The sequence below is a fragment of the Cucumis melo genome, chromosome 2 (assembly GCF_025177605.1).
Source record: "Cucumis melo cultivar AY chromosome 2, USDA_Cmelo_AY_1.0, whole genome shotgun sequence".
Lineage (NCBI taxonomy): Eukaryota > Viridiplantae > Streptophyta > Magnoliopsida > Cucurbitales > Cucurbitaceae > Cucumis > Cucumis melo.
In genome coordinates, this window is record NC_066858.1 from 21,999,570 (window position 1) to 22,071,658 (window position 72,089).

The 72,089-nt window shown below is 32.6% G+C and overlaps 5 protein-coding genes across 9 annotated transcripts in view; 3 read left to right on the forward strand and 2 right to left on the reverse strand.

Moving 5' to 3' along the window:
• The first annotated feature begins 16,365 nt into the window (after positions 1–16,365).
• LOC103494266 (uncharacterized) lies at positions 16,366–18,839 on the forward strand. The gene has a single exon (XM_051080958.1). The coding sequence runs from the start codon at positions 16,694–16,696 to the stop codon at positions 18,629–18,631; it is 1,938 nt and encodes a 645-aa protein (XP_050936915.1). The 5' UTR covers positions 16,366–16,693; the 3' UTR covers positions 18,632–18,839.
• A 3,000-nt stretch (positions 18,840–21,839) lies between these two features.
• On the reverse strand, positions 21,840–23,122 carry LOC103494265 (uncharacterized). The gene has a single exon (XM_008455384.3). The coding sequence runs from the start codon at positions 23,031–23,033 to the stop codon at positions 22,233–22,235; it is 801 nt and encodes a 266-aa protein (XP_008453606.1). The 5' UTR covers positions 23,034–23,122; the 3' UTR covers positions 21,840–22,232.
• An 8,103-nt stretch (positions 23,123–31,225) lies between these two features.
• Positions 31,226–35,543, forward strand: LOC103494264 ((DL)-glycerol-3-phosphatase 2). The gene is made up of 6 exons (XM_008455383.3): positions 31,226–31,482; positions 31,798–32,022; positions 33,389–33,449; positions 33,597–33,744; positions 33,874–33,953; positions 35,060–35,543. Exons 1-6 carry the CDS (start codon positions 31,272–31,274, stop codon positions 35,190–35,192), a joined length of 858 nt encoding a protein of 285 aa, XP_008453605.2. The 5' UTR covers positions 31,226–31,271; the 3' UTR covers positions 35,193–35,543.
• A 1,687-nt stretch (positions 35,544–37,230) lies between these two features.
• On the reverse strand, positions 37,231–42,515 carry LOC103494263 (NADPH--cytochrome P450 reductase 2). Its single transcript, XM_008455382.3, has 18 exons — positions 41,919–42,515; positions 41,747–41,806; positions 41,552–41,628; positions 41,377–41,434; positions 41,215–41,298; positions 41,059–41,095; positions 40,838–40,907; positions 40,560–40,754; positions 40,346–40,438; positions 40,024–40,249; positions 39,845–39,928; positions 39,600–39,751; positions 38,996–39,092; positions 38,404–38,553; positions 38,237–38,314; positions 38,010–38,132; positions 37,805–37,918; positions 37,231–37,692 (listed from the first exon to the last, which is right to left on the reverse strand). The coding sequence occupies exons 1-18, from the start codon at positions 42,264–42,266 to the stop codon at positions 37,612–37,614; spliced, it is 2,127 nt and encodes a 708-aa protein (XP_008453604.1). The 5' UTR covers positions 42,267–42,515; the 3' UTR covers positions 37,231–37,611.
• Positions 42,516–69,001: 26,486 nt separating this feature from the next.
• The window catches only part of LOC103494262 (replication protein A 32 kDa subunit B-like), a 3,705-nt gene continuing 617 nt past the window's right edge, over positions 69,002–72,089 (forward strand). For 2 of the 5 annotated variants that reach the window (XM_051080959.1, XM_051080960.1), the window contains exons 1-8: positions 69,010–69,274; positions 69,593–69,703; positions 69,774–69,871; positions 69,997–70,038; positions 70,792–70,869; positions 71,070–71,229; positions 71,339–71,431; positions 71,505–71,584. In XM_051080959.1, the coding sequence (XP_050936916.1) occupies positions 69,173–69,274; positions 69,593–69,703; positions 69,774–69,871; positions 69,997–70,038; positions 70,792–70,869; positions 71,070–71,229; positions 71,339–71,431; positions 71,505–71,584 (764 nt within the window). In that variant the 5' untranslated portion in view covers positions 69,010–69,172. Of the gene's footprint in view, positions 69,275–69,592; positions 69,704–69,773; positions 69,872–69,996; positions 70,039–70,791; positions 70,870–71,069; positions 71,230–71,338; positions 71,432–71,504; positions 71,585–72,089 lie in introns of all 5 variants that reach the window. The other 3 variants (XM_051080961.1, XM_017045872.2, XM_008455381.3) reach the window with 3 other exon arrangements.

Below are 72,089 nucleotides of genomic sequence, written 5' to 3' on the forward strand. Positions count from 1 at the left end.
GGGCTCTATTTTTTTCTGCATATCTGATGATGAAGCTGAATCCCTAGGGTCTTTCAGTTGCATAAGGGCTCAGTTGCTGCTAGATCAAATCAATAGTCCATCGTGAACTAGGCTCAAAGAATTTAAGTAAAGCACTAGGTTACGAACTTGAAGCATGTTTTGTCATTTCACGCCTTTGGCTTCAATTTCACCTTTTAAGGAGGGATCAAGTGTATTCTAGATTGGATTGATGAGACCTTTTGAAGTAGGTCAATCTATACCAATAGAATGATAAGCATCTAGTGGTGTTCGTTAGAAGGTGTGAGACAGGACGCACGCGAGAACTCTGTTAGAGAAGAGTGGTCTTTGTCTGATCTTCGTTTGTTAAGAAAATGCAAACTGATCCTTTTCATCAACACTTGGTGCTCAGAGAATGAGCATCTTTCTTCTGTCTTACTTCCAGCAAGGAGAAAATAATAAGAATGCCTTGGCTCGAGTGAGTTTAAGAACAAGAGGAAGACAGTCTTTTTACCTAATTACAAGGACTAAACTCCTTTTTATGTCAAAAACCACTAATTTGACATTCATTCTTTCATCTGCCCTAGGCCCATGACCATGAAAAGAGGGATTTGACCTAGCTGGATATTAATGTTTTTCATAGTCTATCTAAATCCTAAAAACCAGATCCTAATCTTTGTAATAGTCTTTGAAACATTAAAACCTCTCTGTTAGAACAAAAGAGGTCCCCCATTCGGAGGACTCTGATATTCCACTTATTTTTCAGAGTCCATCTAAATCCTAAGAAGGTGTTAATGATTATCACAGTCTTTTCAAAACATTAGTATCTCTGATATTCCACTTATTTTGACATAGTCTTTAGTAATGTTTTACATAGCCTTTGAAAATCCTAAAAAGGTGTAAATGATTGTCAGAGTCTTTTCAAAACATTAGACTCATTCCTTTTACTAGGTTGCTTAAAGATCTCTTATTAGTAAGAGTCTTGTAAATCATCAAAATGTCTTTATTGGAGTTTTTGTCATCATAAAGACCTTTTGACTCATTTTAGTAGGTTTCCATATTCGCTCCTCCTTTTCATGCCGGAGCAAAATAGACTAAAGTAGCTTTTAGAAGGGTAGGGTAGGCCTTTTCTTTCATCTGGACTCGAAATCTCCTTTCTTTCATAACATCACCCTTTGAAAGTACTTTTCTTCATGCAATTAGCAATCTTTGATCTAATAAGTATTAGAGTCATTTGGGAGAGATAGTTGCCTTCCTGGGAAAGGGAATTCGACCCGTAGTAGCTGAGTTGTCGGTAGTGTAAGGAAAACCCACTTTTTCTGGACTCTGAAAATAGAAAGAAATTCTATATCAAAGAATGAAGACAAAATCAATATCATGTACAGGAAAGCCCTCGTGTGTATGCCCTATTCCCTCATTGTACCTGGTCCAAAACCTCTGGGCAAAGAATGGCAAAACGCAACTTAGCAAATCCTCTCTTCCTCTTGAGCTCTTGCCTAAAGTCAGGTCTTGTTCTTCAATGGGGTACTACATCTTTCTTTTTGTGTGTCGAAACTGCTGAAGCAGGCTACCTTGCCCCAACTTTCTTCTCTTACTTAGAGTACTTCTGACTGAATGTCATACTTAGAGTCACTCGTCGTAATTTTTGTTCGGGTATTAAATGCCTTTGAATGAAGAATGAAGCCTTGGGCCTTCCACATCAGAAATGAGAGAAATGGACTGAGGATTCCTTTTCAGCTACAACTTCAAAAGCAAGATCAACTTCCAAAACAGACCTCTTCGCGGCTTCCCTTGATACAACAGCGGCCTTATCCCCTTTCCAGTTTGAATGTGGGGTATAAAGAATGAAAAGAAGAAACCATTCCATTATAACACAAGAGATCATGTGAATCTACTTCAGATTTCATGATCTTTTTCATTCTTTAATGAAAGAGAGAATTCAAACAACGGCTTCAATGGGGACTGACTCTGATTCTTCAACGGATGAAAGAGGAGGAACTCCACCAAAAATATCCCTCCAAAGTGGAAAAAATGCGAGACTAGCCGGCCTTTTCTACTTCATGAGATCTTGCCCACTTTGTGGGCCTTATCAGCTTTCTAATATAGTGGATAGGATATGGTGTTATCAAGAATAGGGAATAAATAGTAATGTCCACAAACTTGGAATCGGACTACTGAACTTCCACAACAAGGATGAATTCTTTTGGGACGGATTCCCTAGGAGAGCTTCTAACCAATTCCTAACCTAACCTAATTAAGGAAAGAATGGCCTAGAATCAAGCACTTCTTCATGAAATACCTCAACAAATAAGCTAACGATCGTGTCTACTATCCCAAGTAGCGGTAAATCAGTCGACCCAGTAGTCAATGACCTAGTCTTCCTCCTCCGAAAGGAAATAAGGAATCAAAGTCTCTACTCGATAAAGCTTAATACCTAAGTCAGCATCCTGAGTCGACTCGTGAGAGTTAAACCTAGCCTTTCTCCTATTGGTATTCTCTTGTCTAGCCTACGAACTAAAAGAGTTCATTCCCTTTCTTCTTCAACTTCTTCTTCTAGAGAGCTAACGAACCCTTAAAAAGGAGATTCATTCTCCTTAGATCGTCTAGCTTATTACCCAAGGCCCGGATCTGACTCTTTAAGAGTTTTGTGGCCGAGATGAATCATCCTCTTTGTTGTCAAACTACTTGTTTTCATACTTCTTCCTACTCAAGTGAGAGTTCCGGTTTCAGTCTCTGACAAAAGAATGAAATAACCTACCTCCTCACTCAATCTTCTAAGTTCTAGCGCTAGTTTACACCTCGTCAACTCCACAGCTTCAACTAGGTAAAGCAAAGCTTTTGTATATTAGTCTCATATTCTTTGAGTTCCATTCTGAGTTGCACTCCTTCAAATTGAAAGGACAAGCACCCCACAAATTCTTTACCCCTCGCCTTTCAGTCGAGCTTCTTTGCACCCTATTGTTTTGAGTCGAGTTATTTCATTAATGCACTCCTTTACAATCGCTTCACCTCTCTCCTCTCCCCTTCTTAGTTGAGCTTCTTTAAAGTGCCCTATGAGATTCGAGTTATTTCATAACCTCCAGATATAAAGGTTAGGACTCTAAAAGCGAAGGACTCATTTTCTCTTCTTAGATAAATGCGCTTCTCAAATTCTTTGATCCTTACGGAGCCTTGTTCGTCGATCAATCGCTTCGCTATCGGTTACTTTCTTTTTCTTTGAACCTCTCAACAAATAATGAAAAATATAGGGTCAGTCCTAGTATATAGGCCAAACTTCAAAAAGGGACGAAGTCAAGACGAGGCGCTTACTTTTCTCAAGTATGAATTCATATTGAATAAATACACGATCAAAGTAGAAGAAGAGATACGATCTTCGCTGGAACGGGTAGGTAGAGTTTTTTTCTTTCCCCTACACCTTCGGAAACCTAGACTCTCTAACCCTAGGCTTTCTTATGGCCCTAGAGAGACTGATTTTGATCGATCAGTATGGTATAAACTATCCCAAGCCTACTTCTCACTGAAACTGCCCTTCCTTCGTCTGGGATGGATGGATATGACTCTTCAGCCCCTACTAAATGAGTTCACGCAGACTCTGATGAACTCTGAATTGGATCCCTATTATTAGGAAAGCTTCTTGCCAAAAGAGTTCAGGAAAGAAATCCACTACGAGGGCCCAACAGTGGAATTTCCATTATTATCTACTTTTTCGCTTCACTTAATATATATTATTAGATTATCAAGAGATAATGAAAGAGAGAATGTGAGAAGGTTCCTAGGTACCCCACTCAATTCGGACGAGCCTCAACTCCTACGAAGCCTTAAACTCCTTATGACGATTGATCTTACGGGCAATAAAAGGATGAAGAGAAAAAAGCAAGCCTCTCGGGTCATAACCTGAAAATGAATAAGGAATGAAATGCCCTACCCATTTCACCTCTCTATTCCATTGAATTCTTATGGGACTAGTTTATGGAAGGGATCGAAGAATGAATGTCTCAAGCAAGAAAAGTTGAGAATTCATCAAAAAAAAAAAAAGCAAGAGAAGACAAGTCTCCGTAGCCACTTTCATCCGGCTATATTCCCACGGGGCAGTCGAAGAATTCCACTAAAAAGTAATCCTTTGGTCTCTTCCTTTACCTTTGATTCCTTGGACTAATTTGAGATTTCTCTAATCTTATATTCGAATTTTATTGATCTTCGATTCAAGCCTATCATGCCCGGTCCCACTCATATTCAGTCGTTTCACTTCGTCAATATTCTTTGAACCTTCGGTTCCACATAGAAAGGACCTCTTTACTCCACTGCCATAAGAAAGGGTTTTCTCCTTCCTTTCTTTTTAATAATTCCTTTTCAATAAATAAAAAAGAGCTAGGCTTCATAAGGAGTTGACCACTACAGTGAGAATCAAATAAAGAACGACTTCAGAAAGAGAAAGACCAAGAACTCAGATAGCTATAGCCCTTTCCACGGATGCCCCCTATATGAACCTCTCTCCTGGGTCATGTCTAACTCCTCTAACCCATAAATATTGATCCTCACATCCTCTCCTTCGTAAACTCACTAACTCACTCTCTCCAATTCTTTCAACCTCTCCTTCTCTTTCTTCTAGACAATTTTGTGCACAAGAAGACCTCTTTTCTAACTGGCACCTATAGGGAAGAGTTACGTAAAGAGCCAAAATTTGACATCTTTGCCCAGGGTGAATAGATAATGAATAAGGCTTTGGCCTCTACGGTGGAAGTTTTGTGGTCATCTCTCTTCTGACAAGCTTCTTCTATCCTTGTCTTTAGTGGAATCACGGAACAGTCTTTGTCCTGGATCCAGAATGAAGAGAAAGAAGCAAGCCTCTAGTCATAGCCTTATCATTCATAAGTAAACAAGATCTGAGATGAAAGAATGAAATACCTTCCCCTACAGAGTGAGAGCTCTCATCACGAAATACCTTTGATGTCAAAGTAGGGGAACTAGCTTATCCACCTCTAAGAGATAATGAACTAATGGGAGCATTATCTTAGTTTTAATCCAACTCTTGATAGTGGCTTCCTAAGCAGATAATGTTGCCACCTCGTGGATAGGTTCTTCTGGAATCAGAGTTTAGATATTCTACCTTCCCCTTACTGTGATTGCTTGAGCTGTCTTTGACCTCTACCGACTAAAGAAGAGACAGATATTCTGGTGTAGAAGCTTGTCTTAGTACATAGGTGTACTCAAGAACATTGATCAGTCACTTCTCAAAATTCTTTGTCAACTCTTTACGTAGCCTCTCTTCTTCTTCTCAATATTCTTAGATTGCGCTCGTATTTTTGTTTGTTCTCAAATTCCTAGGCAATTATAAGGGGTCCAGATGCGTAGAAGGAGTCTGAAATTCATATTCACCTATCTGGAGGTTATGAAATAACTCGACTCCAAACAATAAGAATCAAAGAATTATCTCATAATTTGAAAGTGAATTCCTTATTCTGCCAATGTCAAGGAGTGCAAGTTGAGCTACTAAATAAGGAGTTGAGAGGAGTTAAGAAGGAGGTTGAATTGCTCTCTCCTTTCTGATGATATGAACAAGATATAATCAGATAAGAAAGCTAATCCTCTCTTCTTTTCTTTCTGCCCCTTTCTCGCTTTGTACCTTTTCTTTTTTATCTCTTTATTGAATAACCTTTTCAGTCTCGTTGCTTTACTCTTGTCCTTTCTAATGGGAACTCTCATTCATGATTCATGCATGATGGATCTAGCTAAGACGTCATCTTATAGGCATCTCTCACTCATTCGGATTGAGATTTATCCAAGTCTAAGGTAAGGGCTACCAATCCCTCCCTATATCACTCTTTGAAGAGTGGGAGAGTAGTGGCAAGAAAGTGAATTGCACTGAGATCTATCCTTTGCTTTAGTCATTCCTGAACCCCAACTATTCTCTTTTATATTGAGTGTATTAGTCATAACCTCTCCCTCTTGCTTCCCTAACGAGGAGGATTTCATAGTGAGTTTCTTGTTCTTAAGCGAATGCAGTTAAAGCGAGGAACCGATTGAAAGCATTCCCTTCAGTTGAATGAGCTATTTAGGTCTTAATCCTAGGCTTCCTTCTTCTAATTCTATTCTAGTGGCAATCCCATCTAGTTGGTGCATTAAGCCCATGGTAGCAGCTAGTTTTTCCTGTCTAATAGGAGGAGGGCTATATATATCCATTTCCCTTCTCATTCGATTCCATACCGAATTCACTATCCTTCTTCATCATGCCCTTTCTGATCCTAGGACTCCTCATAAGACAAAGCAGCAAAGCTAAGAAAGAAGAAGCCCTCTGCGCGTTTCCGGAATGAACTCCACCCCTCGTTAAGGGCCTATCATAATCAAGCAGGAAAGAAAAGAAGGCAACTAGGATCAAGAGCTCGGCTTCGTAGACAAGACGACTCGCACAGTGCTTACGAATGAAAAAGTCTTACCAATTAGGTAGGGATACCACTACGTGGGCCACTGGAGGGCCATAGACATAGTTTTTTACTTTCTCACTAACCTTGGCATTCCCCTTTCTTGTTCTGTTATTGACATATTTTGCTATGTTGGACCATGGACTCTTACTTGGCCTAATTAGGTTCTTTAAGAAATCACCCACTTATTCATTATTCAACCTTCTTAGATCTTCGAGAATGGCATCTAAATTCATCATTTAGTGGAGGTGCTTTTTTTCGTCGAAACCCTACAATAAGGTAGCCAAAGTCCTTCCCACATTCCATAAAGCCAAAGGGAAGATACTGTTTTTTCAAAACTCTCGCTCTTCTATTTTTGCCTTAAGATAAGGAACAGCGTAGTGGATAGAAGTGTGGTCCTCGATAATTCTTAGCCTTGGGATTTGGTCTTGATGCTGGATATCATATCATCGATCGTCTTATTTTCTTATTTGAGTTGCCAGATCCTCTAGTTGTGGGGAGAGGAATTCAAAGAAGACTCTCTGACCTTTCATTTTTCCATCCCTTTCTTTAGTCTGAGAGTAAAGCTAAACAAGATTACTCAGCTTGCACTTGAGCTTGAAGCCTTTTTTCATCCGAAACTAGCATGAAAAAATCCCCAACGCTAGAAAAAAGCCAGAGACCTTCCATGGTACAAGGGAATTAATTCCCAATCAATGGAAGAGCATGCGCCCAGAGAAGATAAAGGCTTAAGTTAAGTAAAGAAGGTTGGCTTGGAAGTTTCTCAGTTAAAGAAAGGATGCCCCAAGCCTTTCAGAAAGGGACCTTGGTCCCTTGTCTTATAGTTACATGGTATGGCTAAGGTTCTTTAGAGGATAGATAAGCTTTCCTAGGCGGGAGCACCCAAGCTTTATGAATAGCTCTGAATCTTGGTCACAAAAGGAGTGAGTGCGAGCCCCCATGGTTCTTAGTCTAGAGCACGATCACGCCAAGAAGAAGATAACGTCGATTGATTCACTTGTCTGATTCAGTATGTAGGCTAGGCACAGAGAAAGTGTTCCGGCTTGAGTCAAGAGAGGCTCACCCTTCTATGTACATCCATAACTTCTCAGCTCTTTCATTGCAACTCACCACCCAAGAACGGCCACCCTCCCTAGGTGTCAGATAATAGGGCTTGATTAATGGATCAGAGTTCTTTTAATAAAAAGCCCTCGTCGATGGAGAAATTATATAGATCTGAAACCCCAATCGCGTAGTAGGGTCAAAACCGTCTGAAGGCGCTAAGCGTTTACATAAAGAAAAGAAAATTAGCTCAGGTTAATATGGATATAAACAAGTCCAGAGGACGTCCAAAGGACTAAATAGTCTGAAAACTCCTTTCAACTCCTCGCCTTTCAGTCGAGCCTCAGTCCTCTTCAATCTACCATCTTCAGGAGCCTCTCCTTGTAAAGAAATCCCTTGATTTCACCCAAGCCCAAGCCAAGTCGAGCCTACCTCCTTGACCGAAAGGGATCTCTATCCACTTAGTTTGTACGCGCACGTCTGAGTTCGAGATGATAGAAGACTATAGTATTCTATTTTCACTAATAAGTTCTCAATAACCAATTTACTTAATAGAATATAATTTTAAACTACAAACTACGAGTTTTAGGACATAAATTTCAACATCACAACGTTCTAAACCCAACTCACGTACCACTTTCATAGGTGAACAACTGAACCCTTGGGACCTTCTTCAACCCCAGGATGTGATAAGTCGACATCGAGGTACCAAATGACTCCATCAATAAGAGCTCTTGAGAGTCATCAACCTGTTATCCCCAACGTACCTTTGATCCGTTGAGCGAGAGCCCTTTCACACGGAACTCCCGGATCACTATGATCGACTTTCGTCTCTAGTTAACCAATTGGTCTCACAGTCAGGCAGGTTTATACCATTACGCTCACGAGCAAAATCTGAGCTCGAGCTTACCTTCGCACACCTCCATTACTCTTTAGGAGGCATCCTCCTCAAATAAACTACCCACCTTGTAATGTCCCACCCCCCTGAAAACTCGATATGGTGGTTAGGCATTCTTAGATGAAAGAGTGGTCTTTCAGGATTGGTCGTTGTGTGTCACCACCTCCCACCTATCCTACACATTCGATCAAGGTTATCACTATGAAGCTATAGTGAAGGTGCACGGGGTCTTACCGTCTAGTCGTTGGTACTCTGCATCTTCAACGAAGAATTCAATTTTGTTGGGTTCATATCGGAGACAGTGGGGCAGTCGTGACACCATTCGTGTAAGTCGCTACTTATGCAAGGCTCTATCTTTGACTTAGTGGATCAAAGAGGTCCTTCGGACTTCTCCAATTCCACTAAAAGGCTAGTCACCTAGACCTTTCAATTAAACCAGTGACGACTAGCTTAATTAGTCCTCTCCTTTCAGTCGAGTCCTTTACCATACGTCAGACTTGTTCATTCCACTAAGATTTACAGATGACTCAAACTTCACCCTATAGTTTATTTTTCTTCATGTTCCTGGTTTATTTCCTACTAAAAAGAAGTTCATATGAAGAAATCAAAAGGTCCAGATTCTTTTTTCACAAATTCTTTGCTCAAAAGAAGGTGTGAAGCGAAGCGACTATGAAGGAGCCCTTAGATTAATCAAATCCCTTTCAATAAAGAAAGAGAAAATAAAATAGTAACCAAGGCATCCTTATCTTGACAGGTTCGAAGTGGAATATTCATATCTCCTTATAAATGAGACTCCTACGAAGCCTTCGCTAGAAGCAAAGAATTTGTGAAAAACCACTAACCCATCCTCCAGACCATCTAGACCCTTTATATTTCAAGGATAAGTTTTCTTTCTAAACCTACTAACAAAAAAAAAGCAAGCTTCTCTCAAATGCTTTAAGCCCCCACTCCGCGGTTTTCCACTTTCACTTTCTTTTCTTACACCCCTTCTTCCTATGGTCGAGCTACTTCCGTCCCTCCTTCAGAGTAGTCTAAAAACTACTCTGTGGGGTGGCTCTTTCTCGCTTCCTTTCATTCACTTTCCAGGAGCCGCACAGAACATAGCTGGAAGTCAAAGGGCCCATACTACCTACCTAACCCCTCGCTCCGAGGGACCTTAGATCAAAAAGCGCCTTTTTAATAACCTCATTCATCCAAAAGAGAACGGACCTATGTATTTGCATGACTCCTACACATTTAACTCTATCTACACTCGTAGCCAATCCCCTATCGATCCTACCACCACGCCACAAAACGGAGCTCGTGTGGAACCTTTTCTTTCTGGCGTAACTACGGTGAAAGGTAAGAAAATATGGCGGTCGAGTAATAGAAGAGTCGGAGGTACGATAAACTTGGCCAAAATATAGGCCCCGCGCAATCCTTCTTCTTTAGTAAAGTTAACCTCTTTTTTGCTAGTGTTGACGTAGTGCGCACATAGATAAGGAAAGCCAAATCTCAGTGGGCGATCGGTGCCTTTCTTTAATGGCCTCAATTCTTATTTTTCAGTCGTGGGAAAGCTCGATCGGGAAGAGGGGAAAGGCTTGGGCCTACCTATCCTAATAGGACCTCATAAAAGAAGGGGAGCTGTTGAGAGGTTCCATATTGCCGAGCCGAAGGGTAGCACTTCTCTACGTGATCATAGTATCTCACCTTCTCTCGTCCCTGCAGCATTTCATAGTATATATGCACTATTTCTGATTCACTAATAAGGAAGATATAGTTGGGGTGGGGGTGACGAATGTGATACGTCAAGTATGACCCGGAGAGATACATGCTAATTATGGGTAGAAAGCAGGAACCATTATGTAAAGAATTGCAGGGGTTTACAGATCTCTTATACTACCATCGATCAACAGAGCGAAACAACCAGAAAAATCAATGTCGTTAAAAATTCGTATGATAGGTGTAACTATCTTATACTGTTTAAGGGGTAATCGACGTACTCGTATGTGGGGGGAATCTTTAGCTCTATTGAACATACAGGAAATTAGAGGTAGCATTCTATCGATGTTAAGTCATGGACTGGTTTCTTCAACCCTTTTTCTATGTGTTGGTGTTCTATATGACCGACATCGGACTCTACTTGTTAGATATTACGGAGGTTCAATGAGCACCATGCCAAATCTCTCTACCATTTCCTTTGCTTTCACTTTGGTCAATATGAGTTTACCTGGTACTAACAACTTTATCGAGGAATTTTCCATCTCAGTAGGAGCTTTCCAAAGAAATAGCTCAGTAGCCACATTAGTTGTGCTTGGGATGATTTTAGGTGTGACATATTCCCTTTGGCTATATAATCGTGTGGTTTTTGGAAATTGCAAACCTGATTTCCTTCATAAATTCTCCGATCCAAATGGCAAAGAAGTTTCCATATTTATTCCTTTTCTTATTAGAGGGGCGACCATCCGTTGAACTACCATGAAAAAAGAGGTAAACCAATGTGATCATGGCATTGTAGGTATCTGTAATGGGACAGATGTGACTTCCTTCGGTTGGTTTGAGTGGCATAGCCCGTTGTGAAAGTCCCCCTTAACCATTTCTTTGGTCTTTAGGGAGCCAAAGCTTAACTTTACTAAGAAAAAAGGCTGGTGTAGGAGCCTTTAAATAGTAGGAAACTTTAGGAAGGAGCAATGTAATTAAGTAAGATCTGAAAGAAAGAGGAAGCCCACTGTGGGAAGCAAAGGAACTCAACTTCATTCTATCAGTTGAGATCATCAGCTTTTCTTATTTCTTTCTTGGAAAAAATCACTCTTTGTCTTTCTTTCATTCTCTATATCAGTTAGGAAATAGTAGGCTCGACTTAGAGGATCAGAAGGAAAGAAAGGACGAGGGGTAATGATGCATGGCTATCTCCAAGGGACAGTTGAAGAAGTGACTCATGAATGTTGTCAGGTTGGATAAGCCAATAACTCTCAAGCCTTCGGTCTCTTTTTTGAGCAAGAATCACAGCCTTACCGCTACGTGGGCTTCACCATGATACGAACTCTAAGTTCTGATGGTAGAGCACAAGGGATTCCTCATAAATCTAATGATAGGAATGGAAACTAAAAGCACGACCGGGGTCCAAGATAATCAATAATCAATAAGAGTCAGGTAAGCACGAGACTTTTTGGTAGTAGCGGTGAACCAGATGGTCGCAGTGATAGAAACTGGGACAGATGACTCTTAGGATCTCTCTAATTCTAGCAAAAGCTTAAATTCTTTGACCCTTCTAATGTAATTCAAATGGGGGCGGACCTGACCACTTTCGTCCCTCTCTTTATTTAGTAGGTCAACTTGCACTCCTTTTAAGTCGCTTCGCCCCTCTCCTCTCCTTCTTAGTCGAGTTGTTTTGCACCCTATCGTTTTGAGTCAAGTTATTTCATTAATGCACTCCTTCATAGTTGTTTTGCTTCGTGCCTTACTTTGCCTGTGGTTGCGAGCTAGAGCTACCATAGCTTATAGCTAGAGCCATAGGGGGGCCCAGCAGAGAGAACAGTCAGGATAAGGAGCACGAAGCCCACCAAACAGGTGGCAGAAGCAGCAAGCAAGTGCTTGGTAGGCCAAGAGCCTAGTGAACCGAGCAGGACACTCGATGAAAGAGGGCACACTGAGCAAGTATGAGAAATTGGCCCGACCCCACGAAGCTTTATGAAAAGCAAGGACCTATGCAAGTCAGGGCTCGTCCCTGATCAATGTTGGATCAAACTAGGGTCGTAGCACTGACCTCTTTATTTATTGATTCAATACAATTAAGGGAAAAGATCGTAGAGTTCCCTACCGCTCCATAGGATTTCTACTCAACAAACATTCTTTCTTAAATTATTTGAGCCTTTTAAGAATAAGGACTTTCGCTTTCATTCAACTCCTACTCTGCCTCTCTTCTCCTCTCCTTCTTAGTCGAGCTGCTTCGCACCGCTCTGTGGGCGTTTTGAGTCAAGGTATTAATCTAAGGGCTCCTTCTAAGAATAATGGATAAGGATTTCACTTTCATTGTATTCTTATCATTTGGAGTCAAGTTATTTCTAATTTGAAGGGCTCCTTTCCAGAATAAGGGATAAGGACTTTGCTTTTAACTTCTAACGGAGCCTTATCATTTTGAGTCGAGTTATTTCAAAAAAGAAAAGGCTCCTTCTAATTGGATAAGGAAGGAATTCGCTTTCAAATTCTTTGAACCTCTCTTTTCATTTGTTGTCGAGTTATTTCTAAAAATAAAGGGCTCCTTCACAGTCGTTTCGCTTTGAACCTTCGTCCTATTAATGGAATTCTTTCATTGCACTCTTTCAAGCCTCTTCATAGGGATAAGTCTTTATTTTTATTGAGGGCTTTGAACCTCTATTCAACTGAACTCCTCGCAACCCTTGTTCATGTTGGACTTTGTGTCCTAAAACTCGTATTTTGTTATTTGATTCAATAAAATTTATTATTGAATGCTATAATCTTAAAACCAATAAATTAAGATCCCGAGGCTATTTTACTGAGTTTGTCAAATACACTTGAACTTTATGTAGAGACATAAACATGGATTAAGTTCAAGTTAATAACTCAAATAGTCTATAGTGTATGAATAAGGTTGGGCGCCTTATTCTAGAAAAACACTGTGGATGCAGCCCGCTCCGTAGTTAGTACAAACGATGTAATCCTGAATCGTTCATGTAGAGACATGGGAGTGAGGGCATCCTATCTAAATGGTTTGCATAAGACTGAATCACGAAATGTCACTTTTTGTTATAACACCGTAAACTATAAACTAACTATTTCGATTATGATGACCTAGGTAACTTGATCTTAATCCTGAGCTAATTATGAACTTATGTTCATTCGGTAGTATCCTTAAATCTGCACAGGTGAGGCAGCTCATCATTGCTGGCCCAATAAGCCTCCCATTTCAGGGATAAGACTAAGTGAATAACTAGGGACATAGGGTGCAAGACGGAATTCACTTCTACCCATTTCTGGGATAGTAGATAGGTTGTTCCCTTAAGGACTGAATCCAAGTCTTGAACTAAAGGCCCCACCTTCTCATTGGCCCGAGAAGGATTCAGGTTTATAGGTTGGACCTTAAACCAATTATTCAATAGTGGATCAGTGGGTCTTAAGGAGCAAGATGTAATCTCGAGGGTAAAACGGTATTTTGACCCAGCCAAGATTACGAACAACCTGTGAAGGATCAACTTACTCATCATGGTTATATCAGGTGGACAGAAATATATCTATAGTGAGGGGAGTGCAACTAAGATTCTTTAGTGGAATGACTCTTTAGTTAACAAATGTTGATTAAGCTTGGTCTAAGTCTAAAAGAGTTTAGCCAATTAATCTCGAATCATTGGAGCCCATGATCTATAGGTCCATTAGGTTCCCCTACTATCTCATATGGATTCAACTAAGAACAAGTATGTTGAAGTAATTCGAATTGTTCAAACTAAAAAAAGAGAGACAAACCGACAAATATATAAGATATAAGTCGGTAAAAATAAACTTTAAGCTTTGTGTTTAAATATGATTTAAATAAATATGAACATAGATTCATATTTAAAAGCTTGGAAAGTTTTGAAACGGTCAAAGTTGTAAAAATCAATATGTTGACTTTTAACTTTGAACTTTAATCGGATTTATATTCAAATATGATTTGAATTTTAGAAAAAATGAATGTGGATTCATACACGGGAGGTTAGAATTAGTCAAGACGGGTAAAATAGCAAAAAGTCAAAAAGTTAACTTTTGACTAAGAAAAGTCAAAGTTTGACTTTGACTTAATTGGTCAAATGACCAAATTGTCCCTTTGACTAATTACTTAATTAATTAAAAGTTAATGGACAATGTGGCAGCCTATTGTGAAATTAAAAGCCACTAATTCCATTAAGAGTTAATGGATTAATTAGGTGTTGAGATTATATGAAATAATTTGCATGCAATTTGCATGTAAATTTCATATATAAACTTCTCATTACAGAATGAGAAAAGATGATGTTTTTGTTGAAAAAGTCACCTAAACGATACACCTTCTTCCTTTCTCGCTAAGTTTTACTTCACAAAACCGAATTCCACAACTCCGTTCTTGGTCCTGAGATTAGTAGGTCAACTTAGTAGTTGTCCTCGCTCGTGATTTTCAGGCAAGAAGAAGCTTTGGATCGAAGAAGAAGTTCAGAGCTATAAAAGGTAAGTTCATCGTTTACCTTTTATGCTCTTCGTTTAGGTCCATCGCATAGCACATGCATGTCAACTTCTAAATCGTTTAGATGCATATAGAGTAAAGTATGATCCTTTCATTCTGCTGCAGCATGTCTCTTGATGTTTTTTCCATCAGTTCATATATTCAGATTTATATGGATTTCTTAAATAGGGGTATGTCTGAAGGACTCAGAAATCTATATTCAAATGAATTACCATATTAGTGAAATTCACTTCGTTGCACTCCTTAACAGTGGCAGAATAAAGAATTCGCTTTCAAATTCTTCTCAAATTCTTTGATCCTTTATGTTTTGAGTCAAGTTATTTCATTAGTGCACTCCTTCATAGAATAAGGGATAAGGACTTCGCTTTCAACTCCTAACGGAGCCTTTTATTTTGAGTCGAGTTATTTCATAATGCACTCCTTCATAGAATAAGGGATAAGGACTTCGCTTTTAACTCTTAACGAAGCCTTTGATTTTGAGTCGAGTTATTTCATAATACACTCCTTCAGAGTCGTTTCGCTTCGTGCCTCTGGACCAATCGTTTCTCAATCTTTGTTAATTAATTCAGCTTGAATCTTAGGCTCCTTTCAGTCAAGCCTCCTCTGCTTTTTTAGCCTTTAGAGTCTCTCATTGAGAACCTTTGTTTTCTTTGAGCCTCCGCGCGCTCTTCATTTTTTAGCGTCTTTCTCGTGGCGGAAAAAGAACAAGAGGAGTTATCGATAGTCGGACTGATTTATTCCATATACTTTGAGTAGGCTTTTTCTTCTTTCTGGTTGGTACTTATAGAAGGCGAGCTTTATTTAAGAGAGAATGGGGAGTGAATCTCACCCGTTTTCATTCTTGCTTCAGTTCAGGCTCCTCTCTCTCTTATTCGTAGTTAGCAAGGAGGAAGGAGTCTAAATCAATGGACATTAATTCATCGGAAAATCTCTTCCTAGCCATTAAGGATTGCAATAATATTAATATGTCAAAATGAGTTTTATTTAGGGGAAATAGCTACAAATATAGCAATTAGATTTGAAATATTTGCATAGCAATATTTTATAAGAATTGAAAATATAGCAAAATATGTTAGTCTATCAATGATATAGTCTATCATTGATAGACCATGTTGAAAATATTGGTCTATCACTAATAGACTGCATAAATGGCACGAGTAACAACTCTAAAGAAGAGAACATAACACAATCACTTTGATAACTCAGTTCGGTGCAATTGCACTTACATCTAAGGGGTCTTGAACCTAATTGAAGAGATCATATATTGAAATTCAAAATGGTTAATAAGTACAAAGTTTTTATTAGAATTAATATCCTCAAGCTATTAAACAAACTTATACTGCACAATCCAGATTTACCAAGGAATCTCCCTCTGAATTGATTGATTCTTGAATCAATCTTGTATTACATTTCACAGGCTCTCCTTGAGTGTGACACTTGTGAATTTACTTTGCTTGCTAGGCTCTTCCTAACACTGGTGATCTCCTCACTCTTGCACACTATTCAATCAATGACCTAGTGTGCAACTTTGTACGCAACACATAGTATAGAACAACCCTTCTGATGTACCAACTTTTTTTAAAAAAAAATAAAATCTTTCAACCAGATCAAATCTTAAATAAATTAAGAATAAAAACCAACCAACTAGAATTAATATTAAGAGAATAAAAATAAATGACGAGTTGTTCATCGATAGAAGTGTATCACCAAAAGTCAAAGGTTGGATGATCTTTAGCGATTTAACGTTAAACGAATGTATTAGTTCAAAATTTGAATGTGGATTATATGTAGGGCAGCTCAAAAGAAGCAAAAGAAGCAGACTTTATGGGCTATGTTGGTACGACCTCCTCAGCCCAAACCATTCTTATTCATTTCCAACTCGCTCCCAACTCTGAGTTTCCATTTCCGAGTCCTCACTGACCGATCTCGCCATCAACTGCGATCTTCCTTCTTCTGCCGGAGACATCAAAGATTCAACAACCTTGAAGAAGCCGCAATTGAAGATCATCCTTATCCAAGTATGTCCCCTAATTCATTTCTCTTTCAAGTTCAACTTCAAAACCCTAGAATCACAGAATTTCAATCCCCATTGAATTGAAAAAGCTTTGGATCAATCACAATCAGATCTGAATCTACCATTTCGCCATGTCCTGTTTAGCCCTTGCCCTGCAGCCTGCTAATGGATCTGATATCCTCCTTCAAACTCGTGAATGGTTCCCTCCTCCAAGAGCGTTAGTTGCCCTAACCTCCTTCCGCCAGACACGTTTGGCCTTCGCTGCCACCAAGCATCAGAGCCACCACGCATCCACCGTCCTTGGTGATGATTCTTCTCTCGCCGACTCTATTGCCTCTCTTGGTGATGATCCTTTGGCTGCCTCTAATGGTCAGGTTATTGTCGGTGCGGAAAGCCGTTACCGAGTTGTATATCGCCTTGTCAATGGCATCTATGTTCTTGGGATTACCACTGCTGATCAAGATAATTCTGTTAATGTCTTTGAATGTATCCATATTGTAAACCAAGCCGTTAGCGTCGTTGTTACGGCCTGTCGTGGTGTTGATGTCACTCCCGAGAAGCTTAGCCGGAAATACGCTGAGATTTATATGGCGTTGGATATTGTTCTTAGGGGTGTCAGCAATATTCGGCTTGCGGCAATGCTTGCTTCGATGCACGGGGATGGTCTTGCGAAAATGGTTCATTCGGCTCTTGATACGGAGAACAAGATTCGTGGGGCTGATAATTGGAATGCTATGGAGGTTCACTCGATTGAACATCAAGCCAATGTGGAGGCATTTTCGAGTGCACGATTTGAGTTACCCGCGGAGACTCTTGAAGCTGGGGATGAAATCGCAGCAACTCTTGCTCCTGTTACTCAGAGTGTGAATGAGCAACAGGATCAGCAGCAGCAGAAGGCTGAGGAGCCCGCTGTTGAACAGGATCCATTTGCGGCTAGTGACATGATTAACAAGCCTGAAGAGCTGGTGGGCGGGTTCAAGAAGACCAAGGATCCTTCTGCTACGGATTTGACTATGGTGTTGGCGGGTCTTGAGGTCCCAACATTGCCACCTGCAGAAGCCACCCAATCAACACATATTGGCGTCGAGGGATTCGAAGGAAACTATGGTGGTATAGAATTCAGTACTGATCAAGCTACAATGGAAGAAACGTTTGAGGGCTTCAGCGATGCTTGGGGTGGAGGATTAGATCCATCTGAGTTCGTGGGTCCTGAGAAGGTTAAAAAAACAGAAGGCCTCGGTGGCTTGGAACTCTTGCAGACCGGACCTGATGGAACGAAAGTAGCTGTTGCTGATGCTACTGGTAAAGGAACGCCACTTGAAAATTTGGTGACTAAGACTGAAATGAAGGGTCCCGAAATGTATATCATAGAACAAATTAGTGCAGAGTTCAGAGAATCACTGTTGGCAAGAGTAGGAATGATGGGAGTCGTATATTTGAAAACTTTGCCACCCAAAACTTCGGATGATAAAGAAACAGAGTTTTCATTTCGTGTTGAGGATACTGCTTCAGTTAAGAGATTTGTTGTGCAGGGTTCTCGTGTTAGCAGTCTTGGAAATGGAATGTTTCACGTGCGTACAGCACCTTCAAATGAACCCATACCAATTATTAAGTATAGTTTGCTACCTAGATTAACCCCATTGCCTTTGAGAGTTCGTCTCATACAGCGCCATAGGGGGACTTTACTCTCTGTGATGATTCAATACGCTGCGAACCCTGATTTGCCGCAACCTTTGAATGACGTGACTTTTACTCTAAAACTACCAGTTGATCCTTCATTGTTACAGGTGTCTCCAAAAGCTATATTGAATAGGTCCGAAAAAGAATTAAAATGGCATGTCCCTGAGATTCCTTTGAAGGGTTCTCCAGGTCTGTTGAGAGCAAGGATGCCTGTGGATAGGAACGAGGAAGATGAAGGAGAAGAACTTGAAGTGGTTGGTTATGTGAAATTTTCAGTTCAGAGTTATAGAACACTATCCGGGATTTCTTTACGGCCAGCTACTGAGGGTAAGACGGACTTCTACGAGACAGATCACAAGTTTGAGTCTGGAGTCTATACGTGCAACTGAAGCCTTGAAAGGTATTTTACCTTACACATGTTTTTATTTTTCTTTCCTTGTATTTTCAGTGAGTTATGTGTATTAGGTTTGTTTGTACCGGCTTAGCTTGTAATTTAGATTTGGGGTTCGTGAAAGTTGTCTATCATTTTTCCATTGATTTCATTTATGAATATATGATTTTGTTTTCTCTGATATAATATGATTGTACATTACCTAATTCTTTTGGCTTCCCCAATCAACTATGCTTGATTTTTCACAAGAAACGTATGTAGAAGGGTAGGAGCTTTTCCCGACATTAAAACATCGGTAATCTTTTATTGATCTCAGTATGTTTTTTATTATCTAACTGATGAAGGTTCTGGGCCTTTTGAACTATACGTTGATTGTTAGACACTAGATTTTGATCCATAATACCCATTAGACGTTTAAAAGATTGTACTTCTTTAATTGTGCCTCCCGGCCCTTGTAATTTTATGAAACTAACTACTGTTATTCCTTGTGTACAATCTTTTTTGTTGGGACAAAAGACTTTGTGTCCCTCTTCTGGAGCTTGATAGCTACTTTAGATGCTAAACTGTAGTTATCCACTGAGGTCATGAAGATCTCTTCTGTAATTTCCTCAGTGTTATTCTAATAGATCCCAAACTGTCCCTGAATAGTTATGAAATAAGAAAGATGTAGAACTACTACATAATCCCAGTAAAACGAGATACTTGGACTCACCCCCTCTTCAGTTCCCGTCTCATTCACTCCTTCCATCTATATAACTTATAACTTATAACTTGGCCAATACAAATGTACCCCTACTAACGTATACCATTCTTAATCTATCAGTAGAGCATTTTGTCTGATAGCATTCCTATCATATTAAACCCCCTCAACTCTTATATTTTCTATTGGCCAAGTCATAGGTTATATAGATGCTGAGTTGCAGCACTTCATTTTTTCTATTACCAATTACATTATTAAACCCCCATCAACTCAATTTCTTTGATCTTTTCAAATGGTAAATTTGAAGCGTGAAAGAACTGGTCCGCTTTTTCCTTGTACTTCTAGGTCGATTCTTTTCTGTAGAATAAAGAATTCTTGTCCATGCCTCAGTAGTTGCCTGGATTTTGCTCATCTTCAACATCCAATTATTTTGTCTTGTGATTATGATATGGAAGCAAGGAAAGGTGACAAGCAAATGGATCAAGTAGAAGGGTGAAAAAACAAAGTCTCAATTCTCCGTTTACCGAGGTTAAGATTCTACATTGCTCTATGTCCTGTTTGGCCATCTTTTTTTTTAACCTACTAATTTATCACCATAGCGTGTATGGTTGAACTTAGAAGAACTTTCAAGGTTTACGAATTTAATTTAATATGCTTTGAAAAATTACCTATCATAGGAGGTCTTATAGGTTTGTCTTATGATAAAAAATGAGGCAGTCTCAATAGATGACTTAATAGCTTATAGGTTCAATCCATGGAGGCTACATTCATCTACCTACAAATCAATTTTCTAAGAGTTTTTTTTACATCTTTTAGACACTTAAAAAACAAATTATTGTGCTTTCTTTTACAATCCCATTAACAATAGTCAATGAAAAATATGGGATGGCTAGATGGATGGGAGCATGATATATTAATGAAACGAATATTAGGAGGCACCTCTAATCTCTCCTTCTCTAGTCTCTCCTTCTATACACTCAAGGTTCGTTTCGATGTGACTATTTTTTGTGTAGTATCTACTTCATCTTTGTGAAGGCACCTCTAGTGTCTCCTTTGTTTGATGTGGCTTCCTTGAGTGGTAGCCAGATTGTAATATCCTAAGTTTAATTATAAGTTTAAGTTTCAAAATTGTCATGTTTATAAGTTTAAGTTTCAAAAGCTTTCAAGTTTATGTCTTGTTTGGGTTCTTGAACTTTAAAAGTGTGCAATGTGTTTGACCCAAAGAGTTGAAGTTGAAGTCCACGCATTATTTGATTCAAGGAGTTCGTGAGTACACAACTAAAAAAATATCATTTATATTTTAGCTCGTTACGTCGTAAACGACAAGCTTTACAACTCTCCTCCACCACTTTTCATTGCCTTCACTTAAACACCTCGAATATCCAATTAGATTTTTTCAATTCTCAATTATGCATAATAGATCTTTTTGGCATATTTGAATTTAAATAATTAATCGATCCATTAGATATAAAATTTAAATTTCAATTGTACTCTTAGTGAAAATCTAAACTCAAATTTTAATAGTGTTGATTGAATAGGTTCATGATTAGCACAAAACAAATTAAAAATTGAGTATATTAGACACTTTGAAGTCATTAAAAATCTATTAGATGCAAAATTGAACGTTTATTTCGACCATTCATCTAAAAGCACATTCTTAGATAGGATAAGAACATTGAATGGCTGCACACAGTGCACAGATAAAGTCCTAAAGTAAGGCCATCTAAATGATTCTCCTTTCCATCAACCTGAAGCCATAATTTTATGGGCATCAATCATAACATTGAAGAAATGATTTGTTTAGTTAAATAGTGAGAAACCATAAAATTCCTCTATACGCTTCAATCAATACATTTTAATTTCACAACTCACATTATGTACATAAGAAAACTATAATGTTGTCTAGTTGACATTATACTCCGCGTGAATGAAACATATTGCCCTATAATAATAAAGTATAATCATCAATCTTCCTCCCAACATATTAGATACCCGAGGCTAACTTTTTGGACATTACAAACCAAAATTATTACAATGAAATTGAGAAGCCTTCCTCAACACTACTCCATTCCATTCTTTTGATAAAGTACAATTAATTACCGTTGCAATTTCCTTTTTTCAAACAAACATTACTCCTTTTCAGAATTTAGAATCAACAAAATGAGTCAAAACAAATATATAGATTTTATTTGTTAGGTTTTAAGATGATAAAAATGTATGCTTTTTTCCTAAAACTTACATTAAAGGTAGATGATGAAGACCATCTACCAAAATTTTGGAGAGAGGGGACAACTTGAATATAACATGCCACTGTACTCCACAATGATGCAAACATCAAAAGAATCATATTTTAAAATTTTCTTCTAAAGAAAAAAACCTTCATAAAATTACCTAAATGGAACGACGAATGAAATAATAATAAATAAAGAAGCCATTACTTGTGTTGGATCTTTTTCAAAGGTGAAGTGCATTTACTAAGAAATACCAAACTTGATTTTAAGAAAAATTGAGAAAAAAAATAAAGACTATATATATCACCAAAATTCTAACAATTATGATTATGATTCGTCGGGATTCTCGTGATTCTCATACATCTCTATGTCAATTGTCACCAACTAAATAACCCAAACTTTTATATATATATATATATATATAAATCAAAATAACTAAAAATAAAAATAAATGCAAATAATAAAAAAGACCTTACCATCATCAGCCAGACTCCGCCACTGTACACTATCCTCTCTTGGACGTGAAGAATATTTAATCTTTTTCATCTTAATTTCAAATTACCAAACTAACCTTCTCGCGGTACTCGAACGTCACACCATCAGCGAGGGCAATATAGTAACAATGAAAATGCAACCGCCGCTCACGTGCTATCCACGTGAAATATACGTTAGGCAGTTAACGACGCCGTTACATCTACACTAGCGTGGTTCTTGCAGCTAAGCGCTCGAAGTATCCTCCAAGTCGCCTCGCCGGAGCTCCGACCGCAGTGGAATTTACTTTTAGTCTCGTTTGATGGAAAAAGCGTTGACGAACTCCGGCGTACTTGTCTGCTTTTAATGTCGCTGAGCTCCATCTCCGCTGGAAACTTCACCATTCCGAACATTAACAAATACCACCGCGGCTTCGATGAGGTCTTTTTGTTTAGTGAATCAGGTTTCAATCCGGTCTTGATTGAACAATTACGATCGATTTCAGCCGTTGGTGAGAAAATCGAATTCGCTTGACGATAGAGCCTACGGTAATCAAGCGATCGGCTATTCCGTTTGAGATTGAATTTCGCACTGTTGGATCGAGAAACAGAGCTCTGCAATCCGGACAATGATTCGGAGCGTTTTCGAAATACAGTCTGTTTTCGACTAATCTCTTCCTTCCAGAAACTCTTATCGGCGGTAATACGCGTAGAGTGATCATTGAGAGGAAGCAATCTACCGCAGAAGATCAGATCCTCTGCGGGAGAAATTTCGGAAGTTATGAATCCAGCGCTGAAGAATTCGAAGAGATCGAGAGGTTCGGAGGAGGACCTACGTGGATTCTTGCGGAAGCTATCGGGATGAGTATGGGCGTCGGAGTTTTCTCTGTCCATGGGAAGATCGGAGAAGGAGAGAGATTCGTCGGATTCGAAATCATCATCGTCTTCGTGTTGATTGCGTTTAGAGGTTAAGGGATTGGATTCGGAGGTGTCGTCCATGGAGATTGTGCGGAAGAAGGAAGATAAAGGAAAAAGGGTGTGTTTGGAATTATGCAAATTTGTGACGATGAAAATGATATATAAATGCACAAAATTTAGTGATAAAGAGAGAGAGAGAGAGAGAGATGATATCAATGTTTCCTTTAATATTTGGATTTTAGTATCAAAGTTTGAACTTTTTCTTTCTTACAAATTAATAAAGGAAAACAAAAACTTATTTAACCTTTGTGTTTGGTGAAAATTTAATCATGTGATGTTTTTTTATATCAAGAATGCAAATATCTTTATAACTGAGTTATGTTCTATGTTTATTTATTTATTTATATAGATAATAACAAAGGTTGTCCAAGGATTTAAAATTTACGAGAGGCCTAAATTAATTTTAAGAAAAAATTGAAAGAACAGATGCACATCTTAAAAAGGAAAAAATGTTAGTCTTAGGTTCTAGATCGACCCGCAAAACTATTAAATATATATACCATACGAAAAATAACTAAGTGTACAGTCTCGAGCACCATACAAAATTCTAACACTACTAGAATTACATGTAACTATATTGAGTTGTTAGGGAAGTGTATTGTAAATAGCCATGATGACTTCATAAAGAAATAGTAAGTAATTTGCCCAGAAGATAAGCTCTAACTTTATTTTTGTGTATTTTGTTAAACCATGTACTCCTTTTATACTAACTTAAATGTTGGAGTGCTTAATAGCTTCAACACTAGAGCAATTTCGAGAATCTTTCACATAATTTGAAGTGCGTAATATCTTCGATACTAGAGTAATTTTGAGAATCTTTCACATAAGTTAGTTAAAATAGCGAAACTAGATTAAGAAAAGTGATTCAAAGATCAAGATTCAAGTCCAAAAGAGATACGTAATGAAAAAAACTATTCAAGATTTGAACGTCAAATAATAAATTAGAATAATCCTAAATGCAAATATTTTCAAGTCATTAAATCTGAATACATCATGTTTTGATCTTTAAACTTTACAAGATATACAAGTGAAATAAAAATACAAAAATAATATTCAAGATCCAAACAAATTTGTGTCATTTTATAATAAAAAGGATTTAAACGTTTAAAGTTTAAACCCTTAAAATGATTAGTTAATTAAATATTTAAGAGAGAGTTATGATTATTTTTTTTAATTTAATTGAGTCTAATGAAAGGATAACAATATTTAACAGAATTATAAAATCTTATGAATAAAGTATTATGTCATTCCTCCTTTAGCAAATCTCATTTAAAAAAAATAACAAATAAAGTATCACGTCATTTCTAATTTTGTAAATCAACAGTGACATTAAAATAATTATGGATAAATATTCTTTCTAGAAAAAAAAATATTATTATTATTATTATTATGTTAAATTGTCAAAAGTAAAACATTTGTCAAATAATTATACTTCATAGAAAAATCAATTTTATCTTTTACTATAAATGAATTGTCAATTTTTCTATATTTGAAACAACCCAAAATATTATAAAAATGAAAAATATTATAAATGATAAAACTGTTAAAAATATTTGTAAAATATAGTGATATGAAATTTTATATTCTATCAATAATATCATTGTATGACTTGGCTTCTACCAATGTACTAATAAAAGTCTATGGTCAATCAGTATATATTATCGATAAAATATAAAATTTTACTATACTTTATAAATATTTTGATTTATTGTGATATATTTGAAAATGTTCATAATTTAAAAAAAAATTGTCAAAAATAAAAATAAATAAAATATTTACGTTGAAATTTGTCTTTTATTAGTTTTTTTTGGACGATGGGTATAAATGGTTTGTTTGTTTGTTTTTTTTTCTACTTTTTTTTTTTTTTTTTTTTTGGAAAACTCTTAATTTCAACGCAGCCTTTATTAAAATGGGAAAATTATTTAAAATCCAAACAATTCCTTTTTCATAAACCCTAAAAACCATACCGTAAAATAACAATTAAAAAAAAGGTAAAGAAATGGAAAAGGAAAGTTGAAAAGTTGAGGTTACCGAAAATTGAAGTATTTTGTTTTGTTATACAAAACTTGTGATTTGAGCCAATAAAATGTAAAGCTTTCGGTGGCGATGGCTTAAACAAAATTTAGTTTCTAGAAGATGAGGGAAGAAAAGGAAGCCATTTGGCATTTGCTTGAGGAGACAAAGACTTTCATTTACATAAATGCAATTTGTAGAATTTTGTGGACTTTTTTTCTTTTCTTTTGGTGGTGATATTATTTAATTATTTGACCTTTTCTCTAACATTTAATTTAAGTTGTTAAGTTAAACACTCATTTATTGTTTACCATTCAAAAATAATAGTTGAATGTATTTGATTCCGTATATAAACGTGTTTTGAAAATTTTATGTTAAAAATAAACCCAATAAAACATTAGGAATAATGAATGTTTTCGATTTTATTATAATCTTCTTACTTTATTTTTAAAACCATTTAAAAAGTAACGTCATATTGAAATTTTATTAATCTTATTATAAAATAAGTTTAAGAAAGAGTTTCGAAAAAAGTATTTTATACAAAAGAAGCCTAAACTTGTAAGCAATTTTTAAGTTGAAAATCTATTTCAATTTTATTTATAAATACATCATTATAATTTTTTACGAGGTAAACTTATAGCTCTCGACTAAATCTCCATTTTAGAGTTTGTTTTGACTTCAGTATAACTATTTTTCTTTGTTTTCAGGTTCTTTTTTCTCTTAATTACAAATTTACAATTATTGTCACGAGAATGTCACGTGTATTTCTTAATTTCCATCTAAAATTTGACTTCAACATCTTTAATCTATGGTCAAACTAATGTTTCAAATACATATTTATCTTAGTGTACAACGTTGAGAAAGATTCTCTTCTTGCACACAATTATCCGCTAATATGATATTTCCAATATTATATTTGATCATAGAATATCATGAAAGATCTTGACTATGAGGATTGTAATAAATACATCATATGAATTCTTCAAATAAAATTATATTTTAAGAACAATGTATAATCATAAAATTAATATCAATTAGAAAACAATAGAATGCTTATGCTTATAATTACAATAACCAATAATATGTGGCCACATGTGTCAATGTCAGAAGTCAGAAAATAAAGGATAATTAGTCAAACTAAAAGTTGTTGACTAGATGAGGTTGAACACATTGAGTACACTTAGAAGTGTAATTAAATGATATTTTGTGAGATTGTAAATAAAAGTGTCATATTCACCAATCAAGTTTCCTTTCCTTCTAGTTTACATTTGTCACCTAATAATGTCTTTCTTTTTCTTTTTCTTTTTTCTTTTCTTTCTATGAGTATCTTAACAAATTTGTTTTTTAAAATCTTATTTATGACATCATTGTTTTGCCTTTTCTCTCCAATAATTTCCTTTATTCAAAAAGAAAAAAAAAGAGAGAAAATTTTGCTATTTTCATTATTTTAAAATTTTAAAACCGTTATTCTTTTGTACTATCTAGAATATTTTGAATCGAATATAATTAATTTTGATCTATTATAGTAATTATTTCTTTGACGATGTTATAACATTTGCTTTTTCAATCAAATCACATCATTAATATATACATATAGCCACACTTGACTAATAATTTATTTATGCTAAATTTGAGTCGAGTGATTTTAGTAGACGAACTAGAGTTCAAACTAGTATATTATTTTTTCCAAGGCTCTGATGCTTAAGTCCTATTAGTGTCAAAGTGGTATTTAGTTGAAAGATGAAAAGATTGCAAAACTTGGTTGGTGGGAGTGCTCCTTTATTTATACTAGAGTACCTAATGCTCCTTTGAGATCTATGCTAAGAGGTATTACGATGTTAGTGAGGTTTATCCGTGAAATGGTTAGGTAACTTGTCAATTGATTGTTTAGGGCTTGATTACCTTTTATGTGTATTAAGAGTTGTCTCAACTCGTTTGTAATACTTTATGAGATGTATATGATCCTTTTCTATTTAAGATGTTCAAACATGTTAGACTTATAGATTTAAAGTATGTGTGTTCTAGAATGGTTGTGCTAATAACAAACTTAATTAGTAAAAAACGTTTTCCTTTTTGTTTGTTGGACTAGATTTACAAAGTAAATGAAATCTCAATGTAAGTAAGGCTTTTAATGCAAAACAAATGTGATTTGGTTTATTCTAAATCATTATATCTCTAACATTTTTCGGATTGGATTTTGAACAGTCATTTAACAATCATAATCAACATAAGACTTTCAAATATAATTTGTATATACATACTCTCTCAAAAATTATATGAGCCTCAATATAGTAACCCAAACCAATAGTATTTACCTAAGTGGCCGATCGGGGTTATAACTAAAAAAACCATCCTCTTTTCTCTACAAAAGAAGATGAACATAAAAAAAAATTAATTATAGAAGAAGAAAAAAAAAGTTCAAGATTTTTGGTTTAAATATATTTTTTAGAAGATCTTTGAAAATAAAAGTAAAAGAAATTGTAGTAATTGTTTTACTCATTCATATGTTTTTTTTCCAAGTAACTGTTTTAAAAGGCGCATCAAGGTGCATACCTAGGTGCGCCTAAGCTCAAAGCGCACGGCTGGAGCTTACTTATGAAGAGGTGAGGCGTTGCTAATGAGGCACGTGCCTTCCTCCAGGCACAATAGGCGCAAAAGGCCCAAAAGCGTGGGCTTTTGTATAAAATTTAGCTAGAAAACTAATATTATAATATTTTATACATTAGAGTTGATTCTCATTTCCACCTTTGTTATTTACTTCTATTTTATAGATTCTTACTCTGCTCCTTCTTTATATATAGTGCACCTCATAAAAAAAAAGTCCTTACTTTTTTGTGCAACGCCTAGGCTCCAAAGGACCACTGCATCTTAGTGCGCTAAGATATTATTTTTGAGATTTTATATATTTGGACGCTCAACTAGGATAATAAGATTAGAAAAAAAAAAGAGTCGAGTATGAATGCTCAATTTTTTCTTCTTCTTTTATTTTCTTTGACTCGAAACAATAAAGAATATATAAAGAAACTAATAAGAGACAATTTCATTAGTAATACCATATTTATTTACATCCTTGCGAACTTTGCTTCTTGTTCTAAGGTAGTAATACATGTGCTATTTTTTCTTTTTTTTTTTTTTGAAACAAATTAAACAACAAATTGGAGAATGATATCAAGAGATCGCAATATAGAAGACACCATTCAAGATAAAGAATATAGAAAAGAGAATATAAAGGCACAATTACTCTTCTCACATCTTTAATGGGGAAGGTGTGAACAAAGGAAATACCTCCAATAACTTGATTCTTTTAGTTTAGGGTTCTCAATAAGACAAATATAATATATCATTCCGAGTTTAAAAAGGAGAGCATGAATAAATTGAGATCACATTTGAATGAATAGATATTGAGGGCATAAAAGTAAGATTAGAAAAAGTTCAAAAAACCTAAAAGTTAATATCTATATCAACAAAGTGTACCTTCCTTTTCAATAGTTCGATAATAAGAACTATAACCTTAAAGCATATTTATTTTAGAACAATCTTACGTTGAGTGACCTCCTAAAAACTTTCCTAACATGTGGAAAGAACCTCTACTGGTTTGTGGGAACAAAGGAAAAGTAGTAGAGATTCAAGAAAATGTAAGGTCATCAGACATCAAATCTGAATTCTGAATCCTATCTGGGACATTGCAACAAGACACTTTTGAAAGGTCATAGTTTTGATACAAACCAAGATCTAATGATGATTGTGCACCAAATCAACCCCTCGTTAAAACTAAGCAAGAGGTTATGAAAATGAACATAAAACCAAATGGGCTGACAAGAAGAATAGCAAAATTAGAGGTTTACTTTGGATAAATGGAACAATGCATTAAATGTCCCTACCTAAATGCAAATGTGATTTCTAAATACAGAATCCACAAATACCCTATAATTAATACAAACTATGCACTCACCATTTCACATCTCATTCATCATTTGGAGCTTGGAAGCAATTGAAATCCCTAGCATCTCTTTCTTCACTTTGGAAGAGAATAGCCTACATGGCTCAGGTAACAAAGAAAGCAGCTCAGACGGCTCAGTAGGGAGCAGACGGCGTGAGCTACTTGGGTAACTAAGAGATTGGCTCAGACGGCACACGCAGCTTGGGACATGACTGCTCGAGGACGGAGGCTTCTTCAACGACAAGGAGAGCACACCCTGGTGCGACAGCGTGCTACGGAGAAGGATGGATGGTGCAACAAGCTCCACGCAAATGGGAGATCGCGACGGCGGCAGCGGGGTTCGTGGAAATGCGACGACAGCAATCAAAGCTTCGCAAACAAACATCGGTTGGAGCAGACATAGTCTGCTCGCTTTAGATCATGACGTCGCGACTGAGATGAAGAAGATGACGATGAATTTAGGGTTTAAAAAAAATATAATGTATATAATAATAATAATAATAATAATAATAATATTCATATTATATTATATTATATTATTTTATAATATCATAAAATTTATATCCTCTTTTTTTTTTCTTTTCCTTTTCAAACTTAAATAACTTTAACACCCAACAAAATAAAATCTTAATAATTGTTGAAAAATTTTACCTCAAAATTTTGACATTAGAAATTCAAATTAAGAATATAAACTTGTGTTTTTTCGTAAATAATTTAAAAAATAAAAAATGGTAAAAATCATAAATTATCCATTATTTTGATATGATTTTATGAATTCAATTTTGAATCTAAAATTTATTAATTTATGTATATTTTTTCGTAAATAATTTAAAAAATAAAAAATGATGAAATTAATAATCCATTATCTTTGTCATGATTTTAGGAATTCAATTTTGAATCTAAAATTAATTAATTTAGGTATATTTTTCGTAAATAATTTAAAATATAAAAACTGGTGAAATTATTGTATTATACTTTATCTTTGACATAATTTTAGAAATTCAATTTAAGAATCTAAAATTAATACATTGTATTTTGTATCCTAAAAATTAGAAGATGTTGAAACTAATGACATATTTTTAGGGTATAATATTTTTTAAATTTAGTTAAGAATTATTGTTTACACCGTGATATCTGATATTTTGTTTGATTTTTTTATCTCAACAAATACATTATATTTGTATGGACAATTGTCATCCGTGGCACATGAGAGATGTATATTAAATTATTATTTCATATAAGATACAAACTAAGTTAAATATTATATTTGGCATTCAAACTAAGTTAAAACCAATTTGTAATTTTATGGTGTGATATATAACAAATACTATTGTTGACATAATTTTAGGGATTCAAAGCAATAATCTTAATTAAATTAAGGTGTACAATTTGTATTTTACAAATTCAAACATTAGATTTCTATTTTACTTCATACAATTTGTATAGAGTAAAATTAAGATGGGAACCATATCTTCCGTGACTTATGGTTATTGTATACTCCATAAATTCAATAATGGTTATCTGTTTTTCTTTACTCTGCTATGCGTTTTCTGTAGCTCTCGGGTTTTAGTTTGATGTAGCGGTCAGATATTAAGAAGATATCCATTATTTTAGGAATAGTTTAAAAAATAGAAAATGGTAAAATTGATGGATATTGCATTATCTTTAGCATGCTTTTAAGAAAGAATTCAATTTTGAATTTAAAATTAATTAATTTATGTATACTTTTTCGTAAATAATTTAAAAAATAAAAAATGGTAAAATTAATGGATATTGGATTATGGATTCAATTTTGAATCTAAAATTAATTAATTTATGTATATTTTTTCGTAAATAATTTAAAAAATACGAAAGGTCAATTTTTGAATCTTTGAAGTTAGTTTTCTTTAATTTCTTGATTCCTCGTAAGTAGTAGATGTTGAAACTAATAACATATCTTTAGGAATTGTTGGAAGAATATAATAATTTTTTGATTTAGTTAATAATTACGGTAAGTGAGCTATTTAAATGTATTCGGGATATGTGATATTTTGTTTGATATTTTGATCTCAATTGTATTCGTATATGAACAATTGTTATCTGTGTAGTGGTAATTTCAAACCAAAAAATGAAAAAATTATTGTGACAGTTTTGCCGTAAATGAAAATAATTTAATAGTTTGCTATTTCTTTTTTATATCCATAAATTTGGTATTCAGTTGGATTTCGTATAACTCAAAACTAAAAAAAAATGTGGATATCTATAATCTTTACCACCATCTGATTCCCGCTAATAAATTGGCAAAGGCCTCAACTTTATTCTGTGCGATGCTTCAATTCTTGCAAGGCCCTTCCTCCACTCCAACAAGACTCTTTCAAAACTTCATACGTTTTCCCAAATCCAAAATTTTCCATTCTTCTCAATTCCAATTCCCAAATCGCCCTGCAACCACAGTTTCAATGGCGAATCTCTCCCCCGACACTACTTCCAAAGGATCCATCACTCACGTTATCTTTGATATGGACGGACTCTTATTGGGTAAATTCCCCCGTTATTGTATTTTCATTTCCATCTTTCAGATCTGTTCATCATATTTCCATATCCTTCTCTCTGCTGCTTCTTACTTATTTATTCTATTTTGGTTCAGCGTTGGTTACTGTAACACTCATCCTCCATCCTACAATGCTAAATTATGTAAATAAATTGAAAGTTTGATTTGATCACCACTTGAATAAGCTGGGCCTGAATGCTTTTTCGGTATAGCATATGATGGGCTTGTTTAACTATTCTACTAGATCTGCACAGACTTCGTGTTAAATTTTTATGAACTAATTGGGAACACTTTTGCTGCAGATACTGAGGGGTTTTACACTGAAGTACAAGAGAGAATTCTGGCTAGGTATAATAAAACGTTTGATTGGTCACTTAAGGCAAAGATGATGGGTAGGAAAGCTATAGAAGCTGCTCGGGTCTTTGTTGAAGAGAGTGGGATTAGTGATTCTCTTAGTCCGGAGGATTTTCTTGTGGAAAGAGAAGACATGCTACGAAGTTTGTTTCCGCAAAGTGAGCTTATGCCAGGTTAGTATTAGCACTTGTGAGAATGACTGATGCTGATGATCAAGTTTCTATAATTACGTCTGATTTCACTCTGTTAGTATTAGCACTTGTGAGAATGAAAAATGAAAATGATGTCTTACAAGGGATTTGAAATTTTCCAATGGATTTTGCCTAAATCTGAAAAATGATTCGGAGATAAAGTACATTGATTGATAGTACCTTTTCTAGCAAGGCAAATTTTCATGGTGAACAGTTAGGAAATCATTTTAGAAAGCTATTCATTTGGAAATGTTTTTATTTGATGATTCTCCATAGACTGTAGTAGGACTGAGTTGTGAATTACGTTCTGGCTTCCCAAACAAAGGGATGTTCTTTTTTGAAGAATGAGGTAAAGGTTGGATTTTTCCTATTGAAGCAGAGTCTATAAATGTTTGTCACCTTTTAGCTGTAAGTTCTACTGTAGAAAGAGGGAGTTTTCCCACGTTGAAAATAGAAATGAAATGAAACAGATCATGTTTGGTTCCCCTTTGCCCTTACCAATTACCGGCTTACTATTGCATTCTCGCTTAAGCTTTCTTTATATGGTTGATTACTTTATTGGATACTCGAGACCCCAAATCTTTCCTTAGAATTGGTTCCACACCGATGTTTGATAGATGGGGGTATAGACTATAGACATACTTTAGGTTTATTACGCCATGTTGCACCAACAAAATAACAAGCCTCGGGCATTGTTTCAGCTGAAAATGATAGAAAATTCACTTTGTTTACATACCTAAACTTTAATTAGACGTATATTCTTTTCAGGATTTTTAGTTCGATAGAAGCTATCACTTTCACAAAGTCGCATACCAAAAAGAGGAAGAAGAGGTGAGAGAAAAATGGGATTTGATTGAGTGGAGGGTTAAGGTGAACATATACTTCAGTAGAGTAGATAGTTTTATATTACTAAAAGGAAAAAGAAGAAAAAAAGAACAATGATAGGAGATTTCGATCTAGGCCTCTTAGACAAGCAAATCTCACTAATTTTGCAGATTTGTAAACACTTTCCAGTTCACAAAAAGTGAATATAATATCTTCTACTTTTAAGGTGAAAATAGGGACTAATTAAGCTAAGCGTATATGAGAGACACAGGTCTCCCACACTTGGAGACTTCATGCTTAGCTTAAAGTCACTCCACCCACTTTCTTAGCCACCTGACAAATTTAAATCAATTCCTCTCACTGGATCACCTGTTCTTAAATATCTATGCTTTTTTTCCATTCACCCGCTAGTGGTACAACCTCACTTAAACGATATCTGTTCTTGTGGTTGATGTCTGAATTAATAATTTTCATTATCATGAATTGCTTTCGGTTACCACCATTTTTTTCCTATTTATTGTAGGAGCTAGCCGGTTGATCAGGCATCTTCATGCAAAAGGAGTACCATTTGGCCTGGCCACCGGGTATATTTAATTTTATATGATAGTTCATTGCTTAGCAGATTTTCATATCATGAATTCCAGCCATCTTGTGCAAATCATTGTTCCTTATCTTTATCTATAGTGTTTGTATCTGTATCTATACCGTTATTATCTGATAATTCTCAACAGATCTCATAGACGTCATTTTGAATTAAAAACACAAAGACATGGTGAACTTTTTAAGTTGATGCATCACATTGTTCTTGGTGATGATCCAGAGGTTAAACAAGGGAAACCATCTCCGGATATATTTCTTGCAGCTGCTAAAAGATTTGAGGTATGGCTGTAACTTTGAATTAAACTCATGGTTCACTCTTTCATTTACTAGCATTCAAATGCTTCCCTTTTCTTTTTCTTTTCTTTTATCATACAATTTGACGATGGCTATGCTACATTTTTTAAACAGGATGCTCCTGTGGATCCGGAAAGAACCCTTGTTTTTGAAGATGCGCCCTCAGGTGTTCTTGCAGCTAAAAATGCAGGAATGTAAGTTTTGGAATCTAAAGTTTTAAGCATAAATTATTTACTATTTTAGCATTTTGACAACACCAGGAAATTCACCTCAATTTGTTTAACTTTACCCCAATAGCCTTCGCAGCACCTCATGTTTACAATTGAGTAATACTTAATCTTTGATACTTCGTACCCACCTTAGTTTTCAATATTTTCTTTGTTTTTTGGATAACCAAAGTTTTCAATGTGAAGTATATTGCTGTTCCATATTGATCCTATGGAGGAAAATTGATACTTGCGGTACCAAACCACCTCCTTTGAATTGCTCCTTTTTCCTGTCCCATATTGAATCTTGCCTCTTTTCTTCCTTCTAATCCTAATTAGTGATTTCTAATAAATCCAAACCAAATGCGATGTCAGAATCTCTTCATTTCAAAATTCCATTCATTTCGGTTCTACATTATATAATGTAGGCAATTATTAAGCCTATTAGTACTCTAGAACTCATTGCTCTATAAGAAGTACGAAAATTTTCATTCATTGTTTTTCTTTTTTTGGTTGATAATTTCAGTTTATGGCTGTGAAAGATTGATTTTGACTAACATCTCAAACTCTTGCCAGCGTTTTCAGCTTTGCATATTCTGTATTTTCACAATGGGGTTCCTTAATTTAAAACTAAAATATTTTCATGTTCATGAGATTTTTGTCTAAACTCAAATATGCAATTTCTTTTGAAGATGATTTGTAAGTTTCAAAATCCTTCATTGATTAAATTATACTTCTAGACCTTCAAGCTTTCTCCTCTTGATACTTGTCCCTATATTCATATCAGTTCTTTGTATTCTTTTAAATGTTTCAGTTTAGTCTAACTCCAAATTATAATTAGAATCTGACATAAAATCATGTAGCAGTTAGCCCCTTAACTTTCATATGCATGCTTATATGACAAATAAAGGTGCCTCGTAAGCATTTAGATATAGGTTGAATTTATGGCACAGGCCTAAATCAATATGTTCACAAAATACAAAAACAAAAATTGAAGTAACAAGGAATAGAAAATAGAATCATAATTTGATTGTTACAATTCTGATTATTGCAATGGAGGAGGCTGAAAAACTTGTGTTGACATTGATAATCAGGAAGGTAATTATGGTTCCAGATCCAAGGTTGGATAGTTCTCATCATGGCAATGCAAATCAGGTATTGAGTTCCCTCTTGGATTTCAACCCTAAGGAATGGGGTCTGCCTCCTTTTGAAGATTCAGAAAGCTAAGGCCCTCCCATTGGGTTCATGTTGCTGAGATACAAAACTCATCATTTCTAACAGAATGGTTAGATTCTTTTATTCCACATTTCAAGAGAAAGGTTCCCATCAAGTTATTTATTAGTTTGCTTGACCTTTCTTGCCTAAACTATGAACATTGATTATCAATATCTATGATTGAAATGGGACTATCATGTTATGTTGCAGTTTCTCCTTTTTGACTTGTTTAGCTATTGATCTTAACAGAGTTGAATCTCAAAATTGTTGTAATTGTTTATCAGAATCTCACATTTATTACTATTATTGTTATTACTTTGGTCTACTTGTTCATATAATAAAACTAAATGTATTCGGCTAAAATGAGTTTATCTCAGTTGAATCTCTCCATTTTTTAATATATTTATCTCATCATTTGAATGTTGTATTTTTGTTCAAAATGTTAAACTTAACTATGAACAAGATGAAATAAACAAAAACGTTCTATCGATTTGAAAGAGACAAATATATTGTCTTTAGTTCAAGAAATAATAGAATATTGAGATTTAAATTAAACTAATATTTGGAGATTGGGATTTAAACTTTGACCATGCTCAAGTTAACGGTGTGACAAAAATAATTTTAGTTATTTTGATCTAACTGATAGCTAAACGAATAAAGATATAATAACTTTTACTCCCATTATTATATTCAAGGTTTAAAATGTTGTAAAATATCGATAGAAATATTGTTAAAATATCAATATTGATAGAGATATTTCTAGACAGTATAAATAGGTTGAGAAATTATTTTAAATAACAAAATTGGTGAATGAGAAATTATTTTAAATAACAAAATTGGTGAAGAGTATAAAAAGGTTGAGAAATTATTTTAAATAACAAAATTGGTGAATGAGAAATTATTTTAAATAACAAAATTGGTGAAGATATTTACAAAAATAATGTTTTGTAAAAAAATGTCTATTTGTAAGATGTAATGTTTTGTTGTTTTATTTTAATGTTAATTTTTACAGCATAATAGAAATGTCTTTTCGTGAATGTCACTGTGTAAATTTTTTCTTATAAAAACAAAATGTGCCAAATGAAAATTTAATACAATAGCTCCAAAAAAGAAAAGAAACATGAAAGACGTTATGTGTGGAAAAGGAAGGGAGCATGGTGGTAGGTGGGGAGTTCCCAACTATAAAAGGCAACTTGCATTTACCTTCATTCCATCAAAAACACATCCACACATCACTCAACTAACAAACCAACGCCCAATAACACACCACCTCACCACTTACATTTCTTGGTTTGTTGTTGAGATCTCTCCACCACATATGCACATTTTTAGTTTAACTACTTCCTTTGTATCCAAGCTTACATAATCCATCCCTCAAGTCATTCAAGATTTCCAAATTTATTTGATGTAATGTAGAACTTTGTTCGGTTAGTTAACATTACATAGTGTTTATCGTATCAATTTCGAAGTTAAATATTTGATTTCCACTCCATGCTTTAATACTATACCTTTGCAAATATATATATAAACTTCACATGTCACTCAAATATTTCTTATTTAATCATTTTAGATTTCTTATTTAATCCTTTTAGTTGATTACATTTAACACAAATCAGAGTGGCGCAGCGGAAGCGTGGTGGGCCCATAACCCACAGGTCCCAGGATCGAAACCTGGCTCTGATAATTGGAGTGGCTTCTGCAGCAATTTTTTTTCTTTTTACAAAAGGTAGTTACCATCATTTTGTGTGATATGAGCTTAGTGGTGTATAAAGTCATTTATCGAGTACAACGTCACCATCAAACGAATTTGGGTCACGTGCTTGATGTTTACATTGCTCCATTTTCACAGTTCTTTATCATTAAGCTTGAACGAAAGGGAAAAACATGTCCGTTCTATCTCATCTTCTATGTCAATAAATTTCAATCATGACCAAAAATTTTACACTAACAACCAATCCAATTGGGAAGACAGCATTGTGTGTGTGTGTGTGTGTGTGTGTGTGTGTGGAGAGAGAGAGAGAGAGAGAGAGAGAGAGAGAGAGCTCAAGTATGAAGACAAAAAATTGGAAATTATTTGATCCATTTAATATTACAGCAAAGTATATAAGAATTTTGAAGTTTGAACCATATTGTTGGTTGGGGTACACAATAACACTAAGAGAAACGAGAGCTCTAACTAATGACTTAACTATATTCTGTATTCTATAAATTACAAGAACAAAAGAATACTTCATATTTAGCTGTAGATCAAAATGGGGAGAGATAGAAAAGAGGAGAATACCATAACCTCTGCCTCGCTAAGAAGAAGACCATCAAAAGTCTCGATCCAAGTGATTGACATAGGAACTCGATAATAATTTAATTCAACCACATTTACTTTTCTTTATTAATTATTATGCCTTTCTGGAGATCACATGGGTTGAGCAGTTTATCACCACACATCACGCAGATACCTTCCGCTCGTTTGTAGACTCTTCACCATGCTCTCGGCTTTTGAGCTGTCAAGAGATCCCTGAAATCGACATCCGTCCTAGTTGTTAGCAAATAGGCCTAACAATTGATTGTTCGAGACAACTTATAAAATATATGACTTTACTGGTTTGAGTTATGACTTGTGAAACTACCTGTTCTTGCACGATGGTATGGAGAGTTCTGTGGACGTCTCTAGCCATCCCCTTTGCATCACCGCATACGTATAAGTAAGCACCTTGTGATATCAAATTCCAGATGTCTGACGCCTGCTTATTTAAAGAGAGAAAAATTGGCTTTTTAATATCTTTCTCCGTGATGAATCCGAAATCTTACAGGTTGTTAAGATTGTATTATCACCTTCTCTGTCATTTTATGTTGCACGTATTCTTTCGTTGGCCCTTCACGAGAGAAGGCAATAACCAACTCGGAGAGAGCACCAGCCTCGACAAAGTTGTTCAGCTCATCCTCGTATATATAATCCTTCAAAAGTAGATAAAAAGCATGAGTTTGAAGATCTATAAATAAACAACTATGTATTTCTTCAATAGCCGAAGTACAAGCTTGAATCTAGGAACTTGGCATACCATCGCACGGTTTCTGCATCCAAAGAACAATATGGAAGGCCCCAATTCTACTCCAGATTCTTTCAAAGCTAATCTTTCCTGAAGATAAAATATTTCGACTTCTTTATTTTCTAGAAGTGCAAAAGTTCAAGTAGAAGAAAGTCAAAAGGGGGTTCGCGAGTCGAAACCTGTAAGAAACCTCTGAAAGGAGCCAATCCAGTTCCAGGACCAATCATGATAATAGGCACTTTACTATCTGAAGGAAGCTTGAAGTTCGATTGCCTCACAAAAATTGGAGCCCAACTGCACTCGTGACTTTTCTCCATGGGCACAGAATTCTGAAAAATGCAGAATGATTATTAGATTCTCATAGTCAGAAGGAGGGATCTATGATATGAGCTGCCAATCACTAAATAATATCTGAAACCAATGAGAAAATTGATGAACTAAAGCTCTTAAAAGCACAGTCATAAGGAAACAGAAAAAAAAAATGCAAATCAAAATGAGGTTAGAAATCACTCTATGTTTGTATCCCCACAAAAAAAATTCCCCTACACCAACTTCCCAGGGGAAACCTTCACTTATTAACATATCAAGCAAAAAAGATAGCCAAGCTAATGTAAGAAGATCCATAACGTCTGAAGGTTAACATGAATCATTTACATAATAGACATCTAAAGATCTCAGAACTCTAAACATTCAGGACAACTGCTATTCATCTAATAATGGATAACTCGGAAAAATTATAGCTTCTCGGGATTATGTCTTTCATTTACATACCTTCATCCAAGTAGAGCAGATTCCTTTATGAATACGTCCAGTTGGCATTTTGTCATAGACAAGAGCACAAGTAACATGAATTCTAGATGGAGCCATCCTGTTAAAGGCACAAAGATATCAATGATTCAGCATAAAGAGAACGTTGAAAAGGAGAGAAAGGAAGATGAAAAGAGAGATACATGGATGATAGGAAAGATGCATCGTGCAGTAATATGCCTAGACAAAATGACAACTTATGAGAAGTGATTTCTTTCCAAAATCATTTCACCATACAGTCGTCCATCAAATCTTTATTCTAATCAACTCAGCCTAAAATCCTAACTTATTTTCCCTTCCTTGCAACTTATCTTCACGAAATAATAAGCTTTGCCAAAACAATAGAAAATTTTAAAATGTTAATTTTCTAACCAACTGGAGCAGCTAAGAACTTCTATACATTGCACGTTGCAAGCCTCCAATTATGTAATGAAAATAAATCTAAAGCTTCAAAATGTTTGGTTCTAATCACACAAAATTCTCTTGATATTATATACCAAACCAGTCTAAAGAAGTTTCAATAGACAATAAAAAATGCTAAAGGAGATGGTAGGGAAATTGTAAATACCTTGGAGATGATGATATGGAGTAGAATCGAGGCTGTAAACGTGGTGCAACAGCTGCAAAGAAGACACCAAGTGGAGGCTTGGCAGAAGGAAATTCAGCCATGACTTCAAGCAGGCTTTTCTGGCAACCAACCACAGACTGGGAATATTCATCCTACACGTTTTTAAGTTTATAACCAAATAAGTAAGTGGGTGAGATTAGAGAAGCAGAAAGGCATCCAATTTATTTTCTGATAGAAATCAATACCTTCCCAGAAGGTGATGCAAGATATCTCAATCGGTCAGCCTCTATAGGATTTGAAGCATGTGCTGCTAATGCAAGCAATGCTGACTGAAAATGCATAAGTAAGACTAGATTAATCACCCCAATTGACAGATAGATCTCCCAGTGAACCAGAAGCATGAAGCAACAACTCCAAAACATACCTTTTTGGGTGAATTTAAAAGATCTGCATATCGGGTCAATGCTGTTCTGAGGGTGCAGGATGGAAAAGGAGGTGGTAAAGAGCTTCCACCGAGTTGGGTGCCATCCTCATTATCAGTATGAATGGAGAAATACGTTTCAGGAGACAAACCCAATAAATTTAGAGCCTCATCTACAGTCTCGGTTAAATTTTCACAGTAAACACCAACGTGATCCCCTGTTTCATATCTGGTGAAAGAGAACAGACGTTACAGGATGGTGTTATGCTACTAAATTATAGTACAGATATATAGAACAATCCTAACAATTAACTAGGCTACTTACTTGAGTGCAGACCCAGAAATATCAAACTCTAGATGAGTACAAGAACGATCAGACGCAGGTGTATGGAGCTCCTTCCTCACAACCACATTAGACCTTCATGCAATAAAACAATAAGTTAGATTTTCCTTCTACTTCTTTTCCTTATTTCTAAATTTTCCAGATGGGTAAAGATGGTGCAAGTTAAACTCAAAACTCAATACATAAAATTTCCAACCTGAATGGATGTTGCGCATCATGTACAGCATGACCATTTGCATTCATCCAGTTCTTGTTGTCGTCAGTTACATCTGCAGGATCATGGAATACCACTCGGTATTCTGATATGGCAGCTGTGTAGGGTGTGGTCACAGTTGCTGCATCATCCTCATCCCGAAGTAATTGATCCAACTCAGGCCACAGTGATTCTCGCCTAAAAAAATTAGTAAACCATGAAAGTATGAGTGGAAAATTTTCTTTAACAAACTTCAGCAAACAAGTCAACTTTCTCCATACCAAGCAGAGAAGTCATCCTCTATGCACTGATCGTCATCTCCAAGGCCAACTTTTACTAGGCGCTTACCACCTGCAAACAAAATAAAGAATTATATTGGCAAGCGTAATAATAAAAACTATCTTCAAAAGACACATTAATCTTCGCTTAATCATGTTCTCACAGAATTCTTATCATTGTGGTCTCCTAATAAATGAACATCAGAAAGAAGGCAAGAGCATACCCTGAGTCTCAAGCAGCTCATCTACCACTTTTGCAATCTGTTTGTCAACATCCAAAAAAAAGTTGAATCTAGTTAGCATCGGAGAATCTGAATCAGACAACGGATAATCAATAATCAACAATTGACGCCAAGAAATTTGGAAGGAACCATTGAGACCTTATTAAAATGCTCATATTGTCGGTTGCCAAGGCCAAAGACTGCATAACTGAGGTTCTGAAGCCATTCCCCTCTCTCTTTACCCTATGAATATGCATATTTAGATCAGAAAAACAATTCTAATGATTTGCACAAAACCAAATATGCCGAAAGAAGTTTTACCTCGGTGAACCATTTATAAAATCTTGCGGCATTATCAGTGGGCTCTCCATCGCCATACCTGCATTCATCAACAATTAACCACTAGAAGAAACTAAAAACAGACGACTTAAACCTTGAAATAAAAATGAGGGATCCAAACAAAAGTATGAAAGTTTGCGCGTATGCTGAAACTCACGTTGCCAAGAAGAAAACAGCTACAGACTCCTTTTTCAATTGCTGTTCGTATTCATCGTCGTCACCCCCATAGTCATCCTGCGAAAGAAGGTCCAATTCGAAATGTCAGCACCATAGTTCGTCATTCAAAACTAGACTGTACCAAAATGCCATCCACCAACATCACAGATACAAAATAAGAAAAAAAGAAGCTTACCAAATCAACGACTCTAAACTTGGCCTTATCGTACCGTGCTTTCGCCTCGTCAGACAGAGCCTGAGAACAATCGCAGTCACTCGTAAGCAATAGCCAAAAAAATAAAAAATAAAACAAACAAACAAACGAGTTACACAAAATTCTCAACGCCTGAGCGTTTTCACATGCAAACCTTTGCAAAGCCTTCGGCAGTCCCAGTCTGCGTACCAAAGAATATCGTAACCTTCTTCTTCCCGTCGTCAACTTCTGGCTCTGGCTCCTTCGCAAGCAACGGCTTAGGAAGCTCTATAGTCTTAACTTTCCGATTTCCGGATCTTCGCCACACAAGAACAACAAAGCAGCCAATCATGACAGCAATCGAGGTAGTTAAGATCGCAACCAGCTCGCGATTCTCGAAAATAACTGAGGCACCCTCGCCAGTCGATTGAAATGAAGAATTAGACGGATCCATCCTGCCCTTAATTATAGCCGACATGAAGTCCAATGGAGAAGCCTTCATAGAACTGGATTCCGATTGCATGATGGAGTCCGAATCCAAAGAAACTTAAAAGACCTCACTGGAATCCGGTGGAGGATATCGCCAAGGAATTAAGAGACCACCGGAATCCGGTTAAGAATGGGAGAAACCGTTTGAAGTAAAAAATGTGAATAGGAGCAGCGAAGAATATGCCGGAACTCCGCTGGACGACGGCGGAGAAGAAAGGCGGTGACGGAAGTGGTGGTGGTTGTGAGTTGGCGTTGAGAGAGAAGAAATTAAGGAAGGGGTGTGTTTATATTGGAAGGGCAAAGAAGCGCGTGAATGAACCAACGCCTACCAAACCCGACCAGTCAAACCCACCTAACACCATACTTTTAACCATGGTTCACGTAGCCTTCCTCCCCTCCACATTTTTTAATTTTCTATTTTTCTTTTTCCATTCTAAGTAAATTATATAATAATAATAATAATAATTGTTCCAAAAAGAAATTCCAACTTTTTATTAATTGCCCAAAACAGGGAAAAAAACAAATTAACTTTGTTTTTACCCATCACAAACACCCAAAAAAAAAGGAAAAAAGAACTTACATAATCCATGACTACAAAGCCCTTTTTCTGCCTTATGAATTATCATAGGTATTCGATCGGACCAAAGTTTTTCAATTATTCGTAGAATTGAAGTAGGTTTGATGCGAATGTGATTCGAGGTTGATGTTATTGAAGTTGTAATCTTAAAGAATGAAAATTTTCGTCAATCTAAGAAATTCAATTTAGGACACGTCAACTTTAATTAATTTAAAATTTAATTATTTAGAATTTTATCAATGATGTGATAATTTGTGATTAGGACAAAATTTCTCGTCGAACCAGTTGATATAACGCTAATTGTATTATGTTATGAAATTAAAATATGTTTCAAGAAAGATTTTTTTTTATATAATTGACAAGAAACAAATTTGAGAAACTAAAGATTAGAGTGGAAAAAATTGATTCATAAAACTGAGGGATCCATAACAGGAAAGTCTCCCATCATAGGAAGTTGCAATAAATAAATTATATATCGGAGTAAGATCGTTGCAATTCCTACCCCCACATATAATTTTAATATTCAATTTATACATTCAATAAATGCATTCAATAACCGACTATACCTTTCCAAACTTATTTCAACAAAAACCTACTTTGTCATGTTTCTCTAAACCCTAATGCATGTTTCTTCTAAACCCTAAACTATATATTTAGTTATCATAATGCATATATTATTGCATGAGAATAACTTTAATTGACAACTTGTTTTTGTCACATTGTCACATTGTTGTGAATATCCAACATTTTTGTCACATTGATGCAACTTTTGCAAATGTTGGTATATATTTGATGAAATATGAATTTTCTAGTGTCTTTGTTCGACATGAATGTTCAAAGTAATATCTACCAATGAATGAGCCAACTGTATATTAAAAATTGTTCGAATCTAGTGTCAAAATTTAAGATTTCATTTTCTTTGAGTTGAACATGGTCCTAATCTTAACGTTATAATTCGAATCTCTTTCCAATATTTGTACTAGTACACCATTAAGACCCTTCAATTACTACTCTTATTATCCTCATATCATTTTTGCGCATGATTGTACTCTATTATGTCAACTAAAATTTCTCTCTCATTGCAAAAGGTTTGGCCCAATAACAACATTCAATCACTTGCTAATTGATTAAGAGAATGAATATAGAAGAGTTGAAAATGCAATTGAATTCATAAAGAATTCTTGGCATAGTTAACAATCAGTCCAAATTCAATTGATCATGAAATTATTCAGCACACTGAAAGCTAAAATAATTAATTATTTATCTTCCAACGATATAATCTAACACATTTGTTTAGTTTTTGACGAAATATTAGAAGTATATTTGTCACACGTTGAAAAGAAATTTAAGAAAGTTATAGACAAAAAATTTATGAAATTTTGTTGGGATTTATGTTCTAAACGTGTGGGTTGTAATTTGTAAAATGTTGTTTATTTTGGCATTTAGACTTACATAACTAAAATTCAATAAACTAAGATATAAGTTATTTAATGCAACTTAGACAGAATATGGTTGACATACTGGTATGAATCATGTACAATAACCTAAAAATTCGTCACAGGTGATTGGATCGTATGTTTATAAAGGAACATGTGAGAGTGGAAGTATCCATACAATGATTTGGTATATAAGACCAGACCACGAAATATATATATATATATATATATATATATATATATATATATATATATATATATATATATATATATATATATATATAGATTTGATTCAAATTGTTTGGGTAAAGAAATGTGAATGGGAGTATCTCATATAATGAGATTGTATAAAACTGGACCACAAAATATATAATCTCTCGTTCTAATATCATTGATTGAAGGGATTAGTATTTCAAACAATGATGATATGTAAGTCGATCTCAATCTTAATTGAGTTACAAACTTCCACCTACGAAGAATATCACCATTAGTTTTTTGTTTTTCTTTCATAAGAGTGGCTCAAAGCCCTAACTTAACTATATATATGCCTCATCGTATAGGAATGAAATCGAGCGAGAAACTGGAAACATTTGAATTCACTCATTTTTTCGCCTTTAGGGTAAATGAATAAGTTATTGATCCTTTTAAGTATTGATGGAGACCTGAACAATAGACCTCCTTCGCTAGCTCTAGAGAGACTTTTCCTATACTCATACTGATACTTACAAGGATAAAACATTTGTTATTATTATTTACTATTAGGATAACTGATTCATAATCAACAATCAAACATTTGTTGTTCATTTGTTACAAAGTTAATTATTGATTTGCAGAGACAATAACCAAAAAATTCCATCATTCCATTGGATATTAGAATTCAGACATTATTAAGAAAATTTTATTTTTAAATATAAAGGCGTCGTGTTTCACGTTGCTAAAAAAACTCAATTTGTAGATCCCTTTTTTCCTCAGCCTCCCATTATTCTTTTTAAAAAAAAAAAAAAAAAAAAAAAAAAACAACAACAACAATAATAATAACTAATAATAAACTAAATAAATAAATTAAAAAAAAAAAATCTACGGTTCTCATTTGATTTCATCACTTTTCTAATTAAACCACAACCTCTCAATGTGCAATTTTTCTATTAGATATTTATTTGACACGTGATAATAATATAATATATTTATATCTTCAAAATTCTTGTTATTAAAAATCTCTTCTACCTATTGGACCATTCTCAATCATTTTTATTTTCTTAATTTGGGTATAAATATATTATTTATTCAACCACCTCAGCATCATTTTTTTCTCTCTATTGTTTTAATTGCTATTTTTATTTGAATTAACAATGTCCATACTGATTAAACCAATTTCTGTTGTTTCACCACGTGGGTTAAATTTTGGATATCACAATGGACGATAAATTTAAATTCTCCTTGATTAAATTTTGGATACCACAGTCAGTATTAGACAATTATTTGGCTTATCATCATCCTAGTTAGTGACAAAATACCTAAAATAGGAAGATTTTGTGATACGAACGTTGGTTGGTTGGCTACTTTCATATTTAGAATGGATTATTGTGGACCAATTGGTATTTGACACGTGTATATATTACATATGAATTGGGAGTAAATATGGAAATAACTTTAAACCCTATGCGTTGTAAAACTACAACTGATGTGTATGCCACTGCCAGATTACCAAATATCTCATGTTAATTAGGGAGATAAATAAATTATAAATCATATATATATTTTTTATATTTTGTATACATACACCACAAATAAAATACTTCTAGTTTTTATTTATTTTATGTGATTAGTTTGGTCAATGACCATTAAAAAAGAATTATATTATATTGTATTATATTAATGCAGTTTTTAATGCGTTTCGTAATTTATAGGGGAAATGTAATTAATTGTGTGTTCCGAAAGATGGAGACCATGCCCCTTTTGCATGTAGGCTTCTTCTAATAAACAAAAACATGAAAAGAGGTAACTTCATAGTCATCGTTCTATTACCAATCAATACAATTGAGATTTTTTCTTCGTTAGAAAGCAAGAAAAAAAAAACATTTGTGGTAATTTTCTAAAATATGAATTAAAAAAAATAGAGTTTTAGTCTTCTAGATTTCAGATTTTAGAATTAAATAATTTTTTCAAGGTAATTTTTTTAAAGAAAAAAGTTTTGTTTAAAAATATATTTGCAAAACTATTACATGAACTTGTTTGGAATTAAATATTTTGTATAATATATAATATATAATATATAATATTATATTTTAATTTAATAAAATTAATTGAGTTTATAATCTAAATTACTGCATTTTAATTTTTTTCTAAGTTCATTTTAAAATTAAATTTAAATCTACATTCATTTGAAATATATATTTAAAAATAGTTTTCAAAAACATAATCGAAATTGTCGACAAAAAAAGATGTATTTGTTAAAATCGGTGAATCTTAATATAAAAAATAGAAGTTGAGTTTTCTATCAAATGAGTTCGAAAAATTGTGAGGAGTATTTATTCGATTTTGTTGAGAGTTTCTAAGTAAGTTTCTATTTTGAATTAGTTATATTATAATTATACTATCGAAATTTGAGTTTTGTTTAAATTTGATCTATATTTTTCAATATTTACATTTTTAAACTTGATTTTTACTAGATTTGTAATTTCATCTTTAGCGTTAATTTCTATTTAATTAATTTAAAAAATTATAATTAACGTTTTCACATCTAGAATTTTAAATTCATAACTATTTTAAATTAATCGATATCAACACCAATGACTACAAGTGAGTAAGTGAACAATTAAAATCAAAAGTGTAAATCTTGAAATCTATAAACCAAATTGAAATAAAACTCTGAAAAAATTATGAGATAATCGATAAAGCCCTTTAGTTAAATCCAAAGTAAATAACGAAAGAAATAGCTAAGTATATTACAGAAGTAAATAACATAGAAAATTTTGAAAATTCTTCTTTTGCTTTCTTAGAAACGTAGGACATTCCTCCACACTCCCTACATTTGAAATTTGTGCCTTCACCATCTCTTCTTCGAAAGTTGGCACTAACCTTTTTGTTAAAATTTTCATTATCCCTTTTATTATAACTTTCACCATCTCTTCTTCTGAAGTTAATTGAGTTCCTAGAGTTGGATCCAGTTGTATTCATATTTCTAAACTTCTTTACCACTTTAGAAAATTGTTTCTTTAGAAGAGATATAGAGTCGTTTACATTTGTTTCACTTGGTGATTCATTGTCAGTTGACTCTTCTCATATACCGATTTCAAAGACCTTTACCTTTTTAATTTTTTCTGTTTGATATGGCCATCTTGAATGTGAGAAGAGACCTAAACAATTCATCCAGTTTTAGCTGAGTTATGTCATGTGCTTCCTCTATAACTGTAACCTTCATCTCAAATTTTCCAGGTAGATAACGCAACACTTTTCGCACTATCTTGGATTCAGGAATATTTTCTCTATGGTTGATTGATTCATTGAATAATTTTTTAAATTTGGTTACCCTAATCTAAACGACGTACAAAAAAAGAAGAAAGACGATAAAAAAATGATAGAAAAAAAAAAGAAGAAAAGAAAAATACCATAAAAAATCAAATTTAGTTATATAAATAAGAAAAACAATAAAAAAAATCGCAACAAAAAAGAAAAAAATGAAGACAAAGATAATAGAAAGAAATAATAAAAAAATTGAAATGGCGAACTTGAAATATTTGAAAAATAATTTTATTAACTTTTATCACAAGTTTGTGATATTTATAAAAATTCCATATATTAATAGAGCTTTTAATGTGTTGCAATCTTGAAAAATGTAATTAATTGGGAGTTCCAAAAGAGGAGGTAATGGCCCTTTGCATGAAGCCTTCTTCTAATAGACAAAAACATGAAAAGACGTGATTTCAAAGTCATCGTTGTATTACGTTTCACCAATCAAAACAATTGAGCTTTGTTCTTCATAGGAAAAATAATCAGATTTTAATTTGATAAAATTGATTGAGTTTATATATTTTTTATTTTTAACCTAATTTATTTTAAAATTTTGAAATTTAAAGTCTATATTAACTTTTAAATTATATACGTACAAGTTGTTTTCAAAACAAAATCGATATTGTGGGCAAACTTGTGTTTGCAATTGGTAAATCTTAAAACAAAAAATAGAAATTAAGTTTTCTATTGAATAATTCCTTCTAGTTTAGCTTCTATATTTCATAATATTATTTAAAATTCGAGTTTTATTTAAATTTGATCTATATATTATAATGTTTGCATTTTTAACCTTAATTTTTACTGAATTTGCATTTTTGTCTTTAGCGTTAAATTTTAATTAATTAATTTAAAAAAATTATAATTAATTAACATTTTCACATCATTAGAATTTTAAATTCATAACTATTTTAAATTAATCGAATGACTACAAGTGAGTAATTGAATAATTAATTAAAATAAAAAATGTAAACCAAATTGAAATAAAACTCAAAGTTCGACGGTAGAATAACATCATTTTAAAACCTACGTATACTAAAGTATTAAATGGAGACATAAACTCATATAAATAAAAATTATACTTCGTTTCGTTTAGTAACCATTTTATTTTTATTTATTTATTTATTTTGAAAACTAAGCCTATTTTATTTGCATTTTTTACGATGATTTGCATCTTTTTTTAGTACTATGGTCAAATTTTTAACCAAATTCAAAAAACAAAAACAAATTTTATGATATTTCGAAAGGGTCGTAATAACAATCTTGTATTTAATGAAAGATTAATCTATTCTTAATAGAGAACAAAAAATTAATATCTCCCATATTCTTGAATAATATGATATAAAACTAATTCATATCATACAATTTAGTTTGAATAATATTATAAAACACCATCACGTTCACGTGAATTTGTTAAATAAACTATAGAAGTAAGACATAATTATATATATGTTAATTATAATATATGTCAAACTTAATATGAAGTTAAGAAAGTCAATGCCGATGCTACATATTTACTTAGCAACAATCATTGTAAATGTCTATTCTAATACTATTTTTAAATATCATACAATACACGCAAAATAATTTTTTTTTTTTTATATCTCCAAAATATAAGTTAGTGAATTTTAAACAAATGTTGAATGGACTAATAACGAAAATGAACAAGTAAAAGTCTAATTAAAGACTTATTATTTCTTAAATTGAAAGTTGAAAATTTTGTTAAATATATTTTGAAGTTGGGAGATACATTGGAAACAAATATGAAAACTAAAAAGACTATTTTAGTAACTTCACTTTGTTTATTTATTTATTTATTTAAGAAATTATTTGACCTTAAAGACTATTCATCACAAATTCTATCATAATAAGTAAGTAAATAAAACTTGCATATACTTCAAACTTTAATTGATTTTAGTTTAGATTTTCTTTTTAATTAATTTTCCAGTTTCAATGTATATGTTTTGAATAAATCTTAAATTTAGATCATATTTTTATAATAGTTATTTTAAAGAATATTTGTTGTTATCTTTTATCATTTTTACTATAAATCTTGAAAATATATTTATATTTTGATTTTCTGAGGGTAAAATTTACTATTTTTGTTATTTAACTAATTTTGATAAAAGTTAACTTTCAAAGACCAAATTTAGTATTTATTAAAAGAACAAAGATTAAAATTAAACAATTGAAAGTAAATTTAAATTCAACGCCGAAAAATATTTGGACTAAAATGTCATTTTAACTACGAATATATATGGTCCGTATTTATGTTAAAAAGAGAAATAGAAAAAGTATATAACTTTGAAAAACCCTCCCACATCGTTTCGGTCCATTAGTTTGTGTGTATTTATTGTCTCTTTACCATGATGGGGATGGAGTTTTGCAATTGTTGTCATATTTATTGAATTATGTTTGAGTTGACTATACTATATTCATTATCAATACACCTAATTTTAGAAATGACTCTTTATTTAGGTGGATTTAAATCATTAAAGGTGTAGGGTCTAACTTTTTAGTTTAGCATGGACATCTAGATTTGTGCTCACATTTGGTATCTTTACCTATAAAAACTATTCAACAAGTCTTTAAATTTTTAATTCTATTTTATTGGATTGACTAGTTGTGACCATATACTATAACGTTGAGAGTGATTTCTACGAGGTTTTTGTACAAGTGACCCCTTTTTAGTTATTCATATGAAACTTGACTCAATATTCAAATTTGATTAAAAATAGCATTTGTTTGCTTCAATTGTGTGTGTGAAAGTACCATATTATCCACCAAATCGTGCACGAGGGCCTAGCTCTCAAACGAATTCTCATTTTTTGCTTCTCACTCCTCGTTCTAGCTCCCTTCAAACACAACTTTAGATCTTTTTCATCGATCTTCTTTTTCTTTTTTTCAACTTCCTCCTCTAGCTTCCGCTCATTTTTCTAGTTCCTCGTTAAGTACAACTATATATTTTAGCTTTGATTCCTTTTTTCTTTGTTCTACTCCTTCTTCTTGCTTCTACTCAACTGCAATTTTTTTCTTTGAGAAAAAAACTGCATAACAAAGGAGAAAAAGAGTGCAATAAAAGAAGAAAAATGATGCATAATAAATGGATGAAGAAAAACACATACATTTTTTTCATTTTTTGTAGCTCTCTGTGTGATTCTTCTTATTCCTATCATCGCTGACTCAAAATGATTATATCATCTTGGACCCCAAATCATTCTTCTTGTTTTATTCCATTATCACACACACCATATATAAATTTCCCAATGCCTTGCTATAAGAAGAACTTGCATCTTAAGTTGGAAAACAACACAATTGTGTTACTGTCCCTTTACCTCTTTTAATGGTTGTCTCGACAGTTCTTCCAAACTTTTGCTCTTCTATATATGAGTTTATTTTGTAATCTTCCCTTTTTTAAAATACATTTCCAAATTCAAGCTAAATTGTAATAAAAATAACCCTTCCCTATCTTTTCTTAGGTAAAAATGTGAATGTATACCAAATTCTAAATAAAACAAAGAATTTTATTTACTTTATTTATTTATGTTTTAACTTATAAAAGTGAAGTGATAGTCACCGTTTTGTAAAAGTAATTAAGAACAGAAAAAGTAGTTAAGAAAAGGAAGTTAGTGAGTGCAAAGGTGTGAAGGAATTATCAATAATTTGATTTGAAGGGACTAATCTCCCAACTTCCTCCCTCGCATTTTCTTAATCAATTATTTAATTGCCTTAACAAACCCACCCTAATGCTAATGCCCATACTTTTCTTAACCATAATAATATTCATTTATTACTATTTCTTTTTTCTCTCTTACTTATATATTTATATATTGAATTGAATTGAATTGAATGTACTCTGGTCAATGCCTTACTATGTCAAACTTCCCTAATTAATTTATTTTTCTGCTCACCAAATCATCCAAATTTCCTATCATTATTTATTTCCTCCAATCTTTTCTTTTCTCTAAAGTATGTGATTGATATATTGATGGTAATTAGTTTGTGTTTGGATTGTAAAATTGTAAAATGAATGTACAGACTTTTTTACTATTGAACATAATTAAATTAGTCGAGAATAAAAAGATTATAGATTCAATTCCAATCTTTTTTATTATTAAAAGTTTTGGAAATGAAAATGAACTTGCCCAAACAAAATGGTGCGGTAAAAATAGTTTCCCAACCACCCAACTAAGGTGTGGTAAAAAAAAAAAAGTGTGGGTGAGAGGAAAATGGCAGCAACTATGGTTGGGAGTTGGTGGGACAGTGGGTTGGTAAATGAGGGAGAAATTGGTGAATTCACACCTCTTCATGAAATAAGAAAAAGGGGGGGAAAAGTGGTCAATTTGCTGCCCAATGACCCCTTTGAAATGGTCACAAAAATCATTCATCATTCACAAACCAAAATCAATTCTTTATATAACTCCCAACTACCCTTCTCCTTGACATTTTTTTCCTTCCTCCTAAAGTCACAACTATCACTATACCTACATCATTTTCACTCTATTTTCTTGGTTCCTGTTTGAGATTCCAGTTATAATAATTGATGCAATTAACTACAATCAATTTTGTTATTGTAAATCATTCTTCTCTTTATTATTTTCTACTTTCTTCCTTCTTTTTCTTTTAGGATGTTTATTATTGTATGTACAAACATAACTCTTAATAATGGTTTGGAATAAAATAATTTATATCTCAAATACGAATTATTATAACCAATTTAGTATCTCAATGATTCTCTAAATTCAACTTGATCATTATGTAGGTTAAAGAAATGGGTTTTATCAAAAATATAACAAACCGACAAAACATTTATAGAACAATTCTGAAAATAAAAAAAGCTTCAGTCAACATGTGATTAACTGGCCAAACACTCACGTGTAATTCTTCTTCTAACAACCATGATACGCGCTCGTATAAGAAATGATACACGATTGTGTGTATGTAATATCAACACGATCATATAGTTCCTTTTAACAATGAAAAAAATACTCTAAATCTAAATAATCGTGTTGATCATGCTAAACGATTGAGTTAACTATGGTACGCAAACGTTTAGATCATATCAAAGTAATTTTTAAACGATTTTGATATTCTGAAAAAAGAAGTTTGAAGAAAGAAAAAAAGAAGAATAAAAATAGAAAAAAGAAAATCTGGAGGAGGAGCTGAAGAAATCTAGAAAAGATGAATAATTTGCAAATAAGAAGAAGAAAGAGAAAGTGAGAACCGTCCGCAATATCAAGGACAAATATGAAGTTTATAAAATTATTTTATCGACTTTCTGGACTTTTAATTTTAATTTTGTTACTCATGTCATAAATATTTTAGTATTTTATTATATTTATGAAAATTAACGTAATATGTATTTGTAAGAAATTTGGGGTATCATTCTATTTTTAAAAATGTTAATTTATGTAAAAAGGATAATGATAATAACAAAAATAGATTTAGAGTAAATGATTTGAATGAAGCGCAAAAAGGAATCAGAGTGCAAATGGGTTGCACAGTATCTTTCTCTTTAATTTGAGTGAAGATGGCGTTAGTGTGTGTTGTTGGCTTTGTAGCTGTACGGGAACTTCACTTCCCCAAATTAATACACAAACCTTGCATTCCTTCAACCCAGCTTTCAAATCATTCCCATTCATTTCCACCAAATCTCTTCTAAAATTATTTAACCCAATTCAAAATCTCATCTCTCATTTTTTTTTTTTAACTACACATGTGGGTCAATGCATTGTAAAGAAAGCATTTAAATTCAAGAGTTGGGTGAGACATGTCCCAGTGGGAAAATAAGGGATGATACGGCTAGTTGCGTAATCATTGGGCTAAGCCCATTAATCGTAAAATTCATAAGCCCAGACAGCCAATAGGTTCTTACAAAGCCCACCGCGGGGGGAATAATACTTCAGGGGGGTGTTTTTTATTAGGGAAATTAATCTAAATTATTGCATTTGAAAGTTAATATATATATATATGGAATGGGAGCTTACATAAATGTAATGAAATCGTAAACTATTTACGACCCATAAGGTTAATCATTTTTTAAATATTTCAGGTTTGCTCTTCTATCTATCTATTCTTATTCGTCTTCCTCTTGTATTTCGTCTTCTCCTGCGATTTCGTTTTTTCTTTTCTCTTTTTCTTTTCTGCGATTTCTTTCCATCATCTTTCTTATTTTTTAATTCTTTATTTATGTCATTTAATCTTTCCATCGTTTTTTCTTATTTTCCTCTTCCTTTTTTTCGCTTCGATTTCTTTCCATCGTCTTTTTACTTTTCCTCTTCTTTTTTTCGTTGTGATTTCTTTCCATTATCTTTCTTCTTTTTTTTACTGTGTATAACAAAATAGCAAAATCGTATATAAAGAATCTTGAAAAAAAAATCATTTAGATTGAAGTAACCAAATGTAAACGTGTAAAAAAAAATAAAAGATTGTGTATAAAGAATCTTGAAAAAAAATCATTTAAATTGAAGTAGCTAAATGTAAACGATCGTTTAAAAAAGTAAAAGATTGTGTAAAAAAAAGATCGTGTATAAAAAATCTCGAAAAAAAAATTATTTGGATTGGATCTTGTAAAAAAGTAAACGATCATGTAAATAAATCTAAATGATCGTGTAACAAAAGAATTAAAAAAATCGTGTACCAAATTAAAAAAAAATCATTTAGATTTGGGGATAACAAAATTAAACTATGGAATTGAAAAGATAAATTGTAATTATATCTAAACGATCGCATATAAATTATAGTCATATCTAAACAATAGCGTATATATTGAACCATTTTTAAACGATCACCCTGTAGGCATATCTAAACGATCGCGTATAAATTATAGTCATATATAAACGATCGCGTATATATTGAACCATATCTAAACAGTCGCGCATAAATCGCAAATATTACGCGCGCGTTATTGACATTTGACGGCCTTGTTGACGGAGCATTTTTGGTATTTTACACGGTGGGCCTCTGGACGTTTTTCGTTTTTAAAATTGTTCTATAAAGTATAAATATTTTATCGTTTTTTTTTTTTATATATTTTTGAAAGACCCCTACATTGAATATTTAAAGTAAGAATTTTTTTATGATTTGAACTTGAAGCAATTTTTTATTTTTTATTTGATTTGTAAAGTTTAAAAATGGATATTTTTAAAACAAGAGTTTTGATGATCCTTAAAACACATTTTACTTAACGAATGGGTAATGGTTAAATGATGCAGTGAACTTTAGGCGAATAAGAAAATTGTAACATAGAATTTAAAAGAATTATAGGTAAAATGATTGGGAGCTGATCTTCTACGATGGATATGTCTTATTTTCTTGCCGCCAAAGAATCACAAACTAATCTTTTGATTATTCTTATAAACAAATGGAGGTGAGCTCAATTAATATAGATAACAATATCCACAACCTGTGACTAATATAAAAGCTTTACAACTATATAGAAAACTATTATTTTATATATTTTTTAGTAGTTAATTTTCTCCAAAATTATTCTATCGTGAAAATTTGCTAAAAATATAATAAAATTTCATATTCAAATGGTATTAATTTCTTTTAAAATATCTCTACCTTTGTTAGTGATTATAATAATTAGAATTCCTATGTTATTTCTTTTCGATTATTTATGAGTAGAATTATATAGATTAAATTAATGGTCATGATGAAGTTAACGTCATCTTTTTACATTTTGAAATGATTTCTTTTAATGTTATGCAAATTGTATTTAGATATTGTGAATTCATCATTTTATTTACCTTTATTATAGATTGAACATGACTAAATATTATTCAAGTAAGGTTTAATAAACTTACCTCCATAGGTCATATTCAACTCAAGAAGTAGTTTTCTATGCTAACTGTCTTTGATAATTCTATTATGATTGTATTCATTTTTCTCTTAGAGTTGATTCTAAAAAGATCATGATCAGTTTTAAACTTGTTTATTGTTTCAACGTATGTTTTTTTTTTTTTTGTATAAATTAACTAATTAAACTTCTAATATATATATTAGTTTATAATCTCTTTACTTAACACTCCAATTATCTCACTAATATACCTAAATTATCAATAACAATCAATGACTTAATCGAATATAAGAATTTTTATCAACAATTTTCAAAGTTCATGCAAATTGACAAACACGACAAACATAGACATACATAGAATTACTTGTTTTGTCTTCTTATATATACGTGTAATCTAATCTAATAACACCAATTAACAAATTTGCAACTCTCTAATTTGGTCTGATTTGATCGACTTGAAGGTGTGCTAGTGTTATTATAATTGAACAAGTATGTAATAAAAAAAAAATGAATTAAGATAGTGCATGTCATGAAAGGACGCAAATGGGAAACAAAATATAAATAAAACAGAGAGAAATGGAGAAAAGTGTTTTCTTTTCTTATATATAATATAGAATAACTTAATATGGTTATTATATTTTTTAGATTTATAATTTTAAAATTTATTATAAAAATACAGTAAGTTGCAAACTTGTTATGAGAAGGAAAGAATAAATTGCCACATAGGCACTGTTTTATTGAGTGCAGCTTGAAATGTACGGAAGATAGGGTGTTTGTACATCAATACAATCACAAGTTGTCGCGTGGTAGTTTGAGTCGTTGAAAAAGTATTAAAGAGATATTTTCTTTTATGTAATAGAAAATAGTAACATAGGTGACTTGGTGCAGTCTATTTTTGTTAACACACCACCACGTGACCTTCGTAAACAAGAAATAGAGTTAGCCCACTTGGCCTTCCAATAACCAAAGTTGGTGAACAAATGAGAGTATATGCTTTATCAAAATCTACATCTTTTTTTGCAGAACAAATGATCAAACCATGGGGCTGGCGAACCTCCAAGTCTTAACCCTCTACAAATACTTCATTTTGATTTCACAAGAAACTATTTTACAGTATTGTTGCACCAAACCGAATCCATCAACCCATGAAAAATGGCAATGATGATTTCTAGTACAAACGAAGGAGACTTCAAATTTAGTATGAGAACTCTTAATTCTCGACCACTAAAATCAAACTTTAAAGATTGAGTGTTTGACACAAATTGCTTTAAGATTAAAGCTCCGTAGAAAAAGAACAAGTTGTTTAACCAAATATTTGAACACCCTAAAAGATAGGATAATCAATCACAATTTAATGTCATTGGCATGCAGCTCAACACATGAATTAAAAAATTCAAGAAACTATCTGACTAAATCTTGAAAGAACAAATTTATAATTCAATTTATTGTTATTTGTTGAAACAATCTAAAGGATGAAAATACCCTTACTAATTAAAATATCACTAAGATAATGATATTGAAAAACACTAAAACTAGATTATAATTTGATTTTTTGGACGATTGTTGTCGATTTATGCAACAACAAGTGTAAAGAGTACACCAATCCCCTAAGATAAAGAATAGACTTAGTCTCTTATGCAATTGCAACAATTGAACTCAATATAGTTTACTCCATTTAATTTTAAATTTCTATTAGATAAAAATAAAGTTTTATCTTAAAATTAATTCATTACCGAAGAATCATCAATGTATTTTTGTGAATATTGACAAGTCCATATCCATCTTTTCCACGTAAGATCTTCAACACTTTTTAGACAAAAATGTAAGGAGGCGTTTGGGGGAAAGATTGGGTTATGGGGGGTTAGGGTTATATAATCTAACCCTCGTTTGGGGGAAGAGTTATGTAACCCTAGTTTTAGCCCCTTAACCATTCGTCAACCCTTCTTCAGCACTTCTTAACCCTTTTTCAACTTTTCCTTAACTCTTCCTTAATCCATTGTTTTTCTCATTTATAATTTTTATATTCATGAGTTTTGTTAATTTTAATCTTTTTATTTTAAAATCATAGTTTATTTTTAAGTTATGAATTTGATATAATTACATTATTAAAATTTTAATTTCTTGTGAAATTAAAATTTTAATATCAATCTCAACCTCAATGTATTTTGTTAATTAATTTTAATTTCACAAGAAATTAAAATTTTAATATCAATCTCAACCTCAATGTATTTTGTTAATTAGCTTAAATATCTAAGGAATGTCAATTCAATAAAAAAATGGTAACATTTTAACAAACTACCATAAATTTATTACAACAATTAAAAAATTATAAGGACTATTTGATTAAATTAACAATTAGTGGTAATTTCAACCATCCTATTATTTAGAGGCGGTTTGTCTATATTTTTTATAATGTTATTTTGGTTATTAAATTAAGCTTGGTTAAATTAACATAACAAATATTTTGTTATAGAGGCAGTAGGATCATGAATTTTTTACCCAATAATTGTTGCAGAATGACTGAAATAAATATTTTGAAAGTATATAAATCACCGTTAAAAAAATAAAAATTTAATTTAATATTTTAAGAGTAGACTAAAATAAATTGAAGAGAAACCTAAAACTAGATTTATTGTAATTTTCACTAGAAAACAAAACTATAGTTGGTAAAAGCGTTGATTGTTATTTTTCGTTTCCAATATTTCGTATTTCCAATTATTATTTGCACTTATTTACATGTTTACGGGTTGCGTGCGTGTCATATTCATAAAAAATCAATTTATTGAAACGTAACGTATACTTAAAAAATGTTGAAAATGAACATTGTAGTTAAATAAATTAAGACGAATTGTTTTATGAAAATTAGGACAATTTGGTAAATTTACGAAATTCGTGTATTGGATTTAGAATATGAATTTTAAAAACAAAAAAAATTATTCGCACGTAACGATTACTTGAAAGAGGTTAAAAATGAATGTCGTATTTAAAGACATTAAGGCAAATTGTTCTACAAAAACTACGACAATTTGGTAAGTTAATATATGAAATTTGTGTATTGGATTTATAATATGAATTAAATATATATATATATATATATATTAAAAAAAAGAACAAATTTCATAACACTACTTACATAACTCTTCTCCCAAACACATCTTATTATAATACTATCATAACCCTACTCACATAACTAATCTTCCAAACACATCTTATCAAAACATTATCATAACACTTCTTTCATAACCCTTCCCCCAAACACATCTTATCATAACACTTCCTCTATATCTATTCCCCCAAACACATCTTATCATAATCCTAGGTTTATCATAACACTAGGTTTATCATAACCTAAATCCACATAACCAACCCTTCCCCCAAACAGCCTCTAAATATCAGTCTAGTATCTATTTCTTATAATATAATACTGCTCTGCTACTTATAACAATGTTTTTATTATAACTAGTCTAAAAACATGTGCGTTATCTTATAGTTTCAGTTAATTTCTTTTTAATAATAATTTCTGGAAATTGACTAAAATAAAATTAGAAATTAGATAACGTAATAACGTTCATTTTAATATTTTCATATTATCATCTTTTTTTTTCTTAACTAACTTCTATCTAATTTAAATAGAGAGCAAGTGTTTTAGTAATTAAAATTATTGAATTAATATGTTAATATTCCACTTTGTAACTTATATAATGCAATGTTTTTTATTCTAATATTCTTAAACTCGAAATAATTTAATTATTTCATCATATTAATTATTACTTTCATTTAATTAGATATTGTCTTTTTTAACGTTTTCTCTCAATTTTGGGTTTTATTAATTAAATTGTTTTTTAAAAATATAAATGCATGTATTTATTTTGTTTTTCTTTTACCTATTCATCTCACATAAAACATGTATCGAAAGAGTCATGTAGTAATGTAATACACCTCCACTTTAAACGGATGCTCCTACTTCGACACAACCCAATCAAAATCAAATGCACTAAATCATTTAAGATTTCATTTTAAAAGCCGTCACTACTAGATGAAGAGTAATATGAGAATTTATGAAAAATGTAGGGATAAATTAAAGAGACATATAAAGATTCTCCTACCATAACTTTCTTTTTAATATAATTATAAAAAAAACACAGATAGAAGTATTATCTACGATACAAAGTACACGTATAAAAATATATGAACTTTTAAAATCTTTCAATCACTGATATATTATATAGGTTAGCATTAACAAGGTAGGCAAAATTTCTTCAAAAAAATCATTATTGTTTACCAAGAGGGATTATCCCTTGAAACATAAGCCAATCTACCTTTTTGCATGTTCTTTTAGTTAACTACTTATAACATAGTCAAATCACACTGCACAAATAACTAGATCACCAAATAGGTCAAAACTAATAAAGTTTACTAAATTAATGAAACTTTAATTAACTCAACTTTATCCTTTAATTTAATTATTTTTATTTAACCTCCAATTGGTCTACCTAGCCGCCTTTAATATATCTAAGCTAAACATAATAATATATTAGGGTAACTTTGCAATGGAAAAGAGAGAATATATATATATATATATATATATATTGTACTAATTAAGCTCGAGCTTGTTAACAAGAAAATAATTAAAGTTTGGAAAATGTCACACCTAATGACAAAGAAAGTGACGAGGTTATGATATATTATACGGTAATAATTTGACCTTATAGCTAATTAATTAATTATATGATCATGACCAAGGAAAAATGGAATTGGATTTTCTTTTCTTTTTTTTTAAAGTGGAAGAGTACAAAAGAAGAATCCAAATAATGATGATGTTTCTTGTGAAGTGGTTATCATGGTTCAAAAAGAGCAAGAGATGCATACTTTATTTGACAAAAAAACTAATAAATAAAGTCGTCGGAACTAGAAATAAATCAATTTAAACAATTTCACAAAAGTATAATTCCACTTACTTAGTTAATTAGGTGTGATAATGAGTTTCGTACTTAGATTTGAAGTTTAATTCTTTCAAAGTATAAATGATATACAAAAACATTATTTATCTCTATAGCCCCCAAAGATGATTATTGTAGCTATTGATATGCAAACCCTCTTTCTTATTTCACTCAATTTAGTATCTATGAATTTTAAAATGAGTGTCTATTTGATTTTGAAAATTCCAAAATCTAATATTTTTTGATAAATTTTAAAATTTTAAAAATAATCAATGTATTAAATAAAATTTAAATTTTATATCTAATAGAACTTAAACTCCAAAATTTGTGATTATTAGATTTCTATAAAAATCAAAATCTAGAGACTAAGAACCTCAAAATGTCCCTTAAAAAAATCATCTTTATTTAAACTCTTTTAGAAAAAATTTGTTTAAAATGTATTTAAAAAACTATTTTGAGTGGTTGTCAAACATTCTAAATTTTTCTAAAATAATTTATATTTTAAGTTAGCAATTGAGAATGAATTTCAAATTCACACTGAATTTATAATTAGGCTAAATTGACTTTAAGGAAATAAATATGTAATTCTTGTTTTTAAAAAAAGAAAACATAACATTACAATATAATGATATCTCAAATATTTGATTATCTTAATCACCTTTTTTTTATTAAAAGAAAAAAATCTAAACAACAATAGTGATTAGTGTTGTATTCACATATTGACCAACAGTTATTCAAGACACACTAATACACTATAATTTTAATTTTTGACTCCCTGATTAAAATTAAAAGAGTTTTTATATATTATTTATGGGGATATAGTTTAGTCATATTATGTATGGAACATTACACAAATTGAAGGACTTAGAGAAAATGGTGGGAATTAAAGATGTAAAAAGGAAGCAAAGTTAGGTGGAAAGTCTTAAGGGTTAGGTAATTGGCAATGCAAAGCCAATTAGCCCTACCTCTGCCCCTCAACAATGACCATCATATTTTACTTAACACATAACAACAAAAATCTTTTTTAATTTTTTTAATTAACTCATTTCCCACTAACAAAAAAGAACAACTCCTCAATGTTCCCCCCCTTAATTTCCTTGTCCTTAGCACATCTAAAGATTAGATTAGATATTTTAACCTAAAGTTTATGTACAATTTAATCAACTTCCCCTAGCTAATAATCCCATATTAATCCCCCATTTCACTCTCCTTAATCCCACTTTTCAAAACGTTCGTTCCCCACTATCACAAACCCAATATACATATAAAAGATTTGCATGAATTTTACCTTTCAAAATTGGGAAATTATGAAGGAGGAAAAAAATAGTAATGAATTATTTGTTCTTCCTTTGGATAATAATTTTCCATCAAGAAATTCATCTATGAGTCGTTCCTCTAGATTCTACTATAGAAGAACAACCGAAGGTGTTCCATTTCAATGGGAGATGCAACCGGGAACTCCCAAGAGTAATCCGCCGCTCACGGAGGTGATTCCGCCGCCGATCAGCCCTCCGCCGGCGGTGCTCAGCCTTGGTTTCTCGAAGCCGGTGAGGGTTGTTCAGAATAAACAATCGTTGTTTGTGTTATTTGGGCCGTGGAGGAAGCAGCCCAAGCCCAAGCCCAAGCCCAAGAAGAATCCTTGTCCGTTGGATCTTAATAAGAACAACGAGCGGCTGAGATTTGACTCGTGTGGGTCCCAGTGTGAGTTAATGGCAGAATCTTCGTGTAAAGATAGATCTTCACCGGTGGGGGAATCTTCCGGTCAGTGGCGGCTGGGATGCGGCCCGTGGAGGATCAACCCAATTAAAATAGGTATGGGAAGGCGAGTTTAGTTTCCTGATATTCTCTCCTTTGTTTGTTTGTTTGTAGGTTTTGTAAATAAATAAACAAACATTTTCCTCTTCTTTATATTAAAAAGAAGAATAATTGACTAAAATTTGTAGTAAGTAAAAGTAATTTGGGGTAAGTAGAGGGTTCAATTGGGAAATAATAAGTAGTTGGTATTTCTGTATTTTTCAATTTAGGAGGGTTTTGTTAAATAAATTAATGGCAATCTCTTTAATAATTTTCCTTGTATAGTATTCAATTAAGACTTGCCATTTATGGGAGAATGAAATGAGGAAGGTAGTTCAGAAAATGTGTGGATGAATCTCCCTCTCCTTTTTCGAAGAAGTTTATTACTTGGAATAATATATATATATATATATATATAGTTTATTACTTTTTCTTAGTTTTTTTCGATTTTTTATTTTTTTATAATATGTAACTTCGAAAAATTAAATATTTGACTTCTAGGTGAATATAGTATAAGATTTATGCAAATTAATCTAGGTAAAATTTTTGTATTAAATTACAAGTTGAGTCCTTAAACTACTTTATGTTTGTTGAATATGTGAAACTTAATAAGTTTATTATAGAAACCTATTGTATAGTTTTGTGCTACAACGAAGCACAAATACTTCAGGTAACATAGAGAATCTGTAAAGTGTATATCAACTGCCGATACTTCTAAATACTTCTCAAATATGTTTATGACAAGTTATTGGGCGTCTCTGTTTTCATGAATCTACATGCGATCTAGCATATCTATTTCTATGTTAACCTTTTCTTAAAAAAATAAAAAAAGAACTACCTTGTTTGAAATTAAAAGAAAGAAATAAATATGCCTAAATCTTGGAATCATATGATCACCATCATCACATTTGAGTCCCTAAATAAAATTGTTGTAAAATATAACCCTCTTGAATATCTTTATCAATTGAATGAAGACGTTATTTGTTTATCTAATCCATACTTTTCTTCTAACCCTAATCCTTTTCTCTAATCAACCTGTGTCTCTTTTCCATTGCATTCTATCTACTCTTATATTTAAAAATTGAATTTTCGTGGATTCAACTAATTCCATTTAGTATCTTACACAACTCTTGTTTTAAAAAGTTCGATTTTTTTTAAAAAAAATGTAATATATGAAGTGAAAACTGTGTCTCTCATTTCTAGGAGATGACTAAATATTTAATTTAGTATTTAATAGGTCCTTAAAACTTGTACTTTATAGTTTTATTGTCCTTTTCAACATGAAACCACACGAAAATATTATACATAAAATTGAATCTCCATATATAAGTTTTCTATTCGATTAATTATTTAATTTTAAAAAATGTCAAATATCTTATAAACCTATTTTATTCAAAATCCAATTATCTACCCATGCTTTAATAGCTTTAAAACATACTATTATATCACACACATAATTAAAACTTTCAAAATTATTTGACATAACCAAAAGTTAAAAGAGGATTAAGACACATATTTGTCTTAAAGAATCAACTGCAATAGTGCATAGCTCAAACCACATTTGCATGAGTTAGGTGAAAATCTTTCTATCTCTAAATGGTGTATAGTTGGTTGAGTTAACCCACCCAAACCCTAAACACTAGGTTAAATCCATTCAACATAGGCCAAGTATAACTAAGTTATACCATAAATTATCTTATATTAATTTTCATTAAAAAAAATTGATTTGTCCTAATTATTGCATGAACTACCGATTACTTCCAATGTAATGGATAAGCATTTATTCCCATACAAAGATTGTTAGTTGGATTATCTAACAATTATTAGAGAATTATATACCACCTAACCTTAATTAATTTTTTTAAAAATATAATATTAAGTGAATGTAAAAAAAAAAGAAAGAAAAAAAGAAGAAGACAAATATTTACAAAATTAGAGAATGCTTAATTAATTAAAAACAACATAAACAATTAAAAAAAAACAATTAAAAGGTAAAATAAATAAATAAATAGAACTATTTCTTTATATATATATATATATATATATATATATATATAATAAAAAAAAAACTAAAATGTAAAATGTAAAATTTCAAATTAGGAGAGTATATGAAAGAGAGAGATATTCAAGGGATTCTAAAAAGTAAAATAAAAATACTTCCTTAATTATCTTAACAAACATCTAAAATGACTACTTTATTCACTTCCCATTTACATCCCAAACTCTCCTCATTATTTACCCTCAAAATTTTACTTTCAAAATATTCACAACACAAAGCCATGGCAGCAAAAGATCACACCCTTCATCGTCTCTCTGAAAAACCCTTTTCATTACTTCAAGCAAATCAATTTTTTGTCCACAAAATCCTTTCTAGAAACTCCTCATTTGGCCGCTCTGCCCGTCTCCCTGCCTGTGGCCTCCCCGGTCAAATCCCTTTCAATTGGGAAACCCAACCCGGCCTCCCCAAAAACCAACCTTCCGAAACCCCCCCGCCAGCCGAACTCCCGCCGCCGTCATCCTCCGCCTTCGGCCTCTCCAAAACTCCTCACGTAGTCCCTAAGCAAGCGCCGGTTAAGATTTGGTTTTGGAATAAACAGAGGAGAAAATCGAGGCGTGCGGTTAAGAAAAACGGTGCGCTTGGATCGTCCTCCTCACCGAGACGACATGTCGATCGTGAGAGTGAGTTTTGTAGAAGAAAATCAAACGACGAGTCGCCGTCGTCGTCGTCTTTGTCGTGTATTTCTTATTCGTTGTCTTCGAATTCTTCTTCGGCTTCGTCGTCAGATCGTTACAACAACCGACGGCGCTCTAAACTCGGTAGCCTTGCTAAAGAGTTCATACGGTGGGCCTTTTAATTGAGATTATTATTATTATTATTATCATCATCATTATTACTATTATTATTATCATCATCATTATAAATTTCTCAAATTTTATTTACGGAACAATGTAATTTAGTTTTGTGTATTCTTGTCGAATGGAAATTTTTTGCTTTTTGTATTGGGTTTTGTATTTTTCGTAATTTTTGTGAAATGGTGGATTTCCTTCAATTTCGCTTGCATATAAAAGATTTCGTTCTTTTTTGCTATGTTGTTGAGATTTATTTCTTTAATTGTTGAATTTTATTTCATTTTTAACTTTTGGTTTAAATATTATTTAACTTTTTTTACCTATTAGTTTCTTCTTGGTTGTTATTCCTCTAATTCTGTTTTATTTGAGATTTTTTTTTATCCATTTTGATTGACTTTTTAAAGAGTGACCTCTTTTGAATTCTTAAAAAATGAAAATAAAATCAAAAGACCAAAAATAGCTACATTTTGAGGGTGTAAAGATGAAAACCTTACCATATTATTTTAGATTAAGGCAAAATTGTCCACCCATGGAAAACTTATAAACTAAACCTAATCATAAACTAAACATAATTGTGTGTATCATTTTGTAGATAGTATTAATTATTGTACTCATTCAATTTAATTATCAATTTTAAGGAAAGTTTAAAATACGAAATGTTCTCGTGATTAAGGATGATTAAAATTGGAAAGTGGTTGAATCATTAGTTAGCATTGATTTGATATATATGTCCTAATCAATCAATCAATCAATCATTTCTTAGATTTAACTTTGAACCATGAATAAATTCTTCAATTTTGATTTGATTAAAATCCTCATTTGTTTCCAATTGAGATCAAATTAATTACCCCTTTAAAATGGCTACGAATTTATTATTCTCATCATGTGTACTCTAAGAAAATGGAAATATATATACATTCGGACTTAAAAAGGTCATTATGTTTTTTTTTTTTTAAAGCGAAAAGCTAATTTAATGAATACTTTTTATTACTCTTAGCTATACGTAGTCCATATTCCAAGGAAATATATGTGAATTGTTAGCTAAGTAATAAATATCATTTTGAATTTTATGTATACATACATTAATACTACTTCTAGGTTATTTAAAATTAAAAATAAGCGATGATTCGAGACACTTGCAATAATTTGATCTCTTTAATGAAATTCTATCTGGAAAAAAAAGTCACCAGCCATACCTAAAAAGAGATATTCTATGTTCTTAAATTATATTATTAGGTTGATTCATTGTAATTTAGTTTATATGAATATTATTTAAATATTTTACATTAAAAGTGTGATATTATATGTCGATATCATTCATATTTGAATAATTGAATATTAAATCTCGGAGTGTTTTATTTCAGTGAATTACTTAAATGATCCACCGGAGCATTTTTAAATATAACAAGTAATTGAGACGGTTTACAAATTGTGGTGATATACATTTTCTATAATTTTTTTATTATATTTTGTAAATAGTTTCGATGTTTTTGCTATTCTTAAGAATATCTTAAAAACGATTTCTCTGCCCATATTTATGAGTTTACCTATTTAAATTAATTCCATTTTTATAAATAAATAGTTCATTTATTTGTTAGTGATGTGGAGAAGTTTTAAGCCTCTTTTTAGCAAAGTGGAAAACTTTACGTTGACGAGAAGAAAATTGATTCCAATATTAAATATTTGAGATGTGTCATTAGTTTTAGTGATGGAGAAGTTTTAAGAGGTTTTCTTCGTGTTGGAAAATAATGGAGAAGTTTTATGTTGAGGAGAAAGAAGGAGAGTTTCATTAGTTTTACGATGTTGACGAATTTTTTTTTAAGTTCTTTAGATCATTTAGTTTCCTTAACATTATTTATCTATTACATAACGTTTGTATTCCTCTTATATACACATTTATATATATAAACATTTTCTCTCTTGCTCATAACAATAAGTCATGACAAATTTGATACTCAATAGTATGCACAAATTTGCTACGAAGCATTAGTTTGATAAGTGAAGCCATGATATTTATATGTATAAATATTGTTGCCAACATGATTTTAAAGACATAAGAGAAGTTGGAAAGAAAAAAACAAAAGGGGAGCATAATATGCACAAATATTATTTTAGTTCTCAATAATTAAAAACAAAAACGTTTGCTATCAAATATTAGTTGGTAAACGAATAATCAAAGAAGAAATAATCAACTACTCAAATAAGAAAAGTTTGAATTTTTTCTTCTTTTTCACTAAAATTCACAACAATGATCAAATTTGAAACACAATTCAATAACTGGAATCTTGAGATATCTTTCTCGTGGGTGAAGATTAAATTGTTAAGTGGTCACATATAAATTAGAATTTTTTTAGAGAGACAACCTTTGCTTTTCTTTTCTAAGTTTCTATTGTTATATTATTATTAAACTAATCTTTCTTTATTGTTATATTCCATTTTACCATTCTTCAAATTTCTATTATATTTTTGGATATTTTTGCAGGTGAAAAAGAAAACAATGGTTATTTGATTTAGTTGGTGATAAATTTTATGCTTGATCAATAATTAGTTTTGTTTTTATGTTTGTATAATTTTAAATTTAAAATGGCTACTATCAATCATAAAAGGAAAAGTTTTATATGCTATACAATATTCTCAAACATATATATACACACACAAGCATATATGTATATAACAAATCGTGGTTTTTTAAAAAACAATAAAAATATAAACTATTTACATTTTACAGTGAAAAATCATTCACAGATAAAAAAAATACTGATTCTCTCTCAGTTTGATGCTTACGCTTGATTGGAGAAAGTAGAACATCATGTACTACGGTCTTCTAGCTCTCAAGAGAATTTTTTCTGATCTTGTGGAATAAAAAATTTCCGACTCAGAAAACTCCTCTATCTATTTATAGAGTTACCTGGTAGGCTTTTATGAATTTGAGCCTAGTTTGTTTATATTTAATATTTTGGCTAAATTAAGCTTCAATTGAATTTCAGCCAAGTAAATAATAGTTGAACTAAAATAATTAATTGATCCAATTATAAAGTCATTTGACATCATTAAAATTGATCAATGTATCTTTAAATTTAATTTGCTAATTTTTAATTTTAGTAAATGACGGGACAATTTATGATTGTTTCCAAAATTTCTTATTAATGATAGTCCCACCTAATTTTAGCGTAAAGGGTAAATAATTTGTCAATTTTACTATTTTTATCATTCCAAAAAAAAAAAAAATTTAAAAGGTCAATTTAATCCTATATAATTAAAATCTCTTTATTTTCATGAACAAATAATTAAAAGATATTACCAAAAAGCTACCGAACAATATTTATTTAGTACTTAATAATTGTTTTTTATATGGCTTAAAAATAATCTACTCGAGACACTATTTTAGAATGCATTTATTCTCATACTTTAAAATACGATTATAAAATTATATTTTACAGTGCATCATTCATGTTAATGTGCTACTTAAAAGTTGTAATTTAATTATGTTTACCTATATCGGATAATTGAGTGGAGAAGTTTTATTTTAAAAAATACCAATAAATGGAAAAAGTACCCAAGAGAAATAGCTGTGAATAGGAAAAACAAAAACAAAAAGTTGAAACCATTTAAGAAGCTAATGTAAGTGGTTTCAATTCTTTTTACTATATTTACATCAACTATCAAAATCTTCAAAATCAAATTATATAAAAAAAGCTTTTCTGTTTACTAATTTCTTTTACAAGTACACAAAAAGGGAAACTGGATTATAAAATATTTAAAAAATTATAAATTTATTAGATATTAAAAAATATTTACTATTTTTAAAAGGTTTTTCTTATTTATTTAAAATAGTTTTCCGCTTAAACAGTATATAAATAAATAAACAAGGCTCTAAGAAATGGCGGGAGGGATGGTGAAGTGGTGGGATATCTAGGTTTTACCGAAGCAAAATTTCATTTCTCAAACTGCTCTTCAAACTGCTCTCGATCACTCACTTCGATTCTCTTGTAGGGTTTCATTATTCTTCACTCCTACCTTTACAGGGGAAGAACGATGTATGCAAGTCAATTCGACGGCAACGCTGCCTTCTCCGGTGGTGGATTTATGCCATCTCAGACCACCCAGGCCCCTGATCACTCATTCTCTCCGGCCAAAGTACGTTCTATCTTCATATATAATTTTTAAGTCTCTTTCCGATTCCTTTTACTTACGTATTGATTACTAGTTTCCGCCACTTGAATTTATCACATGCGTTTTTACGTTTTTTCTGACTGAAATTGTTACAACAGTTTGAAATGATTCGTACTTCGATTGCTAATGAGTTGAATAATAGTTCATATATTGTTTGGATTTGAAGTCTGTTTGGTATTTGTGCGGTTATGGCGTTTTTTTTTCTTTTTTGCCTTTAGTATATCCTTCAGAGTTTTGATTATCAACGAAATGAAGACTTATATATGTGTGTGTAATTTGCAGAATCGGGATGTCCAGGCATTGCTTCCATTAACAGTGAAACAGATAAACGACGCATTTCTGTCCAGTGACGATAAATCAAATTTTGTTATTGATGGTGTTGATGTTAACAATGTTAGTCTTGGACTTGTATGTTTTGTTTATTTTATGTATTGAGTTGCTTGTTGAGCTGCATTATGTTCAGGTTAAGCTTGTAGGGATGGTGCGTAATAGAGCAGGAAGAATTACTGATGTGACTTTTGCACTGGACGATGGCACTGGACGGATTGACTGTAGCAAATGGTTTGTTCTTCCCCCCACCACCGCACCCACACCTACACCTCTACAAGATGAGAAAAGTTAAGATTTGTTTCTTGTTGATATTGTTTTTTTTTTTTTTTTTTCTCTTTTGTGAAATGTGTCTATAGGGTCAATGAAGCTGCGGATTCAAATGAAGTTGAGGGAATATTGTAATGTTCTTTCTACTCTATCTTTAATAACTTTTAAAATATTCCTTGAGGATCGTAATACTTCTGTTGCTGTTATAATATAAAATGTTCATGATTGATTTTTCAACGTTGCCTACTAGAATCTCTTGTGAATTAAGATAGAACTTATGGAACACACCATGTTGTAGACGTGGAGTTATACTGTTCTGTAGTTTGAGAAAAATGAACTATATATCTGCAGCCATTGCTACTACAGGGCATACAAATGTCTCTTTTTTATCTCATCCTTATTGAAGTAGCAAGTATTAATGGAAAGTAGATCCTGCTTGATACCGAGAAGATGGTCGGTTGGTTTTTGTTGGGTAGAAAGGAAGCCAAGACAGGGAGTTGCAGAATTTTGTGGTCGGTAATCGCTAAGGAGGAGAGATCCCAGCTCTCTTGATAGCTGAAAACTTATTACTGTTTTTCTATTCAGTTTTTTTTTCCTGAATTTGAACTTTGTTGGAAGTTTATCAATATAAAAAGTGTGGTTCTTGCATATGTTCTGGTTTGAATGCTGTTTCTTGAAAATAACAGAGGTCTCCATCAACTTGCAATTATCATTCATTGAGATGTTACTTGTGGCTCTTCTGGATTAGTTTCCCTGTTTAACCTGAAATTAAATCTCTTAAACGATCATTTGGGGGACGACTCTGTTTATTTGGACTAATGATGCATTTAATCATCTTTCAGATTTATCCCCTTTCAGCTCATTTAAACATTTTCATGCTTCAGGGATGGCATGTATGTCCGGGTCCATGGCCACTTAAAGAGCTTCCAGGGTAAAAGAACTTTAAATGTCTTTTCTATCAGGTAGTGTATGGTTTTCCCTTAGTTCTTTTCGGGGATTTCTTGCTTTTGTCATTTCTTAGGGATTTGAGTTGTGAGTGCATAAACTGTATGAATGCTGTTCTTGAACTATAGTGGACAATAGTTTATTTTATACTTTTAGCAATTGAATTGAGATGAGGTATTTCATGAGCAGTTTGTTCAACGAAATGAAATTGTTGCAGTGCTTGTTCTTTGCAACTTATGTGCATGATTTCTATACCATTGCGGCGTTGGGATTTTGATATGAAGTATTTGGCTTACAGGCCGGTGACGGACTATAATGAGATCACAAATCACTTCATCGAATCCATATATGTTCATTTTTACAACACCAGATTGCGGGTATTAATCAAGTCATTTCAAATTTTTAGTGATATCTTGATTAGGACTAAAGTAATATTGCTTGCCTTACCTGTTTGCTTTTGGGTTATTGTTTGTGCTGTACTGATAGAAACAACAAAGTAGTAGTATGACTACTCAGCCACAGATGACAAATCTATCTAATACGCCCGTGAAAGGATATCAAGCTCCCATTGCAAATCAAGTAAGATCCTTATTCAATTCACGTGTGCTGGGCTACGGTTTACTTATGCAACCTTCTAATGAGCTGTTTTCAGTACACTGGTCAAGCAGGCGGTGATAGTTGGAAGAGCCTTGAGCAGATGGTCTTAGATTTTCTGCAACTTCCTTCATGCGAGTAAGTGCCTTCTTAACAATGATGCAATTCTTTTCATTTCATCCTCCCTATTTTCATTTTCGTGCTTGTTAGTCTTGAATTTGCAATCTAGATGCATAGTTAAGAAAATAGATGGTTTCTAAGTTGTTTTCTTTCCTCATACATGTATATCTTTTTGGTTTTGATGGCCGATGAATGTTTTTTTTTCTCGTCCCTTTTTCTCTCTTTCATGAATAGATGACTAACTTCTTTGAGACTCGGCCCCCATAGCTTGGTGAATTGTTTATTATACTTGTTAGGATTCTTAAATGACCCAAGCACCACCAGGAAAAGGTTTTTCCTAGATGAGAATTATTCGGAAGAGCTGTAGTCCTAATCTAACAAATTGGTCTTTCCTTTTTCTGGAGTAGAGGAGCAGTATATCTACTTAAGTATAGAATTGTACAACATAAACGAAGCCTAGAACGCTTCTCTCACTGGTTTCTTTCCCTGCTCATCGATTTCTTAGTTTAGATTTATTATTACA

Bases quoted from the DNA above. Each gene is read 5' to 3' on its own strand.
- LOC103494266 (XM_051080958.1), top strand. From the start codon at position 16,694: ATGTCCTGTTTAGCCCTTGCCCTGCAGCCTGCTAATGGATCTGATATC.
- LOC103494265 (XM_008455384.3), bottom strand. From the start codon at position 23,033: ATGGACGACACCTCCGAATCCAATCCCTTAACCTCTAAACGCAATCAA.
- LOC103494264 (XM_008455383.3), top strand. From the start codon at position 31,272: ATGCTTCAATTCTTGCAAGGCCCTTCCTCCACTCCAACAAGACTCTTT. The intron at 33,450-33,596 runs GTATATTTAATT...AATTCTCAACAG, and splicing joins CCATTTGGCCTGGCCACCGG to ATCTCATAGACGTCATTTTG. The intron at 33,745-33,873 runs GTATGGCTGTAA...TTTTTTAAACAG, and splicing joins CAGCTGCTAAAAGATTTGAG to GATGCTCCTGTGGATCCGGA.
- LOC103494263 (XM_008455382.3), bottom strand. From the start codon at position 42,266: ATGCAATCGGAATCCAGTTCTATGAAGGCTTCTCCATTGGACTTCATG. The intron at 41,435-41,551 runs GTGAGTTTCAGC...TGATGAATGCAG, and splicing joins GCTGTTTTCTTCTTGGCAAC to GTATGGCGATGGAGAGCCCA. The intron at 40,755-40,837 runs GTATGGAGAAAG...TAATTTTTTTAG, and splicing joins GAGGATGACTTCTCTGCTTG to GCGAGAATCACTGTGGCCTG.